Source organism: Brassica rapa, chromosome A07, assembly GCF_000309985.2.
Source record: "Brassica rapa cultivar Chiifu-401-42 chromosome A07, CAAS_Brap_v3.01, whole genome shotgun sequence".
Lineage (NCBI taxonomy): Eukaryota > Viridiplantae > Streptophyta > Magnoliopsida > Brassicales > Brassicaceae > Brassica > Brassica rapa.
Window position 1 is genome coordinate 15,238,522 of NC_024801.2, and position 57,167 is coordinate 15,295,688.

At 30.9% G+C, this 57,167-nt stretch overlaps 5 protein-coding genes across 5 annotated transcripts; 4 read left to right on the forward strand and 1 right to left on the reverse strand.

Annotated features, from left to right (window-relative positions):
• Positions 1-22,330: 22,330 nt before the first annotated feature.
• On the forward strand, positions 22,331-24,754 carry LOC103829892 (protein FAR1-RELATED SEQUENCE 5-like). The gene has a single exon (XM_033275994.1). It carries the CDS (start codon positions 22,331-22,333, stop codon positions 24,752-24,754), a length of 2,424 nt encoding a protein of 807 aa, XP_033131885.1.
• Positions 24,755-25,527: 773 nt separating this feature from the next.
• LOC117126655 (uncharacterized protein At3g43530-like) lies at positions 25,528-30,637 on the reverse strand. Its single transcript, XM_033275340.1, has 4 exons — positions 28,548-30,637; positions 27,756-28,454; positions 27,520-27,681; positions 25,528-27,437 (listed from the first exon to the last, which is right to left on the reverse strand). The coding sequence occupies exons 1-4, from the start codon at positions 28,713-28,715 to the stop codon at positions 26,004-26,006; spliced, it is 2,463 nt and encodes an 820-aa protein (XP_033131231.1). The 5' UTR covers positions 28,716-30,637; the 3' UTR covers positions 25,528-26,003.
• A 283-nt stretch (positions 30,638-30,920) lies between these two features.
• On the forward strand, positions 30,921-33,505 carry LOC103829628 (probable ethanolamine kinase). The gene is made up of 11 exons (XM_009105305.3): positions 30,921-31,166; positions 31,255-31,346; positions 31,420-31,523; positions 31,597-31,702; positions 31,813-31,935; positions 32,037-32,128; positions 32,229-32,313; positions 32,513-32,618; positions 32,715-32,781; positions 33,072-33,164; positions 33,248-33,505. Exons 1-11 carry the CDS (start codon positions 31,009-31,011, stop codon positions 33,368-33,370), a joined length of 1,149 nt encoding a protein of 382 aa, XP_009103553.1. The 5' UTR covers positions 30,921-31,008; the 3' UTR covers positions 33,371-33,505.
• A 1,063-nt stretch (positions 33,506-34,568) lies between these two features.
• LOC103829895 (F-box protein At3g60790) lies at positions 34,569-42,333 on the forward strand. The gene is given in 2 exon segments (XM_033275995.1): positions 34,569-37,514; positions 38,077-42,333. Coding segments are annotated over 2 exon segments (852 nt in total). The 5' UTR covers positions 34,569-37,136; the 3' UTR covers positions 38,551-42,333.
• A 2,256-nt stretch (positions 42,334-44,589) lies between these two features.
• Positions 44,590-47,252, forward strand: LOC103829629 (zinc finger Ran-binding domain-containing protein 2). Its single transcript, XM_009105306.2, has 3 exons — positions 44,590-45,803; positions 45,895-46,326; positions 46,977-47,252. Exons 2-3 carry the CDS (start codon positions 45,921-45,923, stop codon positions 46,985-46,987), a joined length of 417 nt encoding a protein of 138 aa, XP_009103554.1. The 5' UTR covers positions 44,590-45,803; positions 45,895-45,920; the 3' UTR covers positions 46,988-47,252.
• The last annotated feature ends 9,915 nt before the right edge of the window (positions 47,253-57,167 follow it).

Genomic DNA, 57,167 nt, shown 5'->3' on the forward strand with positions numbered 1-57,167 from the left:
ACAAAGTATCATGCCTTAACTCATTTAAATCAAGTTAGTACTCTCTCCACTTCACTGTAAATAGTGTTTTAGAAAAAAAATTGTTTCATTTTAAATGATGTTTTCATGTTTTTATATAAAAAAATAAATGCAATTTGATGTTTAAGACCACTGGTATTCTGCAATATGATTTATATTGGTTGTAGTAACTATAGATATTATTGTTTTTAGACAAATGAGATAGACTGAATAAAAATTTGTAATTTATTAACTGGTGTGCAAAAACGGTAAAACCCGATTATCCTGAACAGAGAGAGAGTATTGTTACCTACATTAATGTATTTTGGCTGTAAAGATGTAAATTAGTGATTTGTGTAGATTAAACATGTCGTTGCAAACTTGCAATATGTATGTGTCAATATATGTGGTTTCACGTGTATTATGTTTTATTATGAGCACCAAGTATATTAAATTAAAATATATTAAAACTCTTTGCCTAATATATTAGAAAATCTACCAGTAAATAGATATGTTTTTATAGTTTTGTATTCCTCCTGAATTAACGTACAATCAGATAATATGTACGTTAGTATAGCTGTGTTTATATACTTTCACAGTTTTATAAAATAAAAATATATATTTTAAAGAAGATATGAAGCTTTAGTTCCATATATTTCTTGCTGAGATAATAGTCATGATATTGTTGAGATATTATTAGGTATATACAAACTAATATATGTGATGTTTTCATTTTTCAAAGTAACTTTTATTTTATTAAAAATTGTGTACTCAATCATATTTTAATAGTCTATTTTGTAATTGGTTGAATACCATTAATTTATGATTTTAATGATATTTTCTAGACAAAAAGTAGTTTTTTAATATTTATGTTTCTACCTAAACATCTTATATTTAGGAACAGAGGGAGTATTAACTATACTTTTAATGAATGATCCCCCAAAAAAATAAAACATTAAAAAGTTGTGTACTTCTCTTTTAATAGATAAATGTTTTTTTGAACGGCATAGAAAAATATTATTATATTATTTTTATCAGGAGATTTCTTATGACATGAATAATAATTTTTAAAAGTGAAAAAACTGGTATATATATATATATATATATATATATTTTAAGATACACTAAATCATAAAATAATATTTTAAGCAATTTGGATTTAGTTTTAAAAATAATAATTTTATTATATTATTTTGATTTAGTTAAATTATATTTAGTTTAATTTTTACATAATTAAAATTGTGTATATCAGTTTCGTATTTAGTAATTACATTAATTTGTATATATATATATATATATATATGTATTTTTTGCTTTCTTTTAGATATGTCAAAAAGAAAAAAATCAATTCATTTATTAACCCAACAAACCCATCACCATATTCTTGCTAAAGCTCAGAAATTTGAAAGCTCAGTTTCCTCTCTTTATGGTGATTAATATATCTACAATTTAATTATTTGATCAAATTTTGACTTTTATCAATAATATTTTGAGTTTGATATAAAATGAAATTATTGGTTTCTGCTATTTTTTCTAGTTTTATGGTTCAAACAAATCCATTTGGCTTCATTTCAAATTATTTAGATAAATAATCTTCAGTTAGACTGTCTTTTTTTTGTGCAAACTATTTTTCTATCTATAATTAAAGAGTAATTAGAAACAAAGCCTGTTTGACAACAGATTCATCTATAACATTAGCTGCTCTAGGAAAAACTTAAACTGGATAGACTGCCTAATCAAGTCTAATTCCATTCGAGAACAACTTATTATGCAACTTGTTGTAGTTGTGTAGTTTGATTTGAATCGTCTATATATATATATATATATTATTAGTCACTAAATGAGTAACAGTTGATTCCTAATATTTTATATGTTTTAAATTAATTTATATCTTAATATATGTGTTGAAAATTTAATAATTATATTTATTTTATACACATATTTTATCCTAAATATTTATATGTTGTGCAAAATATAAAATACATATTCTATTTTTATAATTTCCAATTAAGGGTTTGAAATAAATTTCAAAATTTTCGAAAACTAGTTCTCTTAAAAGACAGAAAGTGACATATCTTAAAATTTTATAATTCTTTTCAATTTAAATAAAATAATATATTATCGAATGGCTCATACCAGTTTATAGTTTAATAATTTTGGGATTTTGTGAGCCACTGCAGTAAGTGAGTGCGTTTAATGTCCCACTAAACATGGTGAAGCGAAAGGTAGCTGGCCCTCTTCTCCGTTCCTCGCTTCGTTTTTCTTATTGTTATTTAATTTTTCTTGTTTTTGTTTTCTAAACAGTTGGCTGGGAATTGTGGCTACTTTTAAGCCAATGGGTAAATTTTTATAGAATATACTCTTATACGCACGTTGACCTTTTATTATCCCTAATGGTTGGGATATACATCATTATCCAAATCATAATATTATTAACAATAATTTCATTATAATTTATATGTAGTCATCGTCTTCTTACACTTGGCATTTGTTTATTGTTCGTTCATTGTATATAATTTCCCCCTTATTTTTGTGAGAATTCTCCATCACTTTTACCTATACTATTAAAAAATATTATTTTTAAAAATCTACCGTATAACGTTGTTGGTGTAAAGTGTAAACATGTTTCTTCTACTTGTATGACGGAAACTCTTGCTATCATTGAAGCTTTGATGCACTCTTCCTCTCTCAACTTCACAAATATTTATTTCAGAATAACACTCAAGTGCTCGAAAAGGCAATCACCTCAGGATGAAGACCATCAGAACTCTTTGAGTTCTCTCGAATATCAACTCTCTAATTACTCCACTGATCTCAATTTTTCACCTTTGCTGCCTTGTCTTCACCCCTCGTTCTTGTAATGGGCTAGCAGACAGTTTTGCGAAAGCTTGTCTCTCTTCACATTTGGGACCAAAACCATAATTTTTTTAAAAAAATTAAATGAATCTCTTGGTTGCTAAAAAAAAGAGTTGTTGGAGTTATTCATTAAAAAGTGAAATATTTTATTTGAACTAATTCATTTAAAACATTTGTTTAACTATATCAAATGAAATTTAGCCGTTGCTGAAATAATTCAAATAAACGTTTTGGTAACATTATTAGAGAAATTTACATTCAGTGGAAAATAACATACAAAATCATTGCTGTTTTACTTTAGAGCAAAACAATAAAGTATCCCACATATTCAGACTCGTACAAATGATTCACACGAGACAGTAATATGAATCGTTGATAAAACGATTATGATTTCATAAATATACACTATCATTTTTATTTTATATATTATACATAAGTCAAACTGATGCTCACACAATCATCTAATAATACACTATAATATAATCGTACACTAGACGTTACATGGTCGATCATACTATATTGCCAATCCTACTAAGTTCAACCATACGATCATACTATGGCTCCGAATGGTAACTGCGGTTTGAGCGGTGCGGGACAAGCGGTTTAATACGGTGTATTTTTAACAGTTATAAAAACATATAGATATATGATATATACAGAGATTTTTGTTACTGTTAACTGCGGTACGGGGCGGGACGGTTCGTAACATTCGAAGCCTATATTCAACTCTGTTTATTTTTGTCATTTAAGTTTTAGTCTCAGTCTCTATTATTTATAGTTTTTATACGTGTTGAGCCATGTATTTATATCTATATTGTTAAAATTGAAGTAACTTTTGGTATTGTTTAGAAACATGAATAATAGTTTAAATGAGAATTATTTGGAAAAATAGATAACAATATTTTTATTACTTTTTTTTATTTACACATTAATTACATTTACAGTAAACTAAGTACTCCCTTTTGTATTTATTTTTACTGAAAGATTATGCCACCGCATTTAAAATTAATTTAAATTAATTAATTACAATTCTAATGCTTATATAACCAAATCAATATTCATATACTGACTATTATTAATATTTTATGAATATTAACTAAATCGCATGTGTTAAAGAGATAACCTTTTCATGGGATTAACTAAATTGCCAAATTACGAAACATAAAAAATATACATAGATTTTTTTTATAAAACTAGCCGTTTATGAATTTACGTTGAACACAAGTTAAATCAAACATCTGCGCGGAAACGCAGATCAAGTTCTAGTTTCAGTCTAGTTGTATACAGCTTTAATTCATGTTTATAGTCCTAGTTTAATTGTATCTCAGTTTTGGTATATGTCGTGAGCCGCTAAACATGTCAAGCATAACGTACAAGATTTTCTCTCCTTAAATCTCATTCCCTCTTAAAAATGTTATATTTTCGTTTAATTGTCTGCTGGTTTTGACCGTCGCAAGTCACCCTGTGAAAAAGCCCACGTTTTTTTTGTTTTCTTTCTTTCACCTTGCGCCGTGCTGGTCTCTTGGCCTTGTCTCCTTTAGCGGCATTTGTAGGGTTGAGTATTTCTTAGCGGTGGTGGTTGCGTGGTGGTCCGATGGTTTTGGCTGAGGCTATGATCTCACGTATTGGAACTGAATGGTTGGATGTGGTGTGTGCACCCCAAGTCCTCCTTGGTTTTCTCTACTGGATCCACAATGGTTAGGGTTCGCTTGGGGTGGTGGCTTGACGCAAAGGTGGTTGGTGCTCTAGATCTGGAACTCTGGTGGTTTCCTATTGGCTCACATGCTCTCTTTGTTTCTCTGGTTTCTTTGCCGTTGAAAGCTTCTCCACTTTCCTTGTCGTTGGAAGCTTCTCCACTTTCTAGCTGCTTGATCAGGTGCTCCCGCTTTAATCGATGACGGTAGTCGACGTGATGGCTCCTCGGAGGTAGGTTCCAACGCGTTTGATTAGGTTGCATCTATCACTTTTTGTGATTTTTTTCTGTTTTTTATACATCAATATAAACAGACTCATCTAAAATTCTGTAAACCAAGAAGGTAAATCTGTATCCATATAAACGACATATGACGATTGCTGCCTAGCCACTCGTGCAAGATTGTCTATCCTTGTATTGTGCGTCAGGGTATATGAATGAACTCTGAGTGAGTGAAACTTTATTTGAGGATCTTGATATCTTCCAAATAACTTGCAAAAGCATATTATTCTTCTGGTTCCGAAACCATCTTCACCAATTGAAAATAATCCGTTGCAGCTTAAATTACTCATACATTCCATTGCCCAAATAAGCGCTTGATTGAATTAGGGTTTCAAGATGTATCCCAGTTTAGTTAACCGGTTAATGCTATCTGTCTTTGTAAAAGAAAATACAAAATTAGTACGAAAGTCCTTTAAAAAAGGCTAAACTTTCAAGATATGTATTACGGTTAAATTGTATATGAGTTAGGTGACTCGAAGAACATTATCTTATCTTTGTGACATCACTTTGACTACTTTGAGGCATGTCACTCGAAAATCAACTCGAAAATTATCCATGTTAGATTATAAGCATTTAAGATAGTAATCATATTCTATGTATATATTAATAAACCGGTTAGATAATTGGTGAAAATAAAAACAAAAGGTAATTACAGGGACGATTTTGGTTTGGTTTAAATGATCGGACACCAATCCAAACAACATTACAAAAATCATTATATATACTACCATTTTTGTTTGATAGGACGTGATTATATATAATAGTCAAAAACATTTAATTTAAGTAAATAACTAGAGCTTGATCCGCACATACATCTGTGTAGTCATTTCATTTAACTTTTATATATTTAATATTATTTTTAAAATTTAGTGGTTAATTATTTAATATTTACCATATATTTAAATGTTTATATAATCTTTTAAACATAAAAATTGAATAAGTTACATGTTGTAATTTACTTTATTGTTATAAACCATAATTTTATTATATATATATATATATATATCTTATTAGATTTGTATCTGATTATCAAATAAATGAATATATGTGAGTTTTGCTGTTTTGCATAAATATACAAACCTTAGATTTATACAATATAACTCATTTAAATGAGAAACTATATTTTCTAAATGTCATATTAGACAATAATATGTTAATATAGATGAGACAGGCTCAAAAGAGTTGTAACAGTTTTTTTTGTGAAGAAACATGTGTGTATTCTAAACCTAAGTAATTTATGACGAAAAAAGTTTGATTCGCGCATCCATAATTTGCGTTATGATTAAACATATATTTTATGAATCCTTGGAATGAGCATAGATACTTACACTAAATTTGTGGGATTTTATGATCTTTGAGAAATACTGTTAAAAGTTCATCCTTAGTACACTTTATATTTAGTACAATTTAGAGTTTTTGTTTAATAAATGGCTACAATTAGAGATCACAAATTTGTTTGAGAAATACATGGTAACAATTATGGTTAAATATATATTTTAAAAACTTTAGGAATATAAGCAGATACTGAACTGAAAATTAAAAAAAAATCTTTTGTTACAATTATTGTTTAATGTAATCTTATATATTAAAAATAGATCTCACAACTTTGACTAATGTGTGAATTTTTTAAAAAATAGACATAATAGACCTATTACTAGAAAGTCATATTACATTTAATTTCTAATCTTATCATTATTATAGGTCTAAATAACTCACTTTTTAGATTATAGGAATTAAATAATATGTCTATAACACAATATTGCTACATTATAGGAACTTAAATAACTATCAATCATTTCCAAGCAAAAAAATTGATCTGAAAACAACCAATTCAATAAAAAAATATGATAAAATTATTATGTTTTAAAAGTGATAGATACACCTCATATATATATATATATTATAATATATATCAATTTAAAATTTAAAATAAAATATTTATATAAAAATAAATTAAAACAAACATCCGCGCGGTTGCGCGGATCGAGATCTAGTTATAATCTTAAAAGACAATTTGAATTCATTATGTAAAAAAAAAACTGGTTTGATCAATTTTTGGTTTTGATCAATTTTTTCTATGTCTTATTAAAAAAACACATGAACGATTGAAAGTTAAATAAATCACTTTATATTATGATATTCCAAAATTTTAATTTTTTGTTATTGTTAAGCGTTTAGTATAATTATTAATAGTGCTTAGTTAATGGCAAGGTTATTGTGGGTTTGACTAACAAATTTAAACACATGAATGATTGATATTGCTTCATTCATAATTTAAATACATGAATAAAATATAATAATTAATTAATGAAATGATTACTCGGGATATAGCTAAGCAATAAATTAATTATTTGTTTACCAATTTTGATTATTGTCACAAGATTAAAAATTGTTAGGAGGAGTGAAAAAGATAATGAAAAACTAAGGGTAATGCATAATATTAATAACATCTGTCGTATTATTATGGTAAGTGATTGTTAGGATGTGTGAAAAAGGAGTGAAAAAAATTATGGATATGTCATAATTACATCTGCCGTATTTTTGATGTAGTTAATAAGAGTAAAATAAGAATGAAAAAGTGGAATAAGAACGTTGAAACAAAGGTTAGTTTTATTTTGTACTTCAGTTTTAATAAGATAGTTGATATATATTTCGTTGACCCATTAATATGAAAATCATGATAAGTACTATTTTTTAAAAGACAAAAATGCCACTAATGACTATTTAAGATTAGCTTTTAATTAGTGACATGTTATGTAAATAACACATAGCATAAATATTAATTATAAATATATTTTCATTTAATAAGATAGATGAACTTTTTACATGATAGTGTCCACAGAGGTGAGAGTGCATTAATTATAATAAAACTAATCTAAATTGTCTTATCGTAAAGCATTATTAAAAAAAATTATGTTCATTTCACTAGATCTAATGTAGTTTTGGGTTCGATTGCTGCTGATTGTATTTGTTATGGGTTTCGATCGACGAGGCTTGATTGTTTGTTTGGAGTTGTATGGTGGGTTTCTATCTAGGTGAAAAGTGAACACGAGGTTAGAAAGTGTGTTTTAGCCTTATCCAAGAGATTTGTGGATCATGAAGAGATCCTGCTTGTCGGGTTGTGAAGTCTTGGTTCTTGTGTACTTGTAGAAGATAGTATCGCTTGGCAGGCCATAGGCGGCAACGATAGATCCAGATGGTATCTTAGGTTCTGAAAGTGGATGGTATCGTACGGCGGGCTGAGGGCAGTCTCGATAAGATCAAGGTCACTCCATTCTCCTATGTAAGGAAGGTTTCTGCATTGAATCGTCCTTCGCTCTTGTGTCGTTAGTTTTAGTTTGCTTTACGCTTATGCTAGCTGTGGTGTCGAATTTTTGTATCATGGTTGTATTGTGCGTAAGTTCCTCCGGTGTGGGTTCTAGCTACATGTTTCTTGAACTTATATTTCTAGGAATTTTCTTGTATCCGCAAGCTCTCATATCAATCTGTGTATTTCTCCTTTGAATGAAATATTATGAGATGGAAAAAATGTAGTTTTGGCTGAAAAAGACTGAAAATGTTCTATATATTTTACTAGCATACTAGTCTAAATTATTCTTAATAGTACTATAGTATATTCATAGTTACATTTTTAATAATAAATCTTAATAAATTGTATGTTTGGTATAGTTATTTTAAATAGATGAACTAATAGTTTGATTAATATGATGGTGATTGACATCTTAACACACACTGACGCATCGTATTTAATAAAAAACTATATCCTTTAGCTCTATGATTGTTATAAAATTCACATGCATGTAATCATCGACCGGATTAGTGATGCAAATATTCGCAAACGTGTAGACCTACAAATTACAACGACAAGAAACATGGGCCTCCTTGGCACAAATGTATTGAATTGACTTTTATATAGTTAAACTCAGAAAAAGTGCCAATGCTCGGTGTCAACGCTTGGTCCTTTGCACATCCCAGTGCCCCAATGATGTTCAATTGATTACCTTGGTAGTGTGATTGACATTCTCTGCAGGTTTGGAGACCCGGCATCCGAGGCAATGAGGTGAATCTTTCTCTCTTGTGGTCTATTTAATGGGTGAGAACGGTCTTCAATTCTCGAGAATTTTGATTACTAGTTAGCGGAATGCGCATGGGAATTGGGTCGAGCAAAGCTAGTTAGGAATTGTTAAATTTGGGTTATTTTGTTCGAGACGTTTTGTAATTTAATCTTTATTCCTGGTTTCGAGGTGATACATATATAAAAAACTCAAAATCAGTGCGACCCAAGTTGGACTATAATGGTATTGACCTTTATATATGGATTCCTATCATGATATGCAGTGTGTGTTGGATGCAACCGGTGTAACATATTACACTGCCCTAAATAGGGGTAGACACATATCAAATATTCAGATTTTTGGAAGTATTTGTGAGCTGATCCGTTTAGTACGAATAGTCAATTATCCGATTCGATTCAATCCGTAAACAGTTTGATATTCGGTGTCCCTAATATCTGATTTTTTTAGATTTCCGGATAACCAATTCGATCGGTACAAATAAATAAAAATAAAAAGTAAATAAAAATAATAAAAAATAATAATATTTTACTACAAAAATAAAAAGTTATTTACTTTACAAAAATCTAATAACTAATATATTACATTGAATAAATAAAAATATTGAAATACTTATATATATAATTATTTAAATATCTGTATATATTTGCATATAAAAATCAGATCGGATATCCGTTCCTAAAAATACAAGTATTTGTTATTTGATTTGTTTCTTATGTATTTTCTATATTGGTATCTGTTTTGATTCGTAGAGTTACATAAATCTGAATTTTTCGGTTCGTATTGAAACAGATAATAGATCAAATCAAAATTTTACGGATATTTTGCTGAGCCCTAACACGCTAAATATAAAAGTAATAATATAAAGGTAATTTTACTTTCTTAAAAAAACAAATTTCATTAACTTTTTTTAAAAATAATGAAATTTAAACACTTATAATTGATATAGAGCTTTTGTTGTGTGTTTTCTACAAAATTATTATTCCTCTAAACATTATTTGAAAAGTGATATGCTTATGTGTCATTTCTATATTAATTCTTACAAAAAAAGATGACATGACTTCTAAATAATATGACATGGCATCAAACTAATTATGACATTGAAAATTATTTCTGTGAATTTGTTTTTGGTAAGTTTTTCAAAATATGGGAATAAATCATTTATCATCATTAACATTAATAAAATTAAACTAATAATATATTTGATTACAAACATATCAATATTTCCACAGATAAAATATAAATTATAATTGTCATTTTACATTTTAAGTGCATATATTAAATAAAATTTCCAATTTTACTCTTCTTTTTAGTTCATTAACCAATAAAACCAAAGAAAAAAATTATATTAAATAGGGGTAAAATATATATTTTTAATTCGTTTGTAAAAACCTTACGCGACACTTATTATGAAATGGAGAGAGTATAAATTTTATATATTTTTAATGAATTCAAAATTTTTTAGATAGTTAAATGTTTAAAATTTTATCCAACTGAGCTTCTCTTCTTCTTCGATCAACCACGAGAGCTTCTCTTCTTCTTTTATCAACCACCGGAGCTTCTCTTCCTCTTTGATTCACCGGAACTCTTCTTCTTCTTCTTCTTTAACAAACTAAAGACATGTGAGATAGTGTTTCGAAAATGCATGGATGCTGCGGGTTCCGAGCTGAAAGCTGGTCTGATATTGGATGTGCATACAAATGAAATTCTACATAACATATGTTTGAAAGAGCCATAAAGTACCATGAAGCATTTGTTAACTTGGAAAAATTTGATAGAAGAAACTATAAGTTTTTGCCTACTACTGAGGAATGGAGGAGAGCTGAGAAGATATGCATTTTTACAGATTTCTGCTCAAGTCATTCGTTTGATGTCATGTTCAAATTACCCGACTTCAAACTTGTATTCTTTCAGGTTTGGAAGATCATTAATTGGCTTCAAATGAATGAGGAAAGCGAATATGAGATTGTCATACTCATGGTGATACCAATGAAAGAGAAGTTTGATAAGTACTAAGAAAAAGTTATTGATGTTTTTGCAATAACATCAGTCTTTGATCTACGCCTGAAGCTTACACTTGCACAATATTGTTTAGGGAAGCTTGACATAGTACATGTGATGCAAAGTTAAAAAAACCTTCGTCTTAAGCTAAGTACTTTGTTTGAATCATACGAAAAAATCAAAGTCCAGGTCACCTTCTATATATAGAGCCACATGAGACAGTTCAACAAAAAAAATGTGACGAAAGACCAATGGGAACGTTTGAAAACTATTATGTAAGTGTTTCTTGCATTTTCTTTCGTTTTAAAATTTCAAATGAGTTGTTTATTATTATTATTATTATTTTTTTTGTAAAAAACACTTTACTGGATTTATTTGCGTTTCGCAAGGTCAGTGTTATTGCAGGTAGAAAGACAGCTCTCCTAGCTTATCTTGATGAACCCACGTTGGATATGGCTAATTTTCAGAGCTTGGATATTATTCAGTTCTAGAAAGATAATACTCGTAGATATAACGATTTGTCAGTAATGACTCGCAATCTAATGATAAATGAGGAGTCTGAAGTTATTGTTTTTATAAGGAATACTCAGCATTTTGTTTTTATAGTCTACTTCCAAAGAATGTGCAATCTCTGATATCTGCAAGACTAGTGATGAAACATGTTTTGCAGATATTATGATGATGAATACCGCGAAATCACTTAATTTCTCCTATAAAGGTGGCATCCACTTCTTATTGTCTCACTTCTCTTTCACCTAATTAAAACATGTAGACTCTCAAAATCTCTTTCGCTTGTCCTTCATTGTTTTGATTTTCCGGTCACTTTGCCATCGTCGCATTTAGTTTGTGGGTTGATTCCTTTGATTTACTCTCCCAATTGTTTTTTATCAAGAAAAGATGTCTTTATCCATTATCAAACCAATTTGGAAGAGGGTTATGTTAGTATTCTCATAAAGCCACATAAGCAAATGGTGACGATGACAGAGGAGAGAATGCCTTCGACGCCAGTAGAGAAATTCGTCGCTGGAGCTATCTGCGATGTCGCTTTTCGAGTCTCGCGTAGAGAGAGAAAAAAATTTCCAAGCCATGTGATTATAAATTAATAATGCAAATTAATACGATTGTATTAATATGATGGAGTAATAGGGACATCTTAACATACCACGAGGCATCGTACTCAGTAAAAATAATATTTTGTAGTTCTATGATTGTTATAAACTTCACATGCACGTAATCATCAACCCGATATGTGATGCAAATATTCGAAAACGTGTCCCCCTACAAATCACAAGGAATGAGTAGAAGAAACATGACTAATTTGGCACAATTATCTTGGATTGGCTTTTATATATATAGTGAAAGTCAAAATCAGTGCGATCCAATAATGTTACAGACTTTTTATATATATAGTCCTTATTATTATGAAAGAAATGATTGACAGTTACGCAAATAATACATCAGCACATATCTACACTTCTGGAAAATACAGTATATTAAAAACTAATTGCATGGTGTTAAACTATGACAATATCTCTAAACTATGTTGTTTTATGTTGTTAAAATCATCAACAAAATTTTGATTGCTATAAAAATATATCAGATATGTAATTTAACAACTTCCAATGCTGTTTTAACATATAACTAGATTTTGATTCGCGCTTTCAAAGCGCAGGATTACTTTTACTTGAAATATTTTTATATAGCAAAAACTATAATTTATAGAATTTATTTATTTTAGATTTTTATATAATTATAAAAATTATATGTACAATTTATTATGCTTACTTTTCTTAGGTGAATTAAAATTTAGAAAATGACCCACATTTTTTTACTTAAAATGTTTTGATTCACTTTGAAATTACGGTGTTATTTTTTGACATATATTTTATAACAATGAATTATAATTTTAGATAATTAAGTATTAATTTTTTTTAAATTATATTTTTTCTTTTATAAACTCATTGACACTATTTGTAATATCATATATAGTATCAATGTAATTTTAAAATTTGGGTCAAGATGGTTGAAACAAAAGTTCATAAATGGAGGTATAACTAATTTGCATTTTGATTTTGATTTTCATCGGAGATTCGGAAATATCATATATTGATATATAGTATCAAATTAGTTGCCAAGTTTTGTGGTTATCATAAATGTATAGAAAATTTTTGATTTAAACCAAGACTATTTGGTTTTGTGGTTACCAACCTCACTTTTGTGGTTAGTATTGATTTTGTAAATATTATTTTCAAAACTATTTCTAATAACAAAACCAAGACTATTTGATCATAAAAAAAACCAAGACTATTATATTTTAATATTACCATAATTTTTATACATCAACCATATATGTATATGTGATGTCTAAATAATACATTGTTTGTGCTATGCAAAACAAACTTTAATACATTGTTATAATAAAATCATGCAATATTGAAGTATAGCTAACCTGTTAATAACATAGACAGTCATATACTATGCTAACCTGTACTAACACAACTTTACGTAATATCTTTCCTTTTCAAATTAATATAATTATCCAAACCGGGAATTAGTTGATGGTTACATGGTTGAAATCATATATAATTAAACCAGAAAAGGGAAGCAAACGTAAATAAATGTATTATTAGTAGCAGATGTATTTAGGAAGTTAATGTTGTTGGTTAACCATAAAATAAGGAATGGCACTGTGTTGTAAATAAATTAGAAAACTAATAGCAGAATCCTAGTAGGAATTCTGCTTTAATAGTATAGATGTAGATTTACATGTTCTTTGTTGTGTAACACTACATCTTTAAGAGTGATCTATGCGTTTGTTTTGTTTTTAATTATTTAAATATATATTATGATCTGTTTCTAAACACTTTTCAGTGGACGATACCAAACTTCAATTCCAGACACTTTTTAGTTATTATTGAAATAATGTTTATGGTTTTAACAACATAAATTAATTCATAGGATTTATATGGTTTATGTAATTTTAATACATTATTATTGTTAATATGTATAACTATGTGGTGATGTATTGTTCATGTGGCGTACAATCATTTTTCATTACAATTGTAAATAATCCAAGTAAATTGGAGTAATCTCTGGAATTTAAAAATTTATAGAATATCTACATAACCTTATATGTATTTATATTCAAAAGATCAAGATTTCCTTTACCGGAGATCCCGCATCATCAAGTTACATCTATAACTTACTTACCCAGAAGTAGTACTCCAAGTTCTAAATGAGAAAGGATTCGTAGCTTCCGCAAATTTATGTACTGTGATCTTCTTCTTTTTTTTTTATTGAATACGTACTGTGATCTAAACTGTCACCTTTTACTCTTTTGAACTTCTCTAAATTGTCACCTTGGATATAACTAAACTACAAGGCTCTTGAATAAATCCATAGTATTTTCATGTTTTTTGTTTCCTTTAGATTAGTTTTTTCTTGGTTTTACCAAAAAACTATCTTTGAACAGAAAGTTTTTTTTGTAACAGAACAGAAAGTTTTTTAAAATCAAACGATGCATCTAACTCAACGAACTGTTTTAAGTATATTTGTATCAAATGACAGATTTTGAATAAAACTAAGAAAGTAAGAAGGAAAATTTGAAACAATTACTCATCTATTAAGTGCAGGTTATAAGTTAGGGCTTAGCATTTTATGTTTTATTTTAATTATCATCTGATACAAAAGTTATCCACATCAAAACCTAAATATTGCATAAAAATAGTGTTACAGAGAAAAAAAAAACGATAAATTTGGAAGTATTTTTTATTTGACAATATAAGTTGGAATATTTTTATTACGTCCCAGTGTTTTTTGTCTTCCTGCTATTTAGCTAAGCCTCTTCATTTATCTAATCTTGTTGACCATTTTTAATAGATATCAAGCTGCTCTATCAGACGAAATAATGCAACAGTACTACGCAGGTAAAATATGATCCAGAACAGTGTTAACAGGTCATGGAGAGAAAGTAAGTGGCGTACCGATCACATGAAAAATAAAAGAAAGCTGTAAGGCACTTTCCCTCGATTATGAAAGAAAAATGAATTTGTAAGATGGAGAAGAAATAAGCCATTTCTCAAAAAAAAAAAAGATGGAGAAGAAACGAATATATTAGTGACAAAAAACTTAGTTGGATGTGCATATTATGCATACAGATATGGGTTCACGTGTGATTTTGTCTCCAATTTTGCTTTTAATAGCACTAATAATTTATATTAAAATATATGCAAAGTTTATCCATGACACAGTAACAATAAAAGCCGATATATATATGCGATATTAATATCTCTACAAACTACAGATAAGCAAGAAATCTTGGGAGTTAAAATAACTCCAATTGACAGAAGTGGAGCACATGCAACATACTGTTCTTTGATATCTCTCCTTGTGAGTTTTCAACTAGATTTTCCAGTGTTGAAATTTAAGATACAAGATTATAAAATAAAATTAAAATAAAGTAAAATCCAAGGCATATTACTAATATATATATATATATATATATTAGAAGAGAGAGTTTGTGAAATAATTCCTATTGACACGTTAATCTATCCTTTAATTACAAAATTTACATAGAAAATCATAAATCTACCATTATCTAATCTATTAAAATAGAGTCCTATTTTTTATCTACCATTTACAAGTTCTCATTTATTTTTGAACTTCCTTTAGAATAGCACGTGTTTGGACATAGAAATGTGTTTGGTTTCTTGGATATCTAATCTATTAAAACAAAGTTCTATTTTCTATCTACTTTTAACAAGTCATACTAGGATCCTCTAAAAAATTAACATATTTCATTATTTACATTAATAATAAAACAAATATAAATATAAATTTATTTTTAAATATAACAATTATGTTGAAAAAGAATCTAACAAAATTTTACCAACCTTCTAAATATTTTTATAAAATAACACTTAATTAATTTTGTAAATACTAATATAACTTTATAATTCAATGTTAATTAAAAATTTATTATAAAACAAGAAAATAAAATTCTATACTAATTTATATATATTTTAATTATATTATATATTATATTAAAATAGAAGTACTATATGAATTAAATATGGGTAAATTTATCTATTTTATTTTTAAAATATTTTCATTTAAATAAATTATCACTCATCATCAAAATGTATTTAAATTCGTAAACTACATTATATTTTTTAGAAAAATAAATTTATAAACATAAATTCATTAACATAGGTTAAACTATTATATCTACAACAACTTATTTTTTTTATTTTGAAACTCTCAACAATATATTGTTTAAAAATAATAATATACAAAAATATAATAGTTTATAACTAACCTTTAGTTCATATACTATTTAAAAATATGTTATTAGAAAACTATAGAATTTTAATTATTCATTCAAAATATTAATGACAAATCAAATTTTAATTATAAATTTAATATTTATATTAATTATAAACATATTCTGAGAGATGTATAAAAATCTTACCGAAATTAAAAATATTTATATAAAATAATGTATTTATTTAATAACAAAACAATTTCAAAAATCATATAATCTCCCACCTCAAATATAGTTGTGTAATTTTCCAAACAATTTTGACAAAATATAAAATTTTTAAAAATAAGTATGCAAACTTAAAATGATAATGTTTTAAATTTTTCAAAAGGTATAATCATAGATAATAAAGAATAACTTCTTGAAATGTAACACGGAAAAACAAACTATGTTATAAAAATTAAAGTAATCTAATATTTTGAAGTCTTAATTTAATAACAAAAAAAATTAATATCATAACATCCAAAAAATATTCTATATCAATAAAATTTACTAAAATAATATGATGGATGCTACCATGTATACAATTTACTACAATAATAGGTTTATATTCACAATATATAACACTAAAATTAAAATTATATACTTAAAATGTTTATAATAAATCAAAAGTATTAAGATGAAAAATATCCGCACGAATGTGCGGGTCAAAATCTAGTACCATTCTTAAAACCGAATGCTATCTTTATTATCTCAATTTTATGATATCAAAATAAATATATCGATGTTGTTTCCAAGGCTGATATAGCAGTTTGACTATTTTACATATAATTTAAAAATTGTACCATTTTCATGATTTTATGAAAACTTATTCTCACAAAGATGTCTACGAATATAATTTCAAGCAAAAAAATTACTACTCTTGTTTTTTTTTACAATACATAACTGAAAAAGCTCAAAACGCTTTAACAATTTTACCATTTTAAGATATCATTCAAGTATTTAAATTCTTGTTTTCCTGTTTTTTTTTTTGTGAGTCAAAATCCTAAAATACCATAAAGTTAGTTTTTTTTTTTCCGAAAACCAGCATAAGTGCATTACAAATTTAAAAATTTAAACATCACAAATTATTATGAGAAAACTTATCGGAGAGAAAATCCCACATCGAAAATATAAAAGGACTTGAGTAATATATAATGGATTTGTGCCAATCTTCTATATTAAAAGAGAAGTACCATTTTTATCTACCCTAAAAAAATCATATTAGCCTTATTAGATCTATTTCATTAATTAAATTTATTTAATTATTTACATTAATCTATTAAATATATAAAGATATTAATAATAAATCAATTTTAACTGTAAATTTAAATTTTAGTTTTAGTTATAACAAAATATTGAGAAAAAATATAACAAAATCTTTCTAAAAATTTAAAATATTTTATTTAAATTAAAACCATTGATTAATTTCGTAATTAATAATATATACTATTATACATTAATTTAAATAAGATTTTATTATAAAATAAAATAAAATAAAAGTGTATGCTATTTTTCAAATTTTATAATTATATTCTATATCTTCTTTATTAAAAAAAATACCATAAACAATTCATACTAGGTCTATTTCATCAATTACATATATTTGATTATTCAAGTTAATCTATTTAATATATAACATTTCTAAAAAAATCTTATAAATTATATAGATATTAATAAATAAATTTTAACTGTAAATTCAAAATTTATTTTTACTTATAACAAAATATGTTGGGAAAAATCTAACAAAATCTTAATAAAATTTTAAAATATTTTTAAATTAATACAACAATTGATTTCATAATTGATAATATAGTATTATTATAATCTATTTACTTATAAAATCCTAAAATATACTAAAATAAATAACATAGAAATATAAATTATTCTAAGAAAATATCAGTTCTATAGTATAACTAAATAAAATTTTAAAATATATTGTATTCAGTCTGTAAAAATTAGAAAAAAATGAAGGAGATTCTAAATTTGTTTATTTCATACTATGAATTTATTTTACCAAACTCAAAAATATATTAATATATAATAACAATTAACAATAAAGTAAAATGTATAAAACAAATCATTATATATTAATAATATCAAATAAGAAACATAACCAATAACATTATAGATTTATACAATATATAACACTAAAATATAAATTATATCTTTGTAAGTTTTGTTATGATATCTGTTATATATTTATAAAATAAAAATCTACCCGCACGGATGTGCGGGTGAAAAATCTAGTTGGTTTTAAGTTGGAAGCCCAAAAAACTTATCATGGTATCAGAGCGGGCGCAATACCCTAGCCCATTAATCTGGTCCGGACAGTGGCCCGATCATTCCATTAGCTGATGGCCTATAGAAAGCTCAGTTCCGCCGAGATCTTTAGAAAATAAAACATGATCTCGGATGGGGTATGATAGATTCTGCGAGATTAATGGTTATATGCACTATTATCTCGAGGGAGGGTATTAGAGAAAAAATCCCACATCGGAAAAATGAAAGGAACTTGAGTAGTATATGTAAGGGACTTGAGTCAATCCACTAATTTTCAATTGATTTGAAGTTGGAAGCCCAATAAACTTATCAAAACTTTAAATCTTTCATATTAACTCAAATCAATCAATACATATTTTCGCTCATGCTTCAATCTCAATCTTCATAAAGGATGGATTGTCGAACTCCATGTTCATGGAAGATCATAAACTTGAACCACATGCTGTATAAATTTATAATGCAACTGTGACGCAGAGAAATGGAGTTCAAATTTATTCCCACATGCTGTATAAATTTATTCCCAATCGATAATTCTTTCGTTTAACAGAATTAGTGTTTGGACTTGGTACTTGTCCTATGTGGTCAAGTATGGTAAGTTGGTATAACACCAAATTTCTGATGATTGGGAATAAAATTATCGATTATTTGATGAAAAGGGGTTAAAGGGCTCGATGGCTTTTATTTACTACGAAACTTTTTCGAACTTTTATCAGTTATACTATAACGAAAGATTTAAATCAATGCTAAATACTAGAATACATCCTTTCTTAAAACAACTAATGAAAACATATATTATTATTAACAACCCGCATGTGAAATAACAGACGCAGATGTCCTATTTACATGGAAAATCCTAAATATACTAATCTTTTAACTCTAATTTTCTAAACATACAATATACTTTTACTATTTTGACACAAAATGAATTTTCTAATTCGGAAAGAGACCTGTTAATGGTTTGTGTGATAGCTAATTTAAGTTCAAGCCCAGCATAATACATGAAATTGAGAATCTACAAATGATAATTTTGTAATTTTTCCCACGTTTTGTTCGGGTGACTAGGGGGCGACTGGTTTTCCTGCTACCACCCGTAAACGCAGCTTTTGCGGTTGGTAGCGGTTGTCGACGGTTTGCAACAATCATTCAAATCGTTCTAAACAGCTTCAAACCGCTCCGAATCTCATAAATTCAAAAGCTGGCTCCAGCTAGCGTTTGCGGTTGCGGGCGGTTGCGGAAGGATAAAATATTTTTTCTTAAACAATATATATACAAAAGTAAAAATATTTAATAAAAAATTTAAAATTGAAATTATGAAAATATTAAAATATATCTATTATATTTTAATTAATATTATAAAATTTTATAATAAAAACAATTTCAATAAATTTTCAAAAATTAAAATTATAACTTTCTAAATATAAATTTTATATTTATTATAATTTTATGATTTTTGATATTTTTATAATTATATTAAATGTAAATATTGGTAATTTATTATTTGACTGTTACCGCATTAGGTAGTTAACCAATCATAAATCACCCGCAAATGCATCAATTTTTAACCGTAATACCAATTGTACAAATCTCTTAAAACTGTTAGAAACCGCAACCGTCCGCATCCGTAAACTCCCGCAACCGCAACCGCAACCGCTGCGTTTGAACCAGTCAGGCCCAAATTGTTAGTTGTTCTATATATATTTTTACACTTTGGAACGGTTTTGTAGCCGATCCACAAGAAGATCAAGGAAATATGTTGATAGGAAGCAATACTAACAAAATACCTCCGATTGGGCAATATAATCACTAGCACCTGTCAAACATTAAGCAAAAGCTTTATTTAGTCAAATAAAGTTAAAAATAAAATGCAGAATGAAATCTTGGCTCGAAAAGGAGATGAGATGAGGATGGAAGAATAATCGAGAGTGTCTGTGTATGATTGTTACATATCTTTCTTTTTCCACTATTTTCCCATGCTTATAATTAAATAAATGTATGCATCTAATTGTCCAGGTTTGACTTCTCTTTTTCAGATGTTCTCCACTTCATATCAACCCTAAAATCTCTGAGATGATATGGGTGTTGTGGTTGTGGGCGTCCTTTTCCTAATATGGATGTACCCTACCATCTTAAAGAACAATGATTTATTTTATTTATCCTGGTTGTATAATATTTCATAAAGATTTGTATTTTCCTTTTTGTGCAAATACTTATATTATAAAAAGCTTAGTGAGCATCAATATTTACAACCGAAACAAAAGATAAGATCCTGGAGACATGCTCGACAGTAGAACATAATTAGAAAGCATTACAGAAAATTGAAAATAGAGCCGTTAAGGAGCGAGTCATGCTCAACAGTATAAAAAAAATCATGAGGAAGCTCTACCTTACTCCCTAAAACGATTGTTCAAAACAACAAATGATAGTCGAATAAAACAACATTGTTACACCCATAAGAAGAGGTTGGACTGTTGATCGACAAGAACTTTTGGTGAAGAGCTCCAAAAACGTAGGCAACATCGAAAGTACTAAGCACGATCATACTCCGATTCAATAGATGTATTTGACGCTGAAGAACACAATATAGCAAAACTATCAGAGGCCGGATCAATGACGTGAAAACATGGACTAGGTGAATCTGGTAGAGAGAAGATGGCCACATTTACGACTATGAAGATAAAAGTGAAACTTGACTAGGGCTTCTAAGAGAACGAGTGCATTAAGATAAAGACAAAAGCTTCTAGTTCCAACATTATCGTGATGGAGCCATGAAGGTTTGATAGAGCTAAAGCCGAGCTGTTAGTTGTCGAACTCAGAAAAACTTGGAATGATAGAGAGAATGTCAAGATTTCCAGTTGTGAGAACTGGTTGTGACTGTTTAGGACTTTAACTCCAGATGCCCTCATGAGAAAAAAACTAACCTTCATATCCCCTCTCTATTCTCAATACCCCCATTGTCATTGCAAATACCAAATTAGCCTCTCATTTCTTTAATATATTTCTTCCACCTCATTAACTCATTTATTTCTTCACTTAAATAAACCAACAACCAAGATGGCCCACCAGAGACAACCTTAACCACTCAGAGAAGACCTGGCCCACATGTCTTCAAGTTTCCCTCTTTCTCCGCGTGAAGCTCTCCTTCCTCACTCTCCATTGGCGAATTTGAAGCTTCATAAACAGGTTATTCTTGTCCGTTTTTGATGTTTTTTTTTGTGGAATAGCATTTAAATGTTGTGTATATCATGGGTAATGTAAAAAAAGTAAGAATTAATGAAAGTTTTGAGAGAGTAAAAACGAGTCTGAAAACTGTGAATATAGATTTCGGGTATATTTTATGTCCGGTTTTGATGAAATTTTTGCTTGACTACTATTAAAAAGAAGCGTATATCTCGCCTAGTATTTAAAAAGAAAGATCGGATGCAAATTTTAAGAGATTTAAAAAGATTTTGAAAACTATGTTTATGGGTTTATGGTATATTTTATGTCCATTTTGATGATCTTTTGTATGTAATTTCATTAATATGAATTATATATCATGGGTAATGTAAAATCTGAACAAAATCGTCCTAAAAATTTCATTAGCTAGTGCAAGGATAATTTCTGGGTATTACTATGATAACTAAAGTTTACTAAGGTAAAATTGTTTTACTAGTAATACTAGTATTACTAAGTATATTACTGAAATGAAATGAAAAAGTATTAGTAAGAGAGTACAAGCTTCCTAATAATGGTAATTAAATTGTAATATAATTAAAATTCTATTTTATTTCAGGAAAAATGCAAAATCCACCTTGCACAATCATTTGTTTTGACTACGGGGGATATTATATTAAGGATGGGGCCGAAATGAAATGGATTTCGGGAGATGGTGAAGGAGAAGATGAAATTCACACGATTGTGTTTAAGGAATCAGTGGAGGAGATCACATACTCTGCTTTGGTTGAGCGTATTTGCAGAAAGATAAAGGTAGATGGATATAAGGTGGAAACGAAGATTAGTTACTTTCCAATGGTCTTGTATTCAAACAAGCTATCATATGTCTGGAATGATGAAGATGTTTTTGGTTATCTACTGCAAGTAAATCATGAGAAGTGTAGAAGTGTTCTACATGTGGAGTTCAACAAAACGGTTCAAGAAGAGGATGATGAAGCTGATGTCTATGTCGGTCTATCCGATAGAGAGGCTACTGATGGAGAGGCTACTGATACATGGGTTACTGATAGAGAGGCTTGTGAAGCAGATGGTGTGCTCACACTTTACGATGACATTGAAATTCATGGTAATGTCACCGAAAGAGATGCGATTGTGATTGAAGATACAGAAGCAAGACCATCAGTTGAAGTAACCCCAGCTGTCAAGGAACGGGATGATGGTATGGATTTGGCTGTAGGTCAAGAATTTAGAACCAAGGAGGAAGCACAAGTTCATATTCAGACGGCTTCACATCTGAAGTGTTTTGAGTATGATGTAATTAAGTCGGACACTAAGAGATATGTGATAAAATGCCGAGCAGCCAAAGAAGGCTGCAAGTGGTATGTGCGTGTTGCAAAGTTGATGAATTCAGATAGTTGGACGGTTAGAAGTTACATCAAACAGCATAGATGTTCTGTTGTTACTACAAGAACACTTCCTAATAGAAGGAGAGGCACACCAGGAATCGTTGCAGCTGTTTTGGCTCAAGATTATCCCGGTAGTTTAGACACACCAGCTCCCAACGCCTTGATCCAGCTGGTTCATCACAGGGTGGCTGTGAAAGTATCATACACAACGTCATGGAGAGGAAAAAGATTAGCTGCTAATAAAGTGCGAGGAAGTCCAGAAGAGAGTTATACTTTATTAAATTCTTATATGCACATGCTAAAGCAGTCGAATCCTGGCACAGTAGCTCGAGTGGTTGTGGATGAGGCCCAAAAGTTTAAATATCTGTTTTTTGCTTTGGGAGCTAGCATAGAAGGGTTTACCGCTATGAGGAAAGTCCTCATTGTCGATGCAACACACCTGAAGAATGTTTATGGTGGAGTTCTATTTGTTGCGACTGCTCAAGATCCCGATCATCACCACTATCCAATTGCGTTTGGTATTGCAGATGGTGAGAAAGAGCATAGTTGGGTGTGGTTTATGGAACAGTTGAAATCAGTGATATCTGATGTTCCTGGATTGGTGTTTCTTTCAGATAGAAACAAAAGCTTGATCAAGGCAGTAAGTCTAGTGTTCCCTCAGGCCGCTCATGGTTATTGTATATGGCATTTGGCTCAGAATGTTAAAGTACATGTCCGTAACAACAGAGAAACTTGCACGTTTAAGTTTATGGGCTGCGCACACGCTTATACAGAGGCTGAGTTCTTGAACCTTTATAATGCTTTTCGCATGAGGTATCCTAGCGCAGCGGAGTATCTTGACAAAAGTGTTGAAGAGAGGAAATGGGCGAGATGTTACTTTGAAGGAGATAGGTACAATGTTGACACCACCAATTCAGTGGAATCTTTTAATGGTGTTATTAGTGACGCGAGAAAGTTAAACATACTACCAATGTGTGATTTCATCATTGGGAAAATGGCTGAATGGTTCAACATACATAGGAAGGAGGCAGCTGAAATACCACCCGCACTAAAGCTTGTTCCTATTGTGGAAGCGGAAATGTCTAAAAGATGTGTTGATGCAGGGTTTCTTTCCGTTGTCGAGTTAAACAGCTTCCATCTTGAGTACAGTGTCTCAGGAAGTGACGGGAAGCATTATACCGTTGATATGGCTATGATGACTTGTAGCTGTGAGCAATTTGATAAAGACAAATACCCATGTGTCCATGCAGTAGCTGCTGCCACATTCATGACTGATAAAGCGGGAAAGGAACTTCATCTATCTGAGTATTATTCTAAGTACTATTTAGTGGAGCAATGGGCTTTGGCTTATCACAGGACAATATATCATGTTCCTCATATGTCTGATTGGATTATACCTGAAGAAGTTAAAGCAATGAAAGTGCTTCTTCCAGATTATGAAGTCAAAAAAGGAAAACCGCAGCAAACTCGATTTCCATCGGCAGGAGAATCTCGTGGAAGAGGAAAAAGAGGCAAAGGGAGAGCCAGCGGCACAGGTAGAGCCAGCGGCACATGCACCGCTAACGGCACAGGCACCGCTAACGGCACAGGCAGTACCAGTGGCGCTGGCAGTTCCAGCGGCGCTGGCAGTTCCAGCGGCACAGGCAGAGCGAGAAGAGGAGGTATGGGAGCGTATTTTGAATGTGGAATTGGTGCAGGTTCAGGTGTTTGATTTCTAGGATTACTGGGTTTACTGAATTTACTATGTTTTGTTTGGATTACTGAGTTTACTGAGTTTACTATGTTTTATTTGGAGTACTAGATTTTCTGGAATTACTATATGTTATTTGGAATACTAGATTTTCTGGAATTACTATGTGTGATTTGGACTACATATATATTAGTACGAGTATTTATGTTTAGTATATAGAACCCTTATATTTTTCATGAGTATTATCAATTCGTAGACTATATATTTGATAAATATATATATTAAAACTATTTTGATTATTATTTTCAATAGTTTAAGAAAAACCTATTCAGTTTTTTAAAAAATGTCCTTAACTTATATTGTTAGTGTGTGAATGGTTAGACTATAGCTAGGAAAATCTAACAAAATACATATTCCTGGAAAACTTCTGCTGCAAATGTTTTCTTTGATGATAATCATAGTGTAAAATCATTGGTTTTACTAAAAAAAATTTCATATTCTACGGGTTTAACTAGAAAAACCTAAAAATTGCCAAAGAATTACTATGTGTAAGGTAGTATTACTAACTCCTTGAAGAATACCAAGAATTACTAAGTGTAATTTGAATATTATATTTATGTATATACCGATTGCACGTTTTACATGAGTAATTTATTAACATGTGCTATGAATATATTTATGTATATACCGGTTGCACGTTTTACATGAGTACATTTATTAACACGTTTTTGGCCTTAGTAAACCTAGTAGTAAGACCAGTTATCCATCTGAATCATTTTTGGACATAGCCTAACTTGAAAACAGTTTCCAAACCTGTTTTTTAACATCCAAAACACATTATACAACCAAGTTTAAACATCCAAAAGCATACCACAACCAAGTTTAAACACCCAAAAGCATATTACATCCAAAAGCATCCTACCAAGTTTTAAAGACTTCAAATACATAAATAATTTTCAGACGCCTACTTAACCTTTGTTTTACGCTTCTTCTTAGGCCCGTCAATGTCTTCTGTCTTCACCTGCGTGTAGGGACTCTGCAGCCGCTGAGGTTTTCTCTTCTCCCTTGGCGTACGTGCAATCACAGGTGCTGATTCTTGACTCTGGGGCCGCTGAGGTTTTTTCTTCCCCCTTGGTTTGCCATACATCATTATCTTCTGTTTGCACCTAAGCTTGAACCCTGTCCTCACCTCATTGGTTCCATCTCTCCTCACCTCAGTGGTCCCATCCGCCATCTCCTCACTAGCCTTGTAAACGACCAAGGCCCACATTTACTTTTCTTCATCAGTGTATTTATCACCCTCTTTCTCGACAACTGTCTCAGCCTCTTTCTCAACCACTTTGTCCGCCTCTTCCTCTGCTTCCTCAGCTTCCTCTGCTTCCATAGCTTCCTCTGCTTCCTCTGCATCCTCAGCTTCTTCTTCCACCATTTCTTCAGCATTTTTTTCGGTGGGACTCTCCTCCACAGCTTCTTCTTTCTCCACCATTTCTTCAGCAATTTTTTCGGTGGGACTCTCCTCCACACCTTCTTCTTCCTTCACCATTTCTTCAGCTATTTTCTCGGTGGGACTCTCCTCCACACCTTCTTCTTCCTCCACCATTTCTTCAGCTATTTTCTCGGTGGGACTCTCCTCCACACCTTCTTCTTCCTCCACCATTTCTTCAGCATTTTTTTCTTTGAGTCTCTCCTCGTCACTTTCTTCGGCTTCAACTGCCATCTCCTCACCCTCTTCCTCGATAACTGTCTCAGCCTCTTTTTCAGTCTCGATAGGTGATGGCGAAGTTACCGTTGGTCCTCTTAAAAACTCCTCTGGTGGTGTAAGTACTATTTTTCTCGCGGCCAATCTCTTCGGTCTACCACGTGGTGGTGTAGGAGTTCCCTTGGCAACTTTCTCAGCCTCTTTCTCTAGATACTCAGTCTCTTCAGAAAGAATACTCTTCCATAACGCATCCGCCTCTACTCTCCTCTTCTCAGCCTCTTCCTCAGTATCGTAATCTTCTTCAGAGACCTCATCTTTTTCTCTAGTTCCCAGCTCTGTTTTATCAGCCTCGTTCTCCTTCTCTTCTTCTTCCTCCACGTTTCCCTTGTCTTTCTCACCATCCTTACTGTTTTCCCCACCCGAGACCACATCCTTTTCCTCGCCAGACTCACTGTTTTCCTTGTCTTCCTTAGCCTTCTCACTGTTTTCCTTCCCTTCAGCTCTACCATAATCTCTATCATCCCATCCAAAATCCATATCTTCACCATAGTTCCTCTCCTCATTTTTGTTGCTCTCAATAGAAGTCAGCTTTTCTTCTATTTTCTTAGCCCTTCTTTTAAGTTGTCGCTGGTTCTTTTCAAATTTACTCATCCTCACATCCATATCACCCAGCTTTGCCTCCACCACTGATTTAAGACCAGAAAACCCTTCACTCATGGCCCCCAAAATCTTTTCTTCCAGAGCTTTCAAGCTCTCCAACCCAGATTTAGAAGACGAATCTTCTAAAAACGTCACCTTTTCTTTGTCCTTCTTCTTCTTAAACACTCGTGCAGCAACATCTAAGTCGTATAGCTCTTTCCAAAATATCTTCTTCTGCTTCACATTTAGCCAGTGGTTCCAAGTATCACTTGTGCTTCCCTCACAATGATACTCTCGCTCCTCATCAATTATACGAGCCAGCATGATTTCCTCACCCACAGTTGGCACCAACACACTGTTAATAACCTGAAAAAAAACGAAAAAGGAAAATCAGTTTAAATTTTATTATATTCTTCTAGTTTCTACTACAAAGTATATATACATATACCTTTGTGTGTCCAAGTGCAGCATATATATCTTCCAAAGGATAGCCCTTCATGCTACTCTTTGTAAACCGGCTCTTGCACATCCTAGGACAATCTTCAGAAGGTGTGTCTGTAGATAGTCGAAATGTTTTCCCCAGCTTAGGAATACATTCAAAAGCCAAAATCTACACAAATATTGTAGCGCTATCAGATTTACGGTTATAAAACAACTCATATTTGACTAAATTGTATGCTTTACCTCTAATGGAATTATGAATCCAGGAAAGCCGCATGCCGAGTGCACTTCACCCTTCAGAAGCTCCATCATATGCTTGATGTTCTTTATTGCATCTTCAAATGTCAAACGACCCCATGGAAATGTTCTGCAAACATCCAAATCTTCCACGATCCTTAAGATGAACGGGTCTACTGGTCCGCAATCCTTTGCCTGTCCTCTGATAACCCGACCAAGGAAGAACAAGACAGCCATCTTCAATCTATCATTGCATGGCGTCTTCATAGACAACAGCTTGTGCTCCACATCTGTTATGGTGATCTTCTTTAGTCCACCGAAGTAATAATCCACAAACTTCGTACTCCCGAGCTTCAAATATTTCCTCGGATACTCATGGCAGTCTAAGCCCGAGATGAGGGCATGCTCCCTCATAGAATAGCGGATGGGAACACCATTCACACCAAACCATGCAACATCTTCTTCTTCAGTCGAAATGGTGCGCAAGAGTAACATCCACATTCCTTGGAGCTTCAGGTATTGTTCATCAGGCATGTGGAAGAAGTGACGAAATTGAGGATGGGTTGTGAACCATTTAACCTCCTCCTTAAGCTTCTTAATCACGTCCACTGTATTCTTCACAAGGCACTTGGTTTGAATCTTGCAAGTCTTCGTGAACTCTGTGCTCTTGAAGCATAATTCAAGGGGCTGTGGTGGTTGCCTTGCCTGCAATCATAATATATATGTATTAGTCATTTGTTACTACTAAAATTAGTATACTTTCACACTGACAATGATTAAAACGAGTGCAAAAACTACCTTAGATGATACAGCAGACATGTCATCACTTTCTGAATCAACAGAGAGAGAAACTACAGTCGTTTCTCTTGCCGGCTCATTCCCAGCTGAGACCGCCTTTCTAGCTCTAGTTCTACTGGAGACTCCAACGCACGTAGTAGATGGATTCTTTCTTTTTCGGCCCTTCATTTCCTGTACAAGAAATTAGAAACGCTGTTAAAAACACAACAAGTCACTGTCAATTACTCCAAATGCAAACCGCATAGCAAACATCAATTATTACATCTCAACAATGTAATACTCAAAGGAAACTACTCACTTACGAAAAGGAACGAAGATGGAGACTAGATTTCGTCGGAGAAAGAAGAAGAAACGAAGCAGTTCTCGACTCTAGAGAGTTGAGACCCGAGAAATAAGAGGGAGAGAGGACGTCCACAGAGAGATTGATTGATTCTCGATTTAGACGGAGGAGGACGACGGAGAAAGCCACAAAGCACGGAGGCTAGGGTTTCGCGCAATCGCAAGAGAGAAGCCGGAGAGGGACGAGACGAGATTTAGATTTAGGTGGAGAGGGAGAGAGACGAAACGCTTCGTTTAGAGAATAGGATCCTGTTCAGTTTGGTTGGGTCGGGTAGAGCAGGTCGGGTTGGTAATAAGTTGGTTTCATTAAGGTCCCTAGCGTCTTTAACCACGATTTACCCGATTTTATATTTAAAAAAAAAAATAAAAAATATATTATTTTTTATTACAGGGTGAAATCAGCATTTCTAATGGAGAGGAAGGGGCATCTCGAGTTAAACTCCGACTGTTTAGGTAATTGTTGTGGGAGGAAGAGAGACTTTAGATCTAATGATAAAAGAAAGTAAACTTTAATGAGCCATGATTCTTTAAAAAGGTTTGTTGGTGGGCTTTCGAAAACCGAAATTAGGACCAGCCTCACCTAAACTGACCATGTGCAATCCGGTGCTGAGATGATGGAGGAAAACAGATGAACAAAATACAAGACAATTGATTTACAGCACAAAAGCCCATCAAAAGTGTTTTAAAATAAGATAATTAAAAATTATAATTAAAAATAAGATAATTAAAAATTTATTATGAGGAAGCAAGCATTTGGCTCCTTTGGCTCAAGTTTTTTTCTAGATGGCACAATAAAAGTCTCAGAGCATCCCTATTTATTGATATATAGTTACAAAACACAAAAGCCCATCAAAAGGAATTACCCAATACCCCGGTGCTATCAAGCCTGTTCCTATTATGCTTTGTTTCTAGATCAGCGCACCTCTAGTTTGTTCCTATTATGCTTTGTTTCTAGATCAGTGTACCTCTAGTTTGTTCCTATTATGCTTTGCCCTAATCTAGAGTACTCAAGGTCTAACAACACACAATTTTAAGATAATTAATTATATGAGCCATGAATTAGATCGAAGAGAGAAAAACAACAAGACAAACCTGATAACATAGAAGATATAGAGAAAAATCGATGAAATATCCACTGAATAATTGAACCAGACCGGACACGGGTTCGTCCATATCGTCGTGAGGAATGTGAGCAGAGCCAGAGCCATGGTCTTCACCATCGGAGCTGCTACCGATCTGACTAGAGTTAAATCTCCGGTTGGGAAAGTAAAAACATCTGGAAGACTGGAACCAGTGCCGGTTCTGAGATATTTCGGGTCCAATACGAAATCAAAAATATAGGTCCTATCTAATAAATTAAAATTTTAAATTATTAAAATTCTAATTTACATTTAAGAATTACAATATCCTTAAAATTTATAAAAGTATCAATTCTGAAAATTATCTTTCTATTTCATTTTATATAAGAGAATGAAAAAAAAATTAAACATTTATCATGTTATATGTTCAAAACATGTCCTAGAACTGATTTTTTCCTTTCATATGCTAATAATAAAAACAGAAAATGCAAACCCAAAAAACCTATACAATTTGTAGGCCCCATGCATGTTTCTTAGGTATCTGCTCAAGACCGGGCCTGAGTGGAACTGCCAAAAGAAATGAATGCACCTTTCTTGAGAGGCACTGCTTCTGCCTCGAGCGATGGTTAATACAACTGGGCTTGGGCCTGGTCCAATTGCTTCTGGATATGTGAACGGGCTTGCTGGCCCACGCAAGAGTTCCCTTCAAACCGTGACGAGGACAGTCGTCCCCAAGATTGTTCCCAGTCAATAGTGATCTCTTGCAAGTAAGCGGAACCGACCAAAAACCATAAAACAAGTCTATTGATTTTTAAAAAAGATTTTACAAAGTTCCCAAAGGCGATAAACTTTCAGGGGTCATGAGAAAAGAAAAGATTCTATTTCTAAACTTGTACGGCATGTGAAAAAGGTGCGACTTTGATCAATTTATTGAGGAAATAGAAAAGGACGCCTAATATAAAAAAATGAAGGGAAAACAGAATCACACAAATTGAGATCTGAAAAAAGAATCTAACCGTAGACAAAGCGAAGAGAAAAAAAAAATGGGAGCTGCGAAGAACAACAATAACTGGGCGATATTGGAAGGTGAAGGAGGAGGTAGTAGTGGCGGCAACGACGCCTCCTCCTCCTCCCAGATCCCGTATTCTTCCTCTGTCGTCGACACATCTTTGCCTCTCCCCCTCATGATTCCTCGCATCATGTTCGTTCGTTTCCTATTTGTTTAGCCATTGAGAGATTTCGTCTTTCTCCTTAATTGTTTTCTTGAATCGTTTGATGTGTTTTGACAGAGAGTTATGTAAAGATCTGTTCAGCAATTGGAGGGAGCTTGACGATTCGCTCTTCTCCGTCGAGAGAGTGTCTGGAGGCATCACGAACCTATGTGAGAGTTTTTCATCCCGAAAATGCTCGAATCTAATCTAAACTTAATGTCATACCTTTTGCTTTGACGGCAGTGCTGAAGGTTTCTGTGAAGAAAGAAGACAAAGAATCCTCAATAACGGTGCGGCTCTATGGGCCTAACACTGACTATGTTATTAACCGTCAGAGAGAGCTACAGGTACTCTTAAATGTGTTTCTTTTGTATCACTTGAAGTTCTATCTCGTGTCCTTTTGGTTATTTGATTCAGTAGGCTATCAAGTATCTCTCTGCTGCCGGATTTGGTGCCAAGTTGCTTGGTGGATTTGGAAATGGGATGGTGCAATCTTTTATCAATGCAAGAACCTTAGCGCCATCAGGTTGTCATTTTTTTTTTTATATTCTTTCTTACAGAGTGTTTCATATGCTTTACAGTAGTATTCAAGTAACTTTATGTGGATCTCATTTCGCTTTTCCTGTGGCCGGCCAGACATGAGGCAGCCAAAGATTGCTGCTGAAATTGCCAAGGAGCTTGGGAAGTTTCATAAAGTGAACATACCAGGTCCCAAAGAACCTCAGCTCTGGGTTGATATCTTGAAGTTCTTTGAAAAAGGTTTCCTTTTTTTTTTTTTGTCTCTTTTGACTATTGCTTGCTCTAGAGTGTTGGCTATATTATACAAACCAATCATACTGGTTCGGTACCTTTACTTGCAGCCTCTACTCTTACGTTCGAGGAACCTGATAGGCAGAAGCTCTACGAGACAATTTCGTTTGAAGAACTGTATAAAGAAATTATTGAGCTAAGGGTATTACATTTTCTCTCAATGAATCTTTTTCTTATGTCTGCTATGCGTTATGTGTTCTTGATGTGGGGTGACTTGTTTGCTGATTCTGACGATTGAACAGGAATTCACTGGTTTACTTAACGCACCGGTGGTGTTTGCTCATAATGATTTGCTCTCTGGAAACCTGATGCTAAATGAGGAAGAAGGTGAGAAAAATTCCTTCTTCTCTGCATTTAATTATTCATCTTAATGGTGAGTAGGTGGTGGTGGTTTACAATATTAACGAACTTCAAGAGATGGGTAGCAATGATTTTTTTGTAGGTTTGACTAAGTTATCATCTTCTGTATCTTTTAAGCTGTGATTACACTTAAGTCTCTAACTTGATTCTCTACATCTTTGGTCAGAGAGACTGTACTTGATTGATTTCGAGTATGGATCGTACAACTACAGAGGCTTCGACATTGGAAATCACTTCAATGAATATGCAGGATACGACTGTGATTACACCTTGTATGTCCAACTTCAATTTCGACTTGTTTCTATTGTTTATAATAATTTCCTCTTAAAAGATTGGAACATAACTTCCTCGTCCTGGTTGCTGTGTAGCTACCCAACTAAAGAAGAACAATATCATTTCATCAAGCATTACTTACAGCCAGATAAACCAGACGAGGTAAGAACATATCAGGTGGTTTGAACAATTCTCAAAGCCTAAACTGGGACCTAATAGATTAATAGTGTCTGTACATATGCCACGGTTGTTTCTGTGCATTTGCTTCTTCTTTTTTTTGGCGTTTGAAGTTAGCAAATAGTCAATGTTTTTTTTTGTAAATGCAAACACAAGTGTAAACTTTTTCTATTTAAATAACCATGGCTTAGATATATGTATATGGGGTTGTTACCTTCTCTTTGTTGCATATTGCCAAAGCTAAACTATAATCATACACTGCTTTGTGTAAACAGGTCAGCGTTGGTGAAGTGGAGTCGGTCTTCATAGAGACAGATGCGTATAAATTAGCGTCTCATTTGTACTGGGCGGTATGGGCAATCATACAGGTGCATTTATATAACCATAACGTTTGGTACCAAAACCATATTATTTTCAGCTTGTTTTAACTTGTACAATTTTGGTTGAACAGGCAAGGATGTCTCCAATTGATTTTGATTATTTGGGTTACTTCTTTTTGCGGTACAATGAATACAAGAAGCAGAAGCCTCTTACCTTTTCGCTTGTTACATCTTACCTGTCTGCGTCTATGTAGCTTGCTTGACCAAAATGGAAATTTGATTGTTTATCTTTTTTGTCAGTCATCAATTCTTGTAAAAGTTGTTTCGTGTTGCTTTGTATGAATGAACTTGTTTAAAGGAAATAAGCAAATAGTCGCTCTTTAAGTGTATGAATGGAGACAGCGTTTTTCTAAATGCGGGACGGGATTATAGTGGACCAATCAATAACAATAGTAAGGCGTTTTTCAGTTTGCGTTTTTCAAAAAAACGTCATTGGTCACCAATCAGAAATAAAATTTTGTTAAGTGCGTTTTTCTAAAACCAAGTATGAATAGTATTTGCGTTTTTCAAAGCTGTCTAATTACTCATGGACCGCACTTATTTGTTCAAGCACCAATAATACAGCGGTTTTCAAATTCCGCACGGTTACTGTTTTCAGTTATTTTATCAACTAAATTTTATTAATTAGGTTGTTAAAATTAATACATATACAATACAAATGAAAATAATAAATAATAAATAACATCATTTTTAATGATTAGAAGACAACTATAGATTAAGTAAATTAAATTAGTATTTTTTTTTATAACCGTATTGTGATCCCAAAGGCTTTCTAGGCCCAATGACTAATCACTACGAGACTCGCAAAATCTGCGTTTTCTTACCACTTAAGGCGCTCCGGGTGGCCAAGGGAAACCGAACACATGACGGTACTCACAGTTGTGAGCCATTTACCATTAGACCAAAACCACTTGGTTAAAATAGTACAATTCGTTCAAATAAACTTTTTAAGTTCTTATCACAAAAAGCTTACAAAAAAGAAGATGACAAAAAAAAATTTTAAAGAGTCAGAAACCCTATACCTTAGATATATAAATAAAAATAAATCATAAATATTCTTTTATATTTTCAAATTTGTATATGTTTCCAAATTCGATTTTTTTATAATTTTTTAAATTAAGATTAATAAAGACATTTATTAGGATTATATATTAAATAAATAAATTTATAATAAAAATATCTTAAGCAATTAATTTTACATTATTTTTTCTATCAAACCGCACTATATTTTTAATCAAAACCGCACTACTTTTTTATCAAAACCGCACTACATTTTTTTATCAAAACCGCACTTATCCCGCAAACCGCACGAACCGCAGTTGCACCGTACCGCACTTAAATTCCGTCCCGCTAATATAACTAATTCCGCGGTCACCATTCGGACCCTAAATTTCGAAAGGCTGAATAAAGTAATCTAGTGACTGGAAAATTCCTTCCCCACAAGATCTACAACCTCAATAAAGCAAGTTTGCGTGGTTTTATAAAAAGATCACGGCCGTGCTCATGGCTACGTAGAATATATGTCTTACTTGTATACTAGTATAACACTTGCGCCTTACGGATAATAAGTTTATATATAAAAATTATTTAAAAAGTATTATATGGAAAAATAAAATTTATATATTTCATCGAATTAATATTTTTTAATCTTTTAGCAATTATATAATTTATTTATTGATGGACCGACATTATATTTAAAAGAGTTAAGTCTAAAGGATCACTTGTAGCATAAATGCCTAACGTTTGGACCTAAATGATTGTTTTTAATTCGAAGCCTTCTGCGGTATATATAACCGCATAGGTAGGTTATCGGTTAGATATGAAAGTATAAACCATACCTTTGTTTTAACTGCCAAACATTATTTATGTAACTTTACGCAGTAACTATGATTTCTATGCGAATTTTTGGCTGAAATTATTTAGGATAATATCTATTCGGATTAATGGCTGAATGTATAAACTTGGTAAAAAATATCTTCTTTTCTTAAATTGTACCACGAAACTTGGTGACAAATTTACACTTACCATATGAGATTGATTCATAATATGTGTATACATTGAGGGTTTGACTGGTGACCATTCGGGAAACAAGAGGAACGGATTAAAAAGGAATGTTCGGGAATAAAATAGCAGGAATGAAAAGGAATGGTCGTTCCTTATCACTTTTAACAAGGAATACTTTTGTTCTTTAATTCTCTACAAAAAAAGGAATGAAAGGGAATGAAAGGGAATTATTATTCTTTGTGAATGGTGAGATTGATTCTTCAATTGTGTATGGTCAATCAAGGTATATTTATACACATATTATGAATCTTACATGTACAAATTTACACTTTGTGAACGGCGAGGAAATCAATCTCATATGGTCAATCAAGGTATATTTACCATATGAGATTGATTCTTCAATTGTGTATCACGCTAATTTGTACATGTAAGATTTTTATTTTCTTGTAAGCATTATTATATCGGCAGTAAATCATTGTTTCTCCTTTAGTTCATGGGATTCAATTAAATTGACTATTGACCGACCACAAATAGAGAAAACCAAAATGACTCGTACCTTGCGTGATTTATAGTTAACATTGAGTATATATTTGAAATGGGTACTTGCTAGGCCATGTCTCTTCCATTTTGAACCCATGTTTTCACTTAAGCCATGTTTCGGTGATCAAAATAATGCTTGGCAACCATACTTTTGTCTGCAGCACACATAATTAATATTAGTAAAATGATATATAAATTCCCTCATAACCAAAAGTTATGGACTTACTGACAATGAACATTTGAAAACATACCTTGATTATTACTGAGTAAAAATCGATTATCATCATCTTCACTTGAAGAGAGTTATATAGTTCAGAGATCGAGGTTCATGGTTCTGTTTTATGCGTTTTAGGTGTAGGCTGAATTTGTTTTCTAGGATTAAATCTTTTACCAGTGGAAGTTTTGTTAATGCTCGTCTTGTGAAATATTTCGGTGTTCGTGAAAAGATGATAACAATTTTACTATAAAATAGACCACGTCTCTAATGTTATTAATACTTGACAACGTTGTTCTGTATCCTATAATTTTCCATTCAGTATAGGTAATTTCTTTTTTGAATTATCTTTAGTACTCAGACGTTTGCAATACACTCATTCTAATTGTGAAGAAGCTTTGAATAACAGTATGAAGAGCCATACGACCAGACCGTTTCTTGCAAGTTAGGTCGAACTTTTATAGCAAAGTTTATTTTAAAATATAATCCTTGTTAAACAATGTTGTAAAATATAAACGGTATACTAAGTTTGTAATAAACGCGGACTGTTAAAATGTAATTTTATTAAATCTTTCTAAGGAAAAAATGCTAGACTAAGGTTTGCCCAAAGTCATTGTGAAGGTACCACATAAGCAATAAGAAGATGTTTAGAATTGACACCTCAGCAACTTTATTTTGTAATTAATACAAAATTGAGATTATAACGAGATTTCGAAAAGTTTCCTTTTTATTTAATTTGTGTCAAACTTTTAAATCAGTTGTGAAGACTGTAAATATTATTTATGGGATTGTTCCGTAAAGGGAAATATAAAAATTGCACATATATAAAATGGCACATACCTTACACCTAATATAATTTCTGGTCCATGTGTCTAATGAAAGTCAGGATAACATGTTTTTATTTATTTGTTTTGCACACTAAAACAATTACCTTGCAATTGAAATAATATTCTTTTACACAAAAAGTCATTTTTTCTATAAATTTTATGTATGTCAAAGAAGGAAACACATTTTAAATTCAAAATTGCAAATGGTCAAAGACTTAAGAGTTGGTGAAAAAAAATTCTTGCAATTGAAATATTTGTCTTTTACACAGAAATAATATATATTTCTACTTTTATGTATGTTAAAGAAGGAAACACATTGATTTTTTTCAGAATTGCAAATGGTCAATAGTTGGTAAAAAATTTTCCAAAAATTAAATGAAGAAAATAAATAAATGTAGAATCTTTTACATCCTTCATATACAGCAAAAAAACATCTTCATTTTCATTTTCATTTTCATATCCATCCATGTCTTAACGCTAAGTGCATTCTATCTCTTCTCTCTCGCTTTACTTTCTTTCATCTTCTTTGATCCAATAGCCATGACGACACGCTCATCATCATCAACATCGCCACCTAGAAAGCTCCAATATCATATCGATGACCATGATTGGATCAGCAAACTCCCAGACGAGTTATTGCAAACGATTCTCTCAAAATTGTCCACCGAAGAAGCTGTACGAACAAGTCGTTTATCGTCATGATGGGTGGATGTGTGGAAATGGAGGTCTCATCTTGTCCTCGACATGAACAAGGTCTTGGAAACAACCCCAATGAAGATTTGCACCGAGTTTCTGTTGAGTTGGCTAGGTCAATGACCAAGGTTCGTCAGTTCTCTTCTCTCATAGATTTTCATTTTAATCATTTTTTTTACGAAGGTTTGTCTCTATCTCTCTATACATAAAACAATACACAAAATGGATCGGCCTATAGACTAATGTGTGGATAGACGATTGTGCATTTGGATTAGTAGTAGAAGAATCAACTATATGATATAAATGCGATAAGTGTTGCGTTACTCCACTTAGAACACAGACAAACAAAATTACATGATACTTACTTAATGATGGCTTTCAATTTTAAATATTTAACTTTTGATATTTGATACAGCAAATTAGCTGGAACCAAATCATGCACAGAGTAGACAACACTTCTTAATATATATATAGGTTTTGATAGATAACTTATATTCCATGCATGCAGATGTTTGCACGTATATAACATGAAATTAATACATTGAACAATTAAAAATAATTTGGTGCAAAAAAAAAATAAAAGAACAATTAAAAATAATTATAATCATTTTACGTTCTGTAGGCTATAAATAATCACCGTGACCACCTAGAAAGCTGCATTATTCAGCATTACGTATCCCAATGTAAGGATGGTACGCTCCAAAGTTGGATCCACTCAGTGACTCGTTTGGAACACACAAAAGATCTCACACTTGTAAACTACATCCCTGCTATAAGGCGTTGCAAAGGAGCTAGTTTGCTCAGCTTGCACCCAGATACATTTTCACATCATAGCCTCACTTCACTATCACTTTGTGGATACACCCTAATAGGTCCATGTGCCTTCAGCAATTGCAAGAATCTTAAGACCCTCAAGCTTACAAACATTGTCATCTCACAAGCTAGTGTCCTTAGTGGAGTTTTAGCAGCTTGCTCCTCCCTCGAGGTGATTGTGTTGAAAGTCAATTTCCTAACCCCACGTGGTGTGTTGAAGATTGAGAACAACAACTTGAAGTTCTTGCAATTGTCTTTCCTTTACGAGATTGATAGGATGTAAGTGTATGCAATTTGTCTAGATGTTCTAGACATCAGGTGTATCAAAGTTAAGAGAGACAACTTCATCATTGTTGCTCCCAATTTCCTGGTTAAAACAAATGCTTGGTTGGATGATTATCATCATATCTCGCTCAGGTACAAACTTAACTAACACAATCGTTTTGAATATTTTGAAAATTACATATATATACATATATATATATATATATATATATTAACATGAATGATGTATTACTGAATCTTATTTTGAACATCCTAAATTGAACCTTGATCACCTTACATCAATTATCATTGCCCATGGATCTATCCTTAGCATTTGATTGAATTCTTGCACTTATTTCTTGATTGGATTTGAGATCACCTTGTTTATATTTCTAGGATATTAGCTTATTACAAATCATCAATTTTCTTGTTTGCTTAGATTAGGAAAATTTGTGTATTCTTAGTGTTATAGATCACTAGTTCCTTGTGGATTCGATCCTAAAATGCTACAATGACATACTATTCGATTGTGGTATTGTTGGCACATTAGGTTATTTGGTGTGTGCTTAAACGCGTAATCAACTATCCAAACCTGAACTAGCAAATATGACGAAAGAGAGAGTCACAAGAGACGTGATCAGCGATGAAAGGTGCAATGAGATGAGAGAACAAATAGATAAAAAGAGACAAAATGAAATCAACAAACCGTGGAGCCATCCTGAAACTATGAAAAAGAGCATAGAAGTCTGAGCACCAAAAATCCGATCTTGAAAACTAAAACGAGCAGAGACTATTGACGGCAAACCATCGACAAGGAAAACAACATCAATGACAACTAAACTCTAACCCAACCCAACGAGATGTAGTTTCTAACCTTAGCCAAAACCTAAGAAAAAAGAGGACTATATTGACCAAAATAACATAGAACGCCGTAAGAAACAACCACACAACATAGAAAATTATATGTCTGATCTATAACAAATACCAGATAATCTCACAGAAAAAGGTGAGGAAAAACAAGAGCACAAAGGTGAATCTTTTCTTACTAATGGTGAGAAGCACTGCACACCAGTGAAGTAAACGAAATACATAGATGGTGATGGATCAAAGTCAAAGAATGGGAGAAGAGTGCAAATATCACCTAAAAATAATAATGTTCACAAATGTGAAAAATTAAAATACAATTTTGACGCCTTTAATCTTAGAATCAACAAATACCTAAAGACAAAATTATTGAAATTCAATATGTTTTGCATCAGAAACTTACTTCATCACTAACAATAGTATTATACATACAACAACACATTATTAAAAAGACAAACACATAATATATTAACTTATTATCTACTAATACATAACATAATAAAACATCAAATAATATCTTTCACAGATAAATACTGACCACGTAATCAAATCATCAGAAAATCATATTTAAAAACAATAAAACAATATTCTGCGCAAAACGCGGAAAATCTCTCTAGTGTAATATAAACACTTCTACTATACCTTACGCTACATTGTCTATGATAAAAAAACCCCAAAAAAATCTAAGGAAAAAGTCACGACCAATGTACACTTGTTGAGGAGATTGATGTAATACTTAGTCCATCGGGAATATATGCAATTTGTGACACATCTTGTGTGTATTAATTTTGATTCTTTCTTATCGAATCCCCTCGGTGTCAACACGCTAGAATCTTCCCTTTTGTCTATAAACTTAAACTTTATTTACTCTCTTTTTTTGTTTATTAAACACGAATGAAACTCAAAACGTTACAAGACCAAATTAAGACGTCGAACAATAACTACTATATTTTGTTCTAGCTTAGATTTCATCAAAAGAAATCTCCGAAATAACTGTACTTTTTTTTGTCAACCGAACTAACTTTACTTAGAAGGATGATTTACGCTTTCATCGTAGTATTATCAAAGGATGGTCCCATACACAGTGAGATATTGGCTGCAGGCATATAACGTCTTTCTGTCGTATTTCATCAACCTCGTTTTATTAATCAAGCATTGATTTCCACCCCGTTTGTATGATATGTATAACAAAATAGACTATTAACCTCCTTACAAAAATAGATATATAAACTCACAAGAATCAAATCCTTTGTACGCGGGTCATACTCACTGGTTAAGGATTCCACTTGGCTTGTCATCTCAAATTTGTCAATTTATCATACAAAAATGTAAGCTTGCTTCTCTTCCAAGAAACATATATAAAAAGAACAAAGAACAACTGAGTGAAGAAGCACACACAGCTTCATCTCGCCGCAACCCAATTTGCTTTAGTTAACATTCCCTCCTTAAAGTAACCTTGCTCGGATACGTTACTATGACAGTGATCTAATACTGTGTCTTTTGAAAAACAGATGCAAAACGTTCTTTTTAATTGATTTGACTATCGACGACACAAACTATAGCTATCGGATTGTTACAACCAAATACTTAGTACGTTTAACCAATGTAATATTTCGATGGATGAACATGTGATCTTGGGCTAATGAATGAGTTCTCTTGACAATTGTGTATTTTTAACGTTTGGGAGGAAGACGAATGTTTTTAGATAAGGAGAGGTATGTTTTCCAGCGTAGCAGAAATTTTATCAAAAAAAAAAGAACTACGTAACAGAATTGTTAAGCAAAGAAAAAAAAACTACGTAACAGAATCTTAATAAAGAAGTTGAATATATGATATTTAATTTTCAGAATTTTCTATACACTTCTGAATATACGGAAAATACGAAAAGAAAAGTTTATTGTAAACTTCAATTTGGTATAGTAAGACTTCCTAGCATTCAACAATAACTAACTTTTTATTAAGATTTTATTCACTATTTTGACATATTAGGAAAATGAAGTAGAGAAGTTCCGTACGATAGTACTAATTTTTTTTTCATCATATATATAGCACAAAAAAGATAAAATGACAAAAGTAAAATTTCTCTAAACAAGTGGGATTTATGATTTTTAAAAAATATATTAATATTTAAAATTTAAAATAATAATTTTAAAAATAATTTCAAATTATAATTGAAAAATAAAGTTTGTATTGAAATTTTTTTTCCAGTTTAATTTATTTAAATATATTTATATTTATAATGTAAAGATAGAAAGATTTTTTATTTCTGTAATAAATTTTCTTACTCATTTTTTATGTGTGCTTTTAGTAAAAAAAAACTTATTTTAAAATGTTTTGGAAAATTTGCTGTAACAATATAATTAATAAATTTATTAATTTTTAGGTTTACGAACAACACCGTATCACAGTTGTTCAGCATGTTGCCATTAAGACATTTAGTCTTTCCAATTTTCAATTTGAGAAGGCCATGTGAATGTTGAAGTAGCCGACACCAAGAATTTAAAATCGGACATTTTAGGATAACGTAGAGAATTCATGCTCGAAATGGTAACAGCTATTTGAACTTAATTTGAACCGGTTCATGTAGGGAAGAATGAACTTAGACATGCGTAAGTGAACACTGATTGGTATTTAATCGCTTTTGAATTATTGAAGAAAAAGAATAAAAGTGAGAGAAGAATAAATCGGCATTATAATAAAGAATAAATTCTAACTGAATTTAGTATATATAGTTCTGTAACACTTTAATACTGGTCGCGTTATGGCTGTCCCATATGGCCCTATGCAGAAGAAGATACACCCGGGGGAGTCTCATCTATCTTTTATGGATAACAAACTAAATATATATTTTTGTTTTTCTTTTCTTGAATGTTCCTTTATCCTTGTTAACAAGATATTGTAGGCATCATTTATGGTAAAAAAAACAATACGGCATGCCCAGAGGCAATGTATAATACTCCCTCCGTTTTTTAATATAAGTCGTTTTAGAGAAAATTTTTTGTTCCAAATTATATGTCGTTTTCGTTTTTCTATGTAAAATTTATTAATAATTAATGTTGTCTAACCAATGATAATATATATTCTATTTTTCTATTGGTTGAATTGTGATTAGGTAAATAATAAATGATGTTTTTGTTTAGAAAATATAAAAAATTAATGATTTTCTTAATCTATGTGCATAGCTGTAAGACGACTTATATTAAAAAACGGAGGGAGTATTGCCCATGTAATCCCTTATATATTAAAGGAGAAGCATTATAATAAATGCATTCACACTATAATAGACACGTGGCAGCCTCATAATGATTTGATAATAAATATGCTAACGCGTTCACACTATATTTATAAATGTGTTCACACTATATACTTTGTATTTTTTAATATAAAATTCATATGCATGGTTCAAATAAAACTTTAGATTTTTCGGTTCGAATCAAAACAAATAACGAATCAAAAGCTAAACTATATATATATTATTTTTATTGTTTACTGATAAAGTTGGGCAAAATATTTATAATTTTTGATTCAATTCGTTATCCGTTTTGAATTGAACCAAAAAATATGGATATCTGTAACTCTACAAAACAAATCAATTACTAAAATATAATTAAAAAAAACAAATCACAAATACCAATATTTTTAGGAGCAATTATCAAATTTGATCTATTATATGAATATATATACATATATGTACAGAATTATATATATATGTTATATATATTATAGTTTATATAAGTTTTACAATATTTTTATGAATTAAATTTATTATATTAGGTATTAAAATTTTAAAAGTAAATAATATTTTATTTTTGTAATAAACGTTATTATTAAATTTTCAGTTATTTTTTAAATTTTATTTACGGATCAAATCGGATATTCTTTAAAATTCTAAATCATTTCGGATATCATAGTCACCGATTATCCAAGTGGCTAAATATTTAATCGACATGAATGCCTCCAAATACTCGGATATTCGATCTGTGTCCACCTCTATTTACGGATACAGTTGATTTTTTTATATGAAAAAAATTCACTAATGTCAAGGCCTTTTTAATTTTTAATTAATTTTAATTTTATCTGTTATGTATTATTTAAAACAAAAATATCATTAATACTAATTAACAATATGTTTATATATTTGTCATTTATTTTTATATACTTTTACATACACATATATGTGCACCTTGATGTGAGCACTTTATAAGTATTTACCACTACTGTAGTATCTATTTTTTTTTTAGAATTTGAAATATTTTTTTCTTAATGCTTCTTTCACTAACGACCAAATTGTAGTGAAATGATTAGTCTTAATAATTTTTTTTTCTTTTTCTTGAACTATTATCCGTTTACAAACTATAATATGAAACCATTGATTCGACATGACAATTATCTAAAATTTATAACATAAAAATAAACAAATAATAATACTTTTTTGTTTTACCGAAAAAACTAAAAAATCAAACATTCTAACAGAATAAACCAAAAAATAATTTAAAACTGAACCAATATCTAGATTAAACAGATTTAATGTGTTTTTATTAAAAATAACGAAAATAATAATCACATTCCGCGCAAGGCGCGGGTTATTACCTAGTTAAAAGAAAGTGACAAACATAATACTTTTTTATTAAAAAAAACATAATACTTTATGTGTTTAGCAAGCAGATCTATGCATGTATTTAAGGAGTATTCAAAGCTAGAAAGGGAAGGTTAAAGATGCAAAAATCTGACGAACAACTTGGACTAGTTAGAAGTGCAATCTTGGAAACTGAAGTTGAACCCTATCTGAAGCTGACCTAGATGTTACTTGGAGACGAAGTTGTTGCAGATTTATTTTAGAGAAGAAAACTCAATGAGGAAAATTTCCAAAAGACAGTACGTAGCAGAGTTTTAAAAAATATTCCAGTTTGGAATTTTCACATCTCTTTGGGAACTAAGCTTACTCGACTCGCTACCATTAGGGTTTTTAGCTGCGTATAAGGCTTATCACTTGAAATTGTATTCTTGACATAAGTGGGTTATCATAGTTTATAATATGAGTGAAAACACAAAAGGCTAGGTGAAAGATTCTAAGATCGTGTATTTGATTTATTACGCGTGAACGTAGCTTAACAAGCAATGTGTTCTTTTTTTTTTTTTGCAACTCAAGCAATGTGTTCTTGAGTTTATTAATTGCTTTGTTTTAAAAGATCTTTGTAAGTTACATTAAAAAGTCTGGTAACATATATCTTTTTGTAGAGATATTTTCTGTTGTATTATGTGTTAATCGTAGTTTTTGTATTTAAATTTTAAATTCTAACCGGTATTAGAATTCAGTAGGTCGATCTCATTCTTATAAAAAAAAAAGACTTTTTGTTATTAAAATTTTGCTAGTTACTTTTAATGTATGTTTTATGTGATGGGTAAATGATCTTTGAGAAACGAATGAGTGCCAATTTTCTCTTCGTTTGGGGTTTTCATTGTAAATGGTAAAATGTTCACGGCATAACTTAACATTTTTTTTCTTTGGTCAAAAAGTTTAACTTAAATATCCATATATAGTTTTTATATATATTGTAATTCACAACATAATAAAACGAAACGGATAATATATATACGATGTCGAAATCCAATATGGAGCTAGGTACGAAGGGACACGAATGAAGGGCAGAATTGGAACAAATGGTTATTGGGGGGCAACAGAAAAGAATAATACCCCTTCATCATCTTCTCTTTTACCCACAATAATGCAATTGAGAATCACTTTAAGCCCTCAATGGTGCTTCCGTTATTTCCCTCCTAATTTATCTATCAACGTTCTTTTCCTTCACGTGAAATAGAGTTTCAACTTTTGTATTTAAATTGGCATCCGATGTCTTCTTGTTTTTTTTTGACTAAAACCGATGTCTTCTTGGCCGTAATATTTGAATGTAGAAACGTAAAAATATTTTCCTAATCCCATGGACATGATAATGGTGCCACAAACCGAATATGACTGGATCATCCAGAAACTTTACTTGATACATTTGAAAATTAAATTACAAACAATTCAAAATTATGATATTTTCTTAAGCTTTTAATTAATATATATGAATATACGGGATCTTTCGCCGAAGCCCAAAATAATAGCCGGGGCCTGTGAAGCTTGAGAATTCTTGCTATTAAAGGCATACTGGCCAACTATAGTTGGAGTCGTCCAAACACTACCATAAATTTGGTTGACCACCTCGCCACATCACAAGGCTAATTCATCCGTGTTAATTTCTTAGTTTAACTTCTTTTACAATGTCCTCATGTTGCAGAGAAAGTTGATGGAATCAGCATCTACCTAAATATACATTCTCATGATAATGCTTATATAAAGCCATGTTCCTCAAACAACCAATTCCACCACTTCCTTTAGCTTACTAGTCTCTTGTGTCTTCTCAGGTTCGGCTTCTCTTTAAATCCAGTCTCCTTCATATATATAAGATTTTACCTTTTTAGTATATTGGCTAAATACTATAAGTAAACTTTTCAGGTGTTTAGAGACTTATATATAGAAAGATGAGCTGGACAGGAGGAGACTGGCTATGTGGGGCGTGTCAGCACGCAAACTTCAAAAAAAGAGAAGCATGCCAGAAATGTGGATACCCCAAGTTTGGAGGGGTAGATGTGTCAACGTACTTGTACAATAGGACTGAGGTTTTGGCTGGTGATTGGTATTGTGGTGCATTGAATTGTGGGAGTCACAATTACGCAAGCCGCACAAGTTGCTATCGATGTGGAATGATCAAAGTCGAGTATACAGATCAGTACTACGGAGCTCAAATGGTTGCTTACGGGAATGATGCCGGGGCTTGTCCTCCCGGCTGGAAAACTGGCGATTGGGTTTGTCCAAGGGTCGGTTGTGGGGTTCATAACTACGCTAGCAGGGTTGAATGCTTCAAATGCAAGACAACAAGAGATTACGGTGCGTCAAATTTCTCTTTCTCAATCAGGATAAAACGATCTATTATTCTAAATAAAACTGAAATACTTAGTTCCAAAAAAAATTAACTATAACTTTATATATATATTCTTTAATTTTTGATAAAATGTGAATTTCATTGATGAACAATGTGCAATTGATACAAGCTACCTTGAATCCCATACTGCTTGATAAAGCAATTGGGTGGCTAAATATCCCAAAAAGAATAAAAAAAGATACTTAAACCACAAATAGGTTTAATCCAGCTCCAAAACCATGACTAAAGCTAAGCAATACAGATTGTAAGAAACAACAATTTCATATTTCATCCTAGATGGCCCAAGTACCAAGCAAACAACAATTTCATATTTCATCCTAGATGACCAAAAGAGAGTTAGCCGGAGAACAACACTATAACTTTATTTTGCTTAAATATATAAATGAATGATGTTCAAAAAAACTTTATATTGCTTAAATGAATTAACTTAATCACTTCACTAGAAAAAAACAAAACCGAAAGCTCGATTGAACCCCCGTACTTTTTACTTTGGACTGAAAAATGCTTATTCATCACTGTTTATTCTTTGGAATGTTATTATATACAATTCTACCATTGGATTGACATATTTTTCGTCTCTTATTTTCTTCTCTAGGTGGCGTCTAGATGGAAGAGAAAGAGGAATCACCATTTTATTGTAACTGTAATTGTCACGTATTTTCAACAAGTGTTACCAGTTTCTAACATGCAAGACGCCTTCTTACGTTGACTGATAATTCTTCAATTTTGTGCAAATCACAAGATAGTAACAATTTTATTCGGATTAGTATTCTTAGCACAATATAAGACTAGATACGTGAGTTAAGGCTACCTTAATAAATGCAAATATATATATACACAAATAAAGACAATGGATTATTTTGAAGAGCTTTTTTCCCCTTTTTATAAACCATATCGAAAATGAATATAGTAGAATACAAAACAAATAAAATGTATTAGCAGATACAAAAAATCAAGTACTTTTCTTTTGTTCTACCGTTTGTTTAATTATATGAATGTAACTTTCGTTAAGTACTCACGCCATAATTTAATTTACTATGGATTTCTTAAAAGCTGGTTCCGGTAACTACAGTGAAACCCGCAGTCACACGAACAAGAATACAGTTTATCTTTTCTTTTGGCGTACCTATTCAATGATCTAATAATGTATCTACGAAAAATCCGTGTAACAAACAATAACGTTTTAATGTTTATAAACAATTTTGGTTGTCCATTCATATATATATGTATAAAACATTTTGTTATAATGACATTAGACTGTGACTCGTGCTTAAAAACATAATTTTTTAATTTAAATAATCATTTTAGTTTTTTTTTTGTTTTACATTAAATGAGAAAACTTTTTATTTTAAATTTGTATACAAAAGCTGAATTCTTATTTTGATATGTCAAATATTTTTACTATTTGAGTTTACAAAGAGTAATTTTAATTCAAATTGTAAAGATCTGTCCACATATTTGCTAGTCTCTACATCCTACTATAAGTCTATAACGTAAAATCATAAATTCAAAAAAAAATTCGTTTAATTAAGTAGTTGTTTTGAAAGTTAAATGATGAAAATATAATCTGCATTACAATAATATAAAATATATAGAAATTATTTACATATAAAAGATTTGTTTATCTTATATATTAAAACAGAAGTCATGACTTCTTTTCATGTGTGATTTTTTTAAATTGGACCATTCCTAAAAAATATCATATTTTACATAAGTTCATTATTATATCTTTTAATATCTTTATCATTTTATTTGAAATACAAATGAATATATTTAAAATGTTCTAACAAAATCTTTTTAGAATCTTTTTAAATTTACTTTCAAAAATTAATTAGTTTTAATTTAAATTATCATAAAATATAATTAGAAATTAAAATTGAATATAGTTTTGGTTTATAAAGGAAAATTTAAATAAAATGAAATTAATTAATTTCACAAATACATTTACTAATAATTTTTAAAGATTTTGTTAGAAATAAATAATTTTTATTTTAAATTTTTCAAAAAAAAATTTCTAATAAAATAAAAATCATGATTTTTTGATGAGTGATATTTTTATTTAGACCATCATTTAAATTTTATATTAAATGTATATCACTAATGCTAATATAGATAATATTTTTAACTACTTTAATCATAATATTTTTTATATCTTTTAATTTTTTAAAAAAAAATTAAAATTCTAACAAATCTCTTGAAAAAGATTATAATAAGATCTTAATTGTCATAAATTGAATATAAATATTTTCAACTAACTTTATAATTAGTAATGAAATGTTACTAAAAGAATAAAATTATATCCTATTTTATCAATTTTATAATAATATCTATCATTTTAAAATAAAAATGTTATATTGAAGAAAATATGATAAAATTATTTTAAATTGATAAGTTAACATATTTTATTTTCATAAATATAAAATATTTATGCTAAAAATATAATATGTTAAACTATATAATACATGTATAAAAATTTAACTTATATTAAACTTTTTAATATACAGTAATTTATTATATAAAATTAATAAACATTAAAAAATTACTAAAAAATCTAGCGATTTGAATTACGGATCATGATTATAATAAATTAAGTACAAAATTGTTTTCATATATGTTGTTTCATGCGTCAAAAATTTAGTTTAGTAATCAAACGCAAATTCAATAAGACAAATATATAATAAGCAACATATATATGTGATGATTTTAATTTACAGCATGAAAACTATAAAATTATTATATTTGGCATAATTATACAAACATTTAAATATGTGAGTAACATTAAAAATATATAATAATTATGCAAAACAAATATCTATATATATAAATGTGAATATATATCCGCACGGTTGTGCGGGTGGAAATCTAGTGTATATTAATATATTATATTCAAAATTGGTGTGTCCTTCCGTTCCACGAAGATTGTATGATAAATCAATCCCAACTCAGACCTGGTTCCATCACTGTCTCCAGATAAAACAGAAAACTTCTACTAAATAAAGATTCTTGCATATTTCAGAATATGAAAATATTTAACCTAGTTTTTTTACTACAAACAACCTATGTAAAGAGGACACAAACCTTAAAACAAGAAAGCGACTATCATATATCAACTGTTGTAGTCCTGACTCTAAAAATCAATAAAAAAAAAAGACTTCTTTTGATTATTGTTTCTACTGCTTTCTTCTCTTGATTATTGTTTTTTTTTTTTGAACTGACTCTCGAGTTCAATTTCCCAAGTTCTAGATCTCAGGGCTGATTTTTAATTTTATTTACGAAACCATTATTGTACTTATTTGGTTTTTGTTTTAAAGAGAAGGTAAGCTCGAACCTAATACCTCTAGAATCAAAGGAACGGACTACAACCACTGGACTACAATGGACTTTTTCTTGATTATTGTTTCTACTGCTTTCTTCTCGTTTTCGTAATACAAACAATTTATCACCTTGAGAGACACGACCAGGACATCATGGGGAGGAGCCATGACTTTCTCCTGCTCATTTGATGTAAAGCTTATTTCGCCATTTTCCATGAGCATGCGTTTTGCGATCCCGTTTTCGTGGCCATTCTTGGCATTTATGATGCTTTTCTTGGCAGCTGCATGTGTGATACCACTTATTTTGGAGCCACCAGATATTACATTAATTACCTATCATGCCGAGGTAGGGAGGCATGAGTAGTTCTGGTCAATTGGTTTTCTCTTCTTTATTGTTAAAGAGATTTTTTTTGTTTTGTCGGAAAGAAATTCCTGGAGGTATCCTTTATTTAGTAGCTCGTTGACTTCTATCTTAAATGAGATGCAATCCTCTATTTTATGATCATGGTCATTGTGGAACTCGAACCACCGGTTTGGGTTTCAGAATTCTTTGGGTTCTTCTATCTTTTGAGGCCACTTAACTTATGGGTCTATCTACTTCAGAACATTGACCGATTCAAATTTTGAGATGAAGAGATTGGAGATGTCTGATCATGTTGACACTTCCATTGATTTGGCTTTTTATATAGGTTGGTTGTTGGTATATGCCACAATTCTTGCTTCCTGCCCAAGCTCATCATACTTTACATATGCCCAAGCTCAGGACATAACATCTTCCATGGTCATGCATTGATACTTTGTCAGTTTCTTGTACAGATTCCCGTCAGGGAGCATGCCTATCTTGATGGTGGAGATAGCTGTCGAGGCGTTACCTACGGGGATGGATACCTTTTCTTGGTCTAATTGTGTTATATAGCTACACAGTGGTCCAGCTTGATGTTATGTCTTGATCATCCCCTCCTTCTATCTCCCAAATGTTAGAGTAATTTTAAGTAGGGTTCTTCGTGTTTCCACGAAAACATGAAGCAAGCAACAAGAGCAAGAGTCAAGGATCAAATAACATTTATTATTGATCAAATGAACCGAGAACTACAACATATTGGTAAAGAACCCCTAGTTCTAGTTGCCTAACTCCATAGTCAAAGTTTTGAATAGTCGATCACTTGTTATAGGGTTTGGGAACCCTTTTTATAGGTCCTGATAGTGAAGAATTAAGTTAGATCCTTCCAAATAATAAAATATGGAAAGATCTCCTTTTTGTGTAAGTTTTTCATTTCACCCAGAAATAGGAAGAGAACCCGAAATGTGACCCAGAAATCATTATGTATAGAAGAAAAAGGTCGGCGTCTTGCTCTTAGGCAGGAGAAATGACTCACTTAATTAATTATCCCCAACATATAGAACGAGATATATGATAGTTTTCATGGAGGAAATAATTCGTCGATCCTTCATTCTTTGACATTCATCTAGACATTGTGTAAAAAAACAATTAAATCTACTGTACTTTTAGTAATATAATGGAAAAAACTTATTTTTCTTAATAACGAAAAATCATTCTATTATTCAGATTATAGGTGGTTTAGGAAACCAGTGAAGAATAAAACAACCAACATGACAATGTTCTTTATGAATGATCTTGCATTTTTAACTTACAAATATTCAGCAATCGCATTTTGGCCTCGCATAATGTAAGATATCTTAAAGGAACGAAATATTCTTTGTAGTGCTTCTATCTCCTTCAGCTCTGTTGAGAAATTTAATCATGCTTTATGCTCTTTAATCATGGCTATTAAATCTTTGCAGTCCGATACAAAGTTCTGGCAAGTAGATTGTCGTAGCATATTTTTCATTGCCCAACCAAGCACTTTTATTTCTGAATGCAAAGAAGACTCTCTTCTCTTTTAGTTTCTTGTACTCATAAGTTGGTTTTGTCCATTGATGTCTTTCCAAACCAATCGATATCCACTAAACTGATAATTAAAGATCCAAGAACTATCCGTCAAACATATATTTTGCAAGCATAGGGCATGGAATCAATAATATCTGGTGTTTGTAACAATATAGGCTCTGCTATATTTGGCGTAAACCAATTTTGACATTCTTCTTTAGCATATCGAAGAAACTCAAGTGGATCTCTATCAATTCAGTGAAATTTGTCATTTTTAACTTCCTATAGATAGTAGATCTTTATCAAGCTTATCAATACTATTTTCCGCAAAAAAAAACTAATATAATGAAAGTAGAGGTAAACAGCAACAATTTTGAAAATGTATTTCACGTTTTTAGGATGAAAATATCTACTTAAAATTTGAGGTTTTCTTGCAATTTAAAAAATAAATAAATCTCACTTTTATTTGTTAGAAGGGATTTTCTGTGTTATTAACATTCATTTTATATGATAGTTTTGAAAAGAGTTTATACACATATTCATATCCGCTGAAAAGATAATACTTATTTTAAATATCTAAGATTTTCAATATCCACCATATAACATTTAGAGAGTAATATTTTTGCCATTTAAGTATTAGAGAAGCATATGTTCAAATTAATTATATACAGTATAAAATTTGTAGTTCAAACTTGTGTTTCCTAATAACATGTCAATCATACATATCTTATAAACTTTTGGGTACAAGTATACTTATCCTCGTGTATACGTACACACGCATAGCTATATATATAATTGAAAGAGACCAAATTTTCCCCTTGGAATCTCAAAATGAAGGGTACGAGACATTGAAATGAGGAGTTTGGAAATAGTTTAGTTTGAGTAAATGATGTGAATGGAGTAGGGAACCGAAAGGAGGCATATCTCCGGGTATGCCGTGGGAGCATTAGGACAAGAATAAGAAAAGACGAGATCGATATGTAAGGGTGAAAATGGGCAGAGTCCCCACCAAAACCCATCTGCAATCCCTAAATTCAGACATATTTTTTGTTCCCTTGTGCTTTTTATTTAAACTTCACTGTCCCATATCACTTCTCTCTCTCTCCTCTCCCAATCCAATCTCTTGGGAAAATATTAGAACAAAAACATTGACGCAACGTCTCGGGCTCTCCATTTGTCTGATTGTGCAATAGCTAATTTATTTCCTTTCTCTTTTCCTTTTAGTTTTCAAGGTTTCTTCGCTGACCAAATCATCCATTCTCATCTAACTCGTCGGAAAGTGTCTACTTTGATTAGTGGTTTCAAAATTCTATAGCTCAATGAATGATGTAGTAAAAGTAGTGATTCACTGTTCTACCGAGTTCCTTAGAACAACCACTGTTTCATATCTTTTCATGCGCTAAATATAATCAGAATTTTGCCAAATTCGAAACAAGATGCAGTTTACTTATAAATTCTAATCCCATATATATTAATCATGGAGCATTACGAGGATAGAGAACATGTTTTCGTAGCCACGTATCATCATGACGATGATGATTTTTAAAATTGTTAGAAAAATAAGTTGGTCCACATAAACATATACTATGCATTTTATTGAACTAACTATAAATTAATTAATAGTGTACAAAAAATATTTTTTATTTTCTTAAATAAAAGCTACAGAATTACCTAATATAATTAACATATATATTTGATAACAATTAATGATTATGAATAATACATATTTGATAAAAAAATTATATCCTCTCTTTTTTATTTATTTATTTTATTATTAAAAGAAATTAAACAATCATATCAAGCATATAATTAAATTTTTTTTGACTTTTTCTTATATGTTATATTTTTAATTTTTAAAAACGACTATGAATTACTAAAAATGGTAAAAGTCTCACTTTGAAAATTTTGTGATCAATGATTTAACTTTTTTTTTTGTTCAATGAAGATACAAATGATCATATATCATAGGGGTGAGCGTTTGGATACCCGTTCAGGTTCGTATCAGGTATTTAGGATTTTTCGGGTATTTCAGTATAAAGGTATAGAACCAGTTCGGATATTTCTACACTTCGGGTCGGTTCGGGTATTTTATGTTCGGGTTCAGATATTTTGGGTCGGGTTCGGATATTTGAATTTTGAAGAAAAAATAAAGAAATTATTCATAGTTTAAGTTTTGTGTATTTAAAATATACTTTTAACTTAACTCGTTTTCTAATTTTTTTAAAGAGTAAACTATTCATAGGTTGTAGAGAAGTGAACTTTTAAAATAGAAGCACACTAATTTAGTCGTCGTTTTGAAAATTTAGATCAACTTTTGTTAGTGCAAGAAACTAGAGCTTGATATGCATTTAAAGTGAGTAGCAAATGATTTTATCCATAATTATATGTATATTATCTAATTTTGAGCAATGTGCATTATTAATATAAATATTTTGAATAAAATGAGAGAAGTAAACTAGAAATATATGGAGGTATACTTATGTTTGGTTATTTTTGGATGTCCGTTCAAGTTTGGATATCCATCCGGGTTTGGATATTGCTCGTTTAGCTTCAGATATCCAATCTCTGTGAATTCAATAATCGTTTGGGTATTTTGCTACTTTGGTTCGGATTTTCGGTCTGATTCAGATACGGGTTTGGATATCGGATAAAATGTCCAGCCCTAATAAATCGTATGAATATGAAGTCTCATTAATAGATATTCATATTATATATATATATATATATTAATATCATTTGAAATAAATTATATAATATATATAATATGTTAATATGTTAATCTAAAAATTTTCAGTGAAAAATTATTGAGATCTTAATATTTTAATTTTGAAATTTGTATTGAGAAATCTCACATTCAAATTTTGTGATTAAGGGTATAAATTTTTGTTACAGCAAATATACAAATGTTAAAAAATCATATGAGTAGAAAGTTTCAATAATAAATATTATATATTGAAATATACTATATATCTATGCCAATCTCACTAAAGTTTAATTTATACGATATAAAATAAATAAAATGATTGTTTTGATTTATTTACCAAAAACGTGACCGTAAATTAACAAAATGTATTGGTTATGATTTATGTGCTTACTCTAATGTATGTACTTTTATGTATATAAATTCTTTTAAATAGGTAGTTTCTAATATCTGATTTGATCCTGACAATCCCAGAACCACACTTCTTCAAATCGAAGTGATTTTTAATATTGGAAGCACTATATATATATATATATATTAATTCATTTAGATTAAATAACTTAGTCTTGATTTTTATTTCTAAAAAGATTTTAATGAAATATCATGACAAGAACTATTTATTGTAAGTTTTGTGGTTCATCATTTAATAAATCAAACAATTATTAGTTTATACATAGTTTACATATACTAGAATCGTAAAATATTATATTTATTTATATATATATACTCTTAAGTAACTAAACCTCAAAACCGTAGGCTAATAAAATAAGTAATTTGTTTCGTTGTTGTAGAATTTGATGATTTTCAGACCGAACTGGTGAATATATACTAGAAAGAGATTTTTATTTCGAGTTTGCACTTGTATTATATAATGGCTTGATATATTAGATTTGTACACTAACCTATTAATAGAGTTTGTTGGTGATGTTCTTCAAAAATTTAATTCTCAAATATGTATTTGGAGTGAAACTAATTTTTACAGATGTCAATCTTTTCAAAATTGAAACATATGTAATTCACCGAATTCATCAAATAAGTTAAAAAAAAACTAAACCATATCAATGAAATAGAGAAGAGAATGAAAGCACAATTTTATAGAGGTAGAAAATAAAATCACTTATGGAAAGCTAATAGTAAAGAAATCGAGAGCAGAAAACCTAATCCACTTTCGTCATTATATAATCGAATTTGCCTATTTGGTTTTGGTGACTTGTGTCAGCTGCAAAAATTGACAAATCAGGGTGGGGCACAGGCCACACCTCTTCTTGCTTTGGGTCCGCCCCTGATAGTGCCTGTCGAGGTTAATGCCTTTAGTCTTCGACGGACTAAGATGCCACATAATATTTAGATAAACAAGGAAATGGTGCTTGACGCCTTGGACAAAATAGAAAAAACACTGGGATCAAGTACATCTTAGAATCCATAATTATCAGCATCTCGCCGAGAGCTACTACAACAAGAAAGTTCAAGAATGACTTCTTAAAGTCAGTGATCTCATTCTCATAAAGTTCTTTGAAAACACTAAAGATGGCGGGCTCACAAACTTGGAACCAATTTGGAAGGATCATACAAGATTGTCAAGTAGTCAAATATGTGTTCTGGTTGTTTCTTTCAAAGTTTCTGGGGATTTTTGTCTTCTTCCCCCTTTTAACCGGAGATATACTCATTTTTCTTTGATTTTCGTTGTAATGGTTATCGCATGTCGTTCGGCGGGTTCTAGAGCAAACTTCTTTGAAGGGATCTTTTCCGCAACAAATACAAAAAAGAAAAAAATATATATATTTATCTGGAGATCACTTTTATCGTGTAGGCATAAATGTGACTGTAGTCCGTCGTAATGCGGGAAAGCACTTTGATTGTTTAAAGAACGCATAACAAAATTATTCTGATATCAGTTTATTTAACATCCAACCAAATTTTGGTATAGAGTTCATCATTGATTTCTCTTGTAGTCGTATCTGTAAGATCATATTTTCTAATAGGTTAGATTGTTTATTAAGAGCATGTTTCTTAGAAACTTGTTTTGCCATTTTTTTATGAGATGTATCATATCAACATTTATATTATTGCCTTTGCTAGACAATATTGAATAAAAGATTTTTTAGAAAAGAAACATGTCTTAAAACAAATAGTTGGTAAAGATATACGAGTTTTGGGTTTGAAAAACTTTGTTTTGTTCTTTTAATAAAACACTAGAGTTTAATCCGCGTGTCCGCTCGGGTGATGGTTTTTAATTTTTTTTTAATAAACTGTTTAATGGCATTTCTAAACCATTGTTTATTTGAATATTTTTAGGCTTCTACACATCAGAGCCGCATCCATCCGGATCTGAAAGGATCCAACTCGAATCCCGCCCAAAAATTTATAATATCGAAATAGAGCCTACTTTCAAAACTCAAAAACCGATACCAAAAAACCGATACCCAAAAAACCGTTATGTACCCGAACGGGAACTTAAGTGCTCATGGCTAACTGATCATATAAACAAATAAAAAACTTTTGTTAAATAGTTTGACTTCTTTTCACGAATAGAGCAATTTTATTTAAATATGTGTAATTATTATGGAAAATTGCCACAAATACCACATTCATAGTACCACCTTTCATGTTTACACTAACCACTTTTACTATCACTTTTAATGAAGGGTAAAATACAATTATACCCTTAGGGTTAACTAATCTAGACTTAGGGTTTAGAGTTGAGGGGTGGGGTAGGGTTTTTGGAATGTGAAATTTATGATTCTAATAAATATATAAATACTTAAAAAATATATAAAAATTTTGAAAAAATAGTTTCAAACATAATTTTCGTTTTTCAAAAAGAAATTTGAAAAAAAAAATTCAAAAAGATTCAAAAAAAAAAATTATAAAAAAGTTCGAATT

What these genes read in the sequence shown, in the direction of transcription:
- LOC103829892 (XM_033275994.1), top strand. Translation starts at nt 22,331, where the DNA reads ATGAAATGGATTTCGGGAGATGGTGAAGGAGAAGATGAAATTCACACG.
- LOC117126655 (XM_033275340.1), bottom strand. Translation starts at nt 28,715, where the DNA reads ATGAAGGGCCGAAAAAGAAAGAATCCATCTACTACGTGCGTTGGAGTC. An exon ending in TGTCTGCTGTATCATCTAAG is followed by an intron (nt 28,455 to 28,547) that starts GTAGTTTTTGCA and finishes TTATGATTGCAG; the next exon opens with GCAAGGCAACCACCACAGCC. An exon ending in GATTCATAATTCCATTAGAG is followed by an intron (nt 27,682 to 27,755) that starts GTAAAGCATACA and finishes ATATTTGTGTAG; the next exon opens with ATTTTGGCTTTTGAATGTAT.
- LOC103829628 (XM_009105305.3), top strand. Translation starts at nt 31,009, where the DNA reads ATGGGAGCTGCGAAGAACAACAATAACTGGGCGATATTGGAAGGTGAA. An exon ending in CTTGAAGTTCTTTGAAAAAG is followed by an intron (nt 31,936 to 32,036) that starts GTTTCCTTTTTT and finishes CTTTACTTGCAG; the next exon opens with CCTCTACTCTTACGTTCGAG. An exon ending in TACGACTGTGATTACACCTT is followed by an intron (nt 32,619 to 32,714) that starts GTATGTCCAACT and finishes GTTGCTGTGTAG; the next exon opens with CTACCCAACTAAAGAAGAAC.
- LOC103829629 (XM_009105306.2), top strand. Translation starts at nt 45,921, where the DNA reads ATGAGCTGGACAGGAGGAGACTGGCTATGTGGGGCGTGTCAGCACGCA.